Source organism: Hyla sarda, unplaced genomic scaffold (assembly GCF_029499605.1).
Source record: "Hyla sarda isolate aHylSar1 unplaced genomic scaffold, aHylSar1.hap1 scaffold_1025, whole genome shotgun sequence".
Classification (NCBI taxonomy): Eukaryota; Metazoa; Chordata; class Amphibia; order Anura; family Hylidae; genus Hyla; species Hyla sarda.
The window spans coordinates 1-68,733 of NW_026607644.1; the positions used below are offsets into that span (position 1 = coordinate 1).

The 68,733-nt window shown below is 46.4% G+C and overlaps 29 non-coding genes and 3 pseudogenes across 29 annotated transcripts; all 32 read left to right on the top strand.

Annotated features, from left to right (window-relative positions):
* The first annotated feature begins 527 nt into the window (after window positions 1-527).
* On the top strand, window positions 528-718 carry LOC130298808 (U2 spliceosomal RNA). The gene has a single exon (XR_008850101.1). It is a non-coding gene; the product is annotated as a U2 spliceosomal RNA (small nuclear RNA).
* Window positions 719-2,803: 2,085 nt separating this feature from the next.
* On the top strand, window positions 2,804-2,994 carry LOC130298830 (U2 spliceosomal RNA). The gene has a single exon (XR_008850118.1). It is a non-coding gene; the product is annotated as a U2 spliceosomal RNA (small nuclear RNA).
* Window positions 2,995-5,075: 2,081 nt separating this feature from the next.
* LOC130298842 (U2 spliceosomal RNA) lies at window positions 5,076-5,266 on the top strand. The gene has a single exon (XR_008850130.1). It is a non-coding gene; the product is annotated as a U2 spliceosomal RNA (small nuclear RNA).
* A 2,087-nt stretch (window positions 5,267-7,353) lies between these two features.
* On the top strand, window positions 7,354-7,544 carry LOC130298854 (U2 spliceosomal RNA). The gene has a single exon (XR_008850142.1). It is a non-coding gene; the product is annotated as a U2 spliceosomal RNA (small nuclear RNA).
* Window positions 7,545-9,624: 2,080 nt separating this feature from the next.
* Window positions 9,625-9,784, top strand: LOC130298817 (U2 spliceosomal RNA; annotated as a pseudogene).
* Window positions 9,785-10,478: 694 nt separating this feature from the next.
* On the top strand, window positions 10,479-10,657 carry LOC130298812 (U2 spliceosomal RNA; annotated as a pseudogene).
* A 2,095-nt stretch (window positions 10,658-12,752) lies between these two features.
* Window positions 12,753-12,943, top strand: LOC130298866 (U2 spliceosomal RNA). Its single transcript, XR_008850154.1, has one exon. It is a non-coding gene; the product is annotated as a U2 spliceosomal RNA (small nuclear RNA).
* A 2,086-nt stretch (window positions 12,944-15,029) lies between these two features.
* LOC130298815 (U2 spliceosomal RNA) lies at window positions 15,030-15,220 on the top strand. The gene has a single exon (XR_008850105.1). It is a non-coding gene; the product is annotated as a U2 spliceosomal RNA (small nuclear RNA).
* A 2,088-nt stretch (window positions 15,221-17,308) lies between these two features.
* On the top strand, window positions 17,309-17,499 carry LOC130298820 (U2 spliceosomal RNA). Its single transcript, XR_008850108.1, has one exon. It is a non-coding gene; the product is annotated as a U2 spliceosomal RNA (small nuclear RNA).
* A 2,078-nt stretch (window positions 17,500-19,577) lies between these two features.
* LOC130298821 (U2 spliceosomal RNA) lies at window positions 19,578-19,768 on the top strand. The gene has a single exon (XR_008850109.1). It is a non-coding gene; the product is annotated as a U2 spliceosomal RNA (small nuclear RNA).
* Window positions 19,769-21,857: 2,089 nt separating this feature from the next.
* On the top strand, window positions 21,858-22,048 carry LOC130298822 (U2 spliceosomal RNA). Its single transcript, XR_008850110.1, has one exon. It is a non-coding gene; the product is annotated as a U2 spliceosomal RNA (small nuclear RNA).
* A 2,086-nt stretch (window positions 22,049-24,134) lies between these two features.
* LOC130298823 (U2 spliceosomal RNA) lies at window positions 24,135-24,325 on the top strand. The gene has a single exon (XR_008850111.1). It is a non-coding gene; the product is annotated as a U2 spliceosomal RNA (small nuclear RNA).
* Window positions 24,326-26,412: 2,087 nt separating this feature from the next.
* On the top strand, window positions 26,413-26,603 carry LOC130298825 (U2 spliceosomal RNA). The gene has a single exon (XR_008850112.1). It is a non-coding gene; the product is annotated as a U2 spliceosomal RNA (small nuclear RNA).
* Window positions 26,604-28,689: 2,086 nt separating this feature from the next.
* Window positions 28,690-28,849, top strand: LOC130298818 (U2 spliceosomal RNA; annotated as a pseudogene).
* A 692-nt stretch (window positions 28,850-29,541) lies between these two features.
* On the top strand, window positions 29,542-29,735 carry LOC130298816 (U2 spliceosomal RNA). Its single transcript, XR_008850106.1, has one exon. It is a non-coding gene; the product is annotated as a U2 spliceosomal RNA (small nuclear RNA).
* Window positions 29,736-31,830: 2,095 nt separating this feature from the next.
* Window positions 31,831-32,021, top strand: LOC130298826 (U2 spliceosomal RNA). The gene has a single exon (XR_008850113.1). It is a non-coding gene; the product is annotated as a U2 spliceosomal RNA (small nuclear RNA).
* Window positions 32,022-34,101: 2,080 nt separating this feature from the next.
* On the top strand, window positions 34,102-34,292 carry LOC130298827 (U2 spliceosomal RNA). Its single transcript, XR_008850114.1, has one exon. It is a non-coding gene; the product is annotated as a U2 spliceosomal RNA (small nuclear RNA).
* Window positions 34,293-36,384: 2,092 nt separating this feature from the next.
* On the top strand, window positions 36,385-36,575 carry LOC130298828 (U2 spliceosomal RNA). The gene has a single exon (XR_008850115.1). It is a non-coding gene; the product is annotated as a U2 spliceosomal RNA (small nuclear RNA).
* A 2,090-nt stretch (window positions 36,576-38,665) lies between these two features.
* Window positions 38,666-38,856, top strand: LOC130298829 (U2 spliceosomal RNA). Its single transcript, XR_008850117.1, has one exon. It is a non-coding gene; the product is annotated as a U2 spliceosomal RNA (small nuclear RNA).
* Window positions 38,857-40,958: 2,102 nt separating this feature from the next.
* On the top strand, window positions 40,959-41,149 carry LOC130298831 (U2 spliceosomal RNA). The gene has a single exon (XR_008850119.1). It is a non-coding gene; the product is annotated as a U2 spliceosomal RNA (small nuclear RNA).
* Window positions 41,150-43,217: 2,068 nt separating this feature from the next.
* On the top strand, window positions 43,218-43,408 carry LOC130298832 (U2 spliceosomal RNA). Its single transcript, XR_008850120.1, has one exon. It is a non-coding gene; the product is annotated as a U2 spliceosomal RNA (small nuclear RNA).
* Window positions 43,409-45,505: 2,097 nt separating this feature from the next.
* Window positions 45,506-45,696, top strand: LOC130298833 (U2 spliceosomal RNA). The gene has a single exon (XR_008850121.1). It is a non-coding gene; the product is annotated as a U2 spliceosomal RNA (small nuclear RNA).
* A 2,071-nt stretch (window positions 45,697-47,767) lies between these two features.
* On the top strand, window positions 47,768-47,958 carry LOC130298834 (U2 spliceosomal RNA). The gene has a single exon (XR_008850122.1). It is a non-coding gene; the product is annotated as a U2 spliceosomal RNA (small nuclear RNA).
* Window positions 47,959-50,042: 2,084 nt separating this feature from the next.
* On the top strand, window positions 50,043-50,233 carry LOC130298836 (U2 spliceosomal RNA). Its single transcript, XR_008850123.1, has one exon. It is a non-coding gene; the product is annotated as a U2 spliceosomal RNA (small nuclear RNA).
* A 2,084-nt stretch (window positions 50,234-52,317) lies between these two features.
* LOC130298837 (U2 spliceosomal RNA) lies at window positions 52,318-52,508 on the top strand. The gene has a single exon (XR_008850124.1). It is a non-coding gene; the product is annotated as a U2 spliceosomal RNA (small nuclear RNA).
* Window positions 52,509-54,585: 2,077 nt separating this feature from the next.
* Window positions 54,586-54,776, top strand: LOC130298838 (U2 spliceosomal RNA). Its single transcript, XR_008850125.1, has one exon. It is a non-coding gene; the product is annotated as a U2 spliceosomal RNA (small nuclear RNA).
* Window positions 54,777-56,864: 2,088 nt separating this feature from the next.
* Window positions 56,865-57,055, top strand: LOC130298869 (U2 spliceosomal RNA). Its single transcript, XR_008850156.1, has one exon. It is a non-coding gene; the product is annotated as a U2 spliceosomal RNA (small nuclear RNA).
* Window positions 57,056-59,137: 2,082 nt separating this feature from the next.
* Window positions 59,138-59,328, top strand: LOC130298870 (U2 spliceosomal RNA). Its single transcript, XR_008850157.1, has one exon. It is a non-coding gene; the product is annotated as a U2 spliceosomal RNA (small nuclear RNA).
* A 2,085-nt stretch (window positions 59,329-61,413) lies between these two features.
* On the top strand, window positions 61,414-61,604 carry LOC130298839 (U2 spliceosomal RNA). Its single transcript, XR_008850126.1, has one exon. It is a non-coding gene; the product is annotated as a U2 spliceosomal RNA (small nuclear RNA).
* A 2,079-nt stretch (window positions 61,605-63,683) lies between these two features.
* LOC130298840 (U2 spliceosomal RNA) lies at window positions 63,684-63,874 on the top strand. Its single transcript, XR_008850128.1, has one exon. It is a non-coding gene; the product is annotated as a U2 spliceosomal RNA (small nuclear RNA).
* Window positions 63,875-65,952: 2,078 nt separating this feature from the next.
* LOC130298841 (U2 spliceosomal RNA) lies at window positions 65,953-66,143 on the top strand. The gene has a single exon (XR_008850129.1). It is a non-coding gene; the product is annotated as a U2 spliceosomal RNA (small nuclear RNA).
* A 2,074-nt stretch (window positions 66,144-68,217) lies between these two features.
* Window positions 68,218-68,408, top strand: LOC130298843 (U2 spliceosomal RNA). The gene has a single exon (XR_008850131.1). It is a non-coding gene; the product is annotated as a U2 spliceosomal RNA (small nuclear RNA).
* Window positions 68,409-68,733: the final 325 nt, after the last annotated feature.

The window sequence follows — 68,733 nt, forward strand, 5'->3', positions numbered from 1 at the left end:
AGAACCTTCACAGCAGCGACAGCTTTATGAGGAGCATCAGCACTGCTCTGCCTGAGCAGAACCATCACCGCCATAGGTTGTCAAATAACCCGGGTTTAACCCACACAGGTAAGTCCAATGGGGTGCAGGCATGTCCTCTATGCTTACAGCTTCCCGTGGGTGTTGGTTTGATACCGTTTGGGGACAGCCAAGGAGGCATCTGCAGGCAACAAAGGTAGGTGTGTGCTTGTGTGTGTGTTTCCTATGCAGATCCTAAGCCCAGTGTCACATGCAAGTAGGAGGAGTAAGAAGGGTTCCTGGCAAATCCGGGTTATGGATTGCATTTAAAAAGGCCCCGTGGGAGTGCAATGGGCCCCTGTCTTGCTGCTTAGCAATAATGGTATGGGTTTAGGTTCTGCTGTGTGTACTGGTGGTTGACTGCCCCCCAGCCCAGAGTGTGCATGGAAAATTGTCTGGCAGCCTCCCTGACAGCAAGCAGTGATAGTGCCCATGAAGGGGACCTTGTTGGGCCCGCCCCTTTCACGGTTATCGCTTCTCGGCCTTTTGGCTAAGATCAAGTGTAGTATCTGTTCTTATCAGTTTAATATCTGATACGTCCCCTATCTGGGGACCATATATTAAATGGATTTTTGAGAACGGGGGCCGATTTCGAAGCTTGCTTCCGTCGCCCTATGCATTGACCCGATATGGCAGTATCTTCGGGTACAGTGCACCACCCCCTTACAGGGTTAAAAAGAAAGATTCCTACTTTCATTGCTACCTGCTTGCTGGCTAGCCAGCTAGCCAGCCCTGTGGGCCTTGCTGCTGCTGCTGCTGCAGCCAAAAAACAAAAGGTGGTGCTGCTGCTGCTTCTGCTTCTGCTTGTGTCTGGCCGCTGTTGGAGCGTCCAGGCACAGGACTTCTGCTGCTGCTGACTAAATGGCCTCCTTAATTGGATCATTTGAGTAGCCAGCACACCTGTGCAGGTAGGGCATGACATGATAGGCAGCTGCCTTGATAGCGGGTGGGTGCTGAATGTTCCTAATTGACAAAATAAGATTAATGCTTATGAAGAAATATAAAATCTCATCCCTTCCCCAATATCGCGCCACACCCCTACCCCTTAATTCCCTGGTTGAACTTGATGGACATATGTCTTTTTTCGACCGTACTAACTATGTAACTATGTAACATAACATGGGGGGGGGGGGGTCTCCTGGCTGTTCACACAGGTGTGTCATTGCTGTACATTGACCATGCATTGCTTCTGTGGTATTGCAAAGGCAAAGACAAATGCTTCCAGCCATCCATTGCACTAATGGATTGGTCATCAGCTGGCTGTCTATGTCCCGCATCAATATAGACCAAAGTACAGAGGGTTAGGCTATGCTATTGTGCACCTACCTGATGCATCAGAAGGTGCGAGGCCCTTGCTAAATTCTGTGCACAGACTTTGAGATCTATGCTTTAGACTGTATCTAAACCTGCTCCAACATGGACTGACATTCTGGCCTACTTTCAGCCGATGCGACTTGTCTGTCGCTGAACAGTCGCTTTTTATGTATTCAGCACCTATGTATAATGTTGTAAAAATGCTCTAGAAGCTAAAGTCGCAGAAATGTCACACATATTTGGCCTGCAACTTTCTGTGCGACAAATTCAGACAGGAAAAATCAGTATAAATCCTTAGAAAATTATCCCCCAGTGTCTCCATCTGCTGGCGGTATTGAATAAGCATTGCTGCACTGATGGGGTATGCATTAGACGAAAAAAAAGAAGAAAAAGAAGAATAATACGCCCAGAAAAGAGGCGAAAAGGAGAAAAACGTAAAAAAACGTGAAAAAAAAGTAAGAGGAAGAGAAGGGAAAAAAAGGTGGAAATGGGTTTAAAAGTGATTTCGGCGGAGAAATATATATATATATATATATATATATATATATATATATATATACGCGCACACACACACATATATATAAACGTATTCTCCGTTGAGATATTGCAGCCGCTGCTGTGTCCAGGCCCAGGAGCCTTAGCACTGTGCTGTGATGTCACTCAATACCACTGACATCACTAGGTGTAAACAACATCTCTCCTTTGCTGTGTATGTGACTATGGAGCTGTTTGGTGATGTCGTCTATTATGGCCTTCATAGAAGCAACAGGAGATTGTTGCATCCATCTAGAACCCTCAGAACTACAGTGCTATGATGTCACTCACTTCCACAGGCCTTGCAGAGTGTAAACAACAACAACCCAGCTTTGTTGTGTATGTAACCATAGGGATTTGTGATGTCACCTAGAGCCTTCACAGCAGCGACAGCTTTATGAGGAGCATCAGCACTGCTCTGCCTGAGCAGAACCATCACCGCCATAGGTTGTCAAATAACCCGGGTTTAACCCACACAGGTAAGTCCAATGGGGTGCAGGCATGTCCTCTATGCTTACAGCTTCCCGTGGGTGTTGGTTTGATACCGTTTGGGGACAGCCAAGGAGGCATCTGCAGGCAACAAAGGTAGGTGTGTGCTTGTGTGTGTGTTTCCTATGCAGATCCTAAGCCCAGTGTCACATGCAAGTAGGAGGAGTAAGAAGGGTTCCTGGCAAATCCGGGTTATGGATTGCATTTAAAAAGGCCCCGTGGGAGTGCAATGGGCCCCTGTCTTGCTGCTTAGCAATAATGGTATGGGTTTAGGTTCTGCTGTGTGTACTGGTGGTTGACTGCCCCCCAGCCCAGAGTGTGCATGGAAAATTGTCTGGCAGCCTCCCTGACAGCAAGCAGTGATAGTGCCCATGAAGGGGACCTTGTTGGGCCCGCCCCTTTCACGGTTATCGCTTCTCGGCCTTTTGGCTAAGATCAAGTGTAGTATCTGTTCTTATCAGTTTAATATCTGATACGTCCCCTATCTGGGGACCATATATTAAATGGATTTTTGAGAACGGGGGCCGATTTCGAAGCTTGCTTCCGTCGCCCTATGCATTGACCCGATATGGCAGTATCTTCGGGTACAGTGCACCACCCCCTTACAGGGTTAAAAAGAAAGATTCCTACTTTCATTGCTACCTGCTTGCTGGCTAGCCAGCTAGCCAGCCCTGTGGGCCTTGCTGCTGCTGCAGCCAAAAAACAAAAGGTGGTGCTGCTGCTGCTTCTGCTTCTGCTTGTGTCTGGCCGCTGTTGGAGCGTCCAGGCACAGGACTTCTGCTGCTGCTGACTAAATGGCCTCCTTAATTGGATCATTTGAGTAGCCAGCACACCTGTGCAGGTAGGGCATGACATGATAGGCAGCTGCCTTGATAGCGGGTGGGTGCTGAATGTTCCTAATTGACAAAATAAGATTAATGCTTATGAAGAAATATAAAATCTCATCCCTTCCCCAATATCGCGCCACACCCCTACCCCTTAATTCCCTGGTTGAACTTGATGGACATATGTCTTTTTTCGACCGTACTAACTATGTAACTATGTAACATAACATGGGGGGGGGGGTCTCCTGGCTGTTCACACAGGTGTGTCATTGCTGTACATTGACCATGCATTGCTTCTGTGGTATTGCAAAGGCAAAGACAAATGCTTCCAGCCATCCATTGCACTAATGGATTGGTCATCAGCTGGCTGTCTATGTCCCGCATCAATATAGACCAAAGTACAGAGGGTTAGGCTATGCTATTGTGCACCTACCTGATGCATCAGAAGGTGCGAGGCCCTTGCTAAATTCTGTGCACAGACTTTGAGATCTATGCTTTAGACTGTATCTAAACCTGCTCCAACATGGACTGACATTCTGGCCTACTTTCAGCCGATGCGACTTGTCTGTCGCTGAACAGTCGCTTTTTATGTATTCAGCACCTATGTATAATGTTGTAAAAATGCTCTAGAAGCTAAAGTCGCAGAAATGTCACACATATTTGGCCTGCAACTTTCTGTGCGACAAATTCAGACAGGAAAAATCAGTATAAATCCTTAGAAAATTATCCCCCAGTGTCTCCATCTGCTGGCGGTATTGAATAAGCATTGCTGCACTGATGGGGTATGCATTAGACGAAAAAAAAGAAGAAAAAGAAGAATAATACGCCCAGAAAAGAGGCGAAAAGGAGAAAAACGTAAAAAAACGTGAAAAAAAAGTAAGAGGAAGAGAAGGGAAAAAAAGGTGGAAATGGGTTTAAAAGTGATTTCGGCGGAGAAATATATATATATATATATATATATATATATATATATATATATATATACGCGCACACACACACATATATATAAACGTATTCTCCGTTGAGATATTGCAGCCGCTGCTGTGTCCAGGCCCAGGAGCCTTAGCACTGTGCTGTGATGTCACTCAATACCACTGACATCACTAGGTGTAAACAACATCTCTCCTTTGCTGTGTATGTGACTATGGAGCTGTTTGGTGATGTCGTCTATTATGGCCTTCATAGAAGCAACAGGAGATTGTTGCATCCATCTAGAACCCTCAGAACTACAGTGCTATGATGTCACTCACTTCCACAGGCCTTGCAGAGTGTAAACAACAACAACCCAGCTTTGTTGTGTATGTAACCATAGGGATTTGTGATGTCACCTAGAACCTTCACAGCAGCGACAGCTTTATGAGGAGCATCAGCACTGCTCTGCCTGAGCAGAACCATCACCGCCATAGGTTGTCAAATAACCCGGGTTTAACCCACACAGGTAAGTCCAATGGGGTGCAGGCATGTCCTCTATGCTTACAGCTTCCCGTGGGTGTTGGTTTGATACCGTTTGGGGACAGCCAAGGAGGCATCTGCAGGCAACAAAGGTAGGTGTGTGCTTGTGTGTGTGTTTCCTATGCAGATCCTAAGCCCAGTGTCACATGCAAGTAGGAGGAGTAAGAAGGGTTCCTGGCAAATCCGGGTTATGGATTGCATTTAAAAAGGCCCCGTGGGAGTGCAATGGGCCCCTGTCTTGCTGCTTAGCAATAATGGTATGGGTTTAGGTTCTGCTGTGTGTACTGGTGGTTGACTGCCCCCCAGCCCAGAGTGTGCATGGAAAATTGTCTGGCAGCCTCCCTGACAGCAAGCAGTGATAGTGCCCATGAAGGGGACCTTGTTGGGCCCGCCCCTTTCACGGTTATCGCTTCTCGGCCTTTTGGCTAAGATCAAGTGTAGTATCTGTTCTTATCAGTTTAATATCTGATACGTCCCCTATCTGGGGACCATATATTAAATGGATTTTTGAGAACGGGGGCCGATTTCGAAGCTTGCTTCCGTCGCCCTATGCATTGACCCGATATGGCAGTATCTTCGGGTACAGTGCACCACCCCCTTACAGGGTTAAAAAGAAAGATTCCTACTTTCATTGCTACCTGCTTGCTGGCTAGCCAGCTAGCCAGCCCTGTGGGCCTTGCTGCTGCTGCTGCTGCAGCCAAAAAACAAAAGGTGGTGCTGCTGCTGCTTCTGCTTCTGCTTGTGTCTGGCCGCTGTTGGAGCGTCCAGGCACAGGACTTCTGCTGCTGCTGACTAAATGGCCTCCTTAATTGGATCATTTGAGTAGCCAGCACACCTGTGCAGGTAGGGCATGACATGATAGGCAGCTGCCTTGATAGCGGGTGGGTGCTGAATGTTCCTAATTGACAAAATAAGATTAATGCTTATGAAGAAATATAAAATCTCATCCCTTCCCCAATATCGCGCCACACCCCTACCCCTTAATTCCCTGGTTGAACTTGATGGACATATGTCTTTTTTCGACCGTACTAACTATGTAACTATGTAACATAACATGGGGGGGGGGGGTCTCCTGGCTGTTCACACAGGTGTGTCATTGCTGTACATTGACCATGCATTGCTTCTGTGGTATTGCAAAGGCAAAGACAAATGCTTCCAGCCATCCATTGCACTAATGGATTGGTCATCAGCTGGCTGTCTATGTCCCGCATCAATATAGACCAAAGTACAGAGGGTTAGGCTATGCTATTGTGCACCTACCTGATGCATCAGAAGGTGCGAGGCCCTTGCTAAATTCTGTGCACAGACTTTGAGATCTATGCTTTAGACTGTATCTAAACCTGCTCCAACATGGACTGACATTCTGGCCTACTTTCAGCCGATGCGACTTGTCTGTCGCTGAACAGTCGCTTTTTATGTATTCAGCACCTATGTATAATGTTGTAAAAATGCTCTAGAAGCTAAAGTCGCAGAAATGTCACACATATTTGGCCTGCAACTTTCTGTGCGACAAATTCAGACAGGAAAAATCAGTATAAATCCTTAGAAAATTATCCCCCAGTGTCTCCATCTGCTGGCGGTATTGAATAAGCATTGCTGCACTGATGGGGTATGCATTAGACGAAAAAAAAGAAGAAAAAGAAGAATAATACGCCCAGAAAAGAGGCGAAAAGGAGAAAAACGTAAAAAAAACGTGAAAAAAAAGTAAGAGGAAGAGAAGGGAAAAAAAGGTGGAAATGGGTTTAAAAGTGATTTCGGCGGAGAAATATATATATATATATATATATATATATATATATATATATATATATACGCGCACACACACACATATATATAAACGTATTCTCCGTTGAGATATTGCAGCCGCTGCTGTGTCCAGGCCCAGGAGCCTTAGCACTGTGCTGTGATGTCACTCAATACCACTGACATCACTAGGTGTAAACAACATCTCTCCTTTGCTGTGTATGTGACTATGGAGCTGTTTGGTGATGTCGTCTATTATGGCCTTCATAGAAGCAACAGGAGATTGTTGCATCCATCTAGAACCCTCAGAACTACAGTGCTATGATGTCACTCACTTCCACAGGCCTTGCAGAGTGTAAACAACAACAACCCAGCTTTGTTGTGTATGTAACCATAGGGATTTGTGATGTCACCTAGAACCTTCACAGCAGCGACAGCTTTATGAGGAGCATCAGCACTGCTCTGCCTGAGCAGAACCATCACCGCCATAGGTTGTCAAATAACCCGGGTTTAACCCACACAGGTAAGTCCAATGGGGTGCAGGCATGTCCTCTATGCTTACAGCTTCCCGTGGGTGTTGGTTTGATACCGTTTGGGGACAGCCAAGGAGGCATCTGCAGGCAACAAAGGTAGGTGTGTGCTTGTGTGTGTTTCCTATGCAGATCCTAAGCCCAGTGTCACATGCAAGTAGGAGGAGTAAGAAGGGTTCCTGGCAAATCCGGGTTATGGATTGCATTTAAAAAGGCCCCGTGGGAGTGCAATGGGCCCCTGTCTTGCTGCTTAGCAATAATGGTATGGGTTTAGGTTCTGCTGTGTGTACTGGTGGTTGACTGCCCCCCAGCCCAGAGTGTGCATGGAAAATTGTCTGGCAGCCTCCCTGACAGCAAGCAGTGATAGTGCCCATGAAGGGGACCTTGTTGGGCCCGCCCCTTTCACGGTTATCGCTTCTCGGCCTTTTGGCTAAGATCAAGTGTAGTATCTGTTCTTATCAGTTTAATATCTGATACGTCCCCTATCTGGGGACCATATATTAAATGGATTTTTGAGAACGGGGGCCGATTTCGAAGCTTGCTTCCGTCGCCCTATGCATTGACCCGATATGGCAGTATCTTCGGGTACAGTGCACCACCCCCTTACAGGGTTAAAAAGAAAGATTCCTACTTTCATTGCTACCTGCTTGCTGGCTAGCCAGCTAGCCAGCCCTGTGGGCCTTGCTGCTGCTGCTGCTGCAGCCAAAAAACAAAAGGTGGTGCTGCTGCTGCTTCTGCTTCTGCTTGTGTCTGGCCGCTGTTGGAGCGTCCAGGCACAGGACTTCTGCTGCTGCTGACTAAATGGCCTCCTTAATTGGATCATTTGAGTAGCCAGCACACCTGTGCAGGTAGGGCATGACATGATAGGCAGCTGCCTTGATAGCGGGTGGGTGCTGAATGTTCCTAATTGACAAAATAAGATTAATGCTTATGAAGAAATATAAAATCTCATCCCTTCCCCAATATCGCGCCACACCCCTACCCCTTAATTCCCTGGTTGAACTTGATGGACATATGTCTTTTTTCGACCGTACTAACTATGTAACTATGTAACATAACATGGGGGGGGGGGGTCTCCTGGCTGTTCACACAGGTGTGTCATTGCTGTACATTGACCATGCATTGCTTCTGTGGTATTGCAAAGGCAAAGACAAATGCTTCCAGCCATCCATTGCACTAATGGATTGGTCATCAGCTGGCTGTCTATGTCCCGCATCAATATAGACCAAAGTACAGAGGGTTAGGCTATGCTATTGTGCACCTACCTGATGCATCAGAAGGTGCGAGGCCCTTGCTAAATTCTGTGCACAGACTTTGAGATCTATGCTTTAGACTGTATCTAAACCTGCTCCAACATGGACTGACATTCTGGCCTACTTTCAGCCGATGCGACTTGTCTGTCGCTGAACAGTCGCTTTTTATGTATTCAGCACCTATGTATAATGTTGTAAAAATGCTCTAGAAGCTAAAGTCGCAGAAATGTCACACATATTTGGCCTGCAACTTTCTGTGCGACAAATTCAGACAGGAAAAATCAGTATAAATCCTTAGAAAATTATCCCCCAGTGTCTCCATCTGCTGGCGGTATTGAATAAGCATTGCTGCACTGATGGGGTATGCATTAGACGAAAAAAAAGAAGAAAAAGAAGAATAATACGCCCAGAAAAGAGGCGAAAAGGAGAAAAACGTAAAAAAACGTGAAAAAAAAGTAAGAGGAAGAGAAGGGAAAAAAAGGTGGAAATGGGTTTAAAAGTGATTTCGGCGGAGAAATATATATATATATATATATATATATATATATATATATACGCGCACACACACACATATATATAAACGTATTCTCCGTTGAGATATTGCAGCCGCTGCTGTGTCCAGGCCCAGGAGCCTTAGCACTGTGCTGTGATGTCACTCAATACCACTGACATCACTAGGTGTAAACAACATCTCTCCTTTGCTGTGTATGTGACTATGGAGCTGTTTGGTGATGTCGTCTATTATGGCCTTCATAGAAGCAACAGGAGATTGTTGCATCCATCTAGAACCCTCAGAACTACAGTGCTATGATGTCACTCACTTCCACAGGCCTTGCAGAGTGTAAACAACAACAACCCAGCTTTGTTGTGTATGTAACCATAGGGATTTGTGATGTCACCTAGAACCTTCACAGCAGCGACAGCTTTATGAGGAGCATCAGCACTGCTCTGCCTGAGCAGAACCATCACCGCCATAGGTTGTCAAATAACCCGGGTTTAACCCACACAGGTAAGTCCAATGGGGTGCAGGCATGTCCTCTATGCTTACAGCTTCCCGTGGGTGTTGGTTTGATACCGTTTGGGGACAGCCAAGGAGGCATCTGCAGGCAACAAAGGTAGGTGTGTGCTTGTGTGTGTGTTTCCTATGCAGATCCTAAGCCCAGTGTCACATGCAAGTAGGAGGAGTAAGAAGGGTTCCTGGCAAATCCGGGTTATGGATTGCATTTAAAAAGGCCCCGTGGGAGTGCAATGGGCCCCTGTCTTGCTGCTTAGCAATAATGGTATGGGTTTAGGTTCTGCTGTGTGTACTGGTGGTTGACTGCCCCCCAGCCCAGAGTGTGCATGGAAAATTGTCTGGCAGCCTCCCTGACAGCAAGCAGTGATAGTGCCCATGAAGGGGACCTTGTTGGGCCCGCCCCTTTCACGGTTATCGCTTCTCGGCCTTTTGGCTAAGATCAAGTGTAGTATCTGTTCTTATCAGTTTTCATGCTGGTGGGGATGGGTGCTGCATGGAGGATGCAGGTGTACCAGGGCTTTCCGGGGCTGGTTCTGAGGAATCAGCTCGACGGCTGCCCCGATGTGACCTGTTCCCTCCGGGTCTCGCCATGAGGCTGAGAGGGTCTAGAGCCGAGGTACTTTTGTGCCTCGGGGAGTGGTGACCCCGAGGTGCCGAAACTCACTGGGAGAATAGGCTCACTGAGTTGAAGCACGGGCACCATAATCTCTTCACCTTGTGGCACTCACCTCTTGATTCCCGGCCTTCTGGCTAGGATCAGAGAAATTTTTATAGATCCGGCCGGATGTCCGGGCAGTATATCTGCACACATTCACTTATTTATTTATTTTTTGTCTCACTGTGTCACTTTTTGCGTGTTGTGTGTTCACAGGATTTGTCAGGATGCGGTAGCCCTTCTGGGTGTCCCTCCTGGCGGTCTAGGGGAGGTGTGTGTGGCCATTAGGTTCCGCACCTCCCTGCAAACACCCCGGGTACTCCTGCTTCGCAGGGTACCTACCGTAATCGGCTCTGCGGGCAGATACCTTGGCTAACGCCAAGGGGGATGCCGGGAGCATTTGTGGTCTCCTAGTAGCTTCGGCGAAAAGGGACATCGAACCTGGAACCTCGCAGGTACCTTTTGGTCCGGAGGCGAAGGGTAAGGTTTGTTGGGGGGCCTCTCTCCTATCGGAGAAGGGCTTGCGATAGACCGCATCCTTTGTGCACGTTTTTTTTTAGTGTAACACGTTTGCACTTTTTCTTGCACTTTGGGTGAATCGAAAGCACGTTCCTCGGCTTTAGATAAAAAAAAAAAAATCTGTTCTTATCAGTTTAATATCTGATACGTCCCCTATCTGGGGACCATATATTAAATGGATTTTTGAGAACGGGGGCCGATTTCGAAGCTTGCTTCCGTCGCCCTATGCATTGACCCGATATGGCAGTATCTTCGGGTACAGTGCACCACCCCCTTACAGGGTTAAAAAGAAAGATTCCTACTTTCATTGCTACCTGCTTGCTGGCTAGCCAGCTAGCCAGCCCTGTGGGCCTTGCTGCTGCTGCTGCTGCAGCCAAAAAACAAAAGGTGGTGCTGCTGCTGCTTCTGCTTCTGCTTCTGCTTGTGTCTGGCCGCTGTTGGAGCGTCCAGGCACAGGACTTCTGCTGCTGCTGACTAAATGGCCTCCTTAATTGGATCATTTGAGTAGCCAGCACACCTGTGCAGGTAGGGCATGACATGATAGGCAGCTGCCTTGATAGCGGGTGGGTGCTGAATGTTCCTAATTGACAAAATAAGATTAATGCTTATGAAGAAATATAAAATCTCATCCCTTCCCCAATATCGCGCCACACCCCTACCCCTTAATTCCCTGGTTGAACTTGATGGACATATGTCTTTTTTCGACCGTACTAACTATGTAACTATGTAACATAACATGGGGGGGGGGGGGTCTCCTGGCTGTTCACACAGGTGTGTCATTGCTGTACATTGACCATGCATTGCTTCTGTGGTATTGCAAAGGCAAAGACAAATGCTTCCAGCCATCCATTGCACTAATGGATTGGTCATCAGCTGGCTGTCTATGTCCCGCATCAATATAGACCAAAGTACAGAGGGTTAGGCTATGCTATTGTGCACCTACCTGATGCATCAGAAGGTGCGAGGCCCTTGCTAAATTCTGTGCACAGACTTTGAGATCTATGCTTTAGACTGTATCTAAACCTGCTCCAACATGGACTGACATTCTGGCCTACTTTCAGCCGATGCGACTTGTCTGTCGCTGAACAGTCGCTTTTTATGTATTCAGCACCTATGTATAATGTTGTAAAAATGCTCTAGAAGCTAAAGTCGCAGAAATGTCACACATATTTGGCCTGCAACTTTCTGTGCGACAAATTCAGACAGGAAAAATCAGTATAAATCCTTAGAAAATTATCCCCCAGTGTCTCCATCTGCTGGCGGTATTGAATAAGCATTGCTGCACTGATGGGGTATGCATTAGACGAAAAAAAAGAAGAAAAAGAAGAATAATACGCCCAGAAAAGAGGCGAAAAGGAGAAAAACGTAAAAAAACGTGAAAAAAAAGTAAGAGGAAGAGAAGGGAAAAAAAGGTGGAAATGGGTTTAAAAGTGATTTCGGCGGAGAAATATATATATATATATATATATATATATATATATATATATATATATACGCGCACACACACACATATATATAAACGTATTCTCCGTTGAGATATTGCAGCCGCTGCTGTGTCCAGGCCCAGGAGCCTTAGCACTGTGCTGTGATGTCACTCAATACCACTGACATCACTAGGTGTAAACAACATCTCTCCTTTGCTGTGTATGTGACTATGGAGCTGTTTGGTGATGTCGTCTATTATGGCCTTCATAGAAGCAACAGGAGATTGTTGCATCCATCTAGAACCCTCAGAACTACAGTGCTATGATGTCACTCACTTCCACAGGCCTTGCAGAGTGTAAACAACAACAACCCAGCTTTGTTGTGTATGTAACCATAGGGATTTGTGATGTCACCTAGAACCTTCACAGCAGCGACAGCTTTATGAGGAGCATCAGCACTGCTCTGCCTGAGCAGAACCATCACCGCCATAGGTTGTCAAATAACCCGGGTTTAACCCACACAGGTAAGTCCAATGGGGTGCAGGCATGTCCTCTATGCTTACAGCTTCCCGTGGGTGTTGGTTTGATACCGTTTGGGGACAGCCAAGGAGGCATCTGCAGGCAACAAAGGTAGGTGTGTGCTTGTGTGTGTGTTTCCTATGCAGATCCTAAGCCCAGTGTCACATGCAAGTAGGAGGAGTAAGAAGGGTTCCTGGCAAATCCGGGTTATGGATTGCATTTAAAAAGGCCCCGTGGGAGTGCAATGGGCCCCTGTCTTGCTGCTTAGCAATAATGGTATGGGTTTAGGTTCTGCTGTGTGTACTGGTGGTTGACTGCCCCCCAGCCCAGAGTGTGCATGGAAAATTGTCTGGCAGCCTCCCTGACAGCAAGCAGTGATAGTGCCCATGAAGGGGACCTTGTTGGGCCCGCCCCTTTCACGGTTATCGCTTCTCGGCCTTTTGGCTAAGATCAAGTGTAGTATCTGTTCTTATCAGTTTAATATCTGATACGTCCCCTATCTGGGGACCATATATTAAATGGATTTTTGAGAACGGGGGCCGATTTCGAAGCTTGCTTCCGTCGCCCTATGCATTGACCCGATATGGCAGTATCTTCGGGTACAGTGCACCACCCCCTTACAGGGTTAAAAAGAAAGATTCCTACTTTCATTGCTACCTGCTTGCTGGCTAGCCAGCTAGCCAGCCCTGTGGGCCTTGCTGCTGCTGCTGCTGCAGCCAAAAAACAAAAGGTGGTGCTGCTGCTGCTTCTGCTTCTGCTTGTGTCTGGCCGCTGTTGGAGCGTCCAGGCACAGGACTTCTGCTGCTGCTGACTAAATGGCCTCCTTAATTGGATCATTTGAGTAGCCAGCACACCTGTGCAGGTAGGGCATGACATGATAGGCAGCTGCCTTGATAGCGGGTGGGTGCTGAATGTTCCTAATTGACAAAATAAGATTAATGCTTATGAAGAAATATAAAATCTCATCCCTTCCCCAATATCGCGCCACACCCCTACCCCTTAATTCCCTGGTTGAACTTGATGGACATATGTCTTTTTTCGACCGTACTAACTATGTAACTATGTAACATAACATGGGGGGGGGGGGTCTCCTGGCTGTTCACACAGGTGTGTCATTGCTGTACATTGACCATGCATTGCTTCTGTGGTATTGCAAAGGCAAAGACAAATGCTTCCAGCCATCCATTGCACTAATGGATTGGTCATCAGCTGGCTGTCTATGTCCCGCATCAATATAGACCAAAGTACAGAGGGTTAGGCTATGCTATTGTGCACCTACCTGATGCATCAGAAGGTGCGAGGCCCTTGCTAAATTCTGTGCACAGACTTTGAGATCTATGCTTTAGACTGTATCTAAACCTGCTCCAACATGGACTGACATTCTGGCCTACTTTCAGCCGATGCGACTTGTCTGTCGCTGAACAGTCGCTTTTTATGTATTCAGCACCTATGTATAATGTTGTAAAAATGCTCTAGAAGCTAAAGTCGCAGAAATGTCACACATATTTGGCCTGCAACTTTCTGTGCGACAAATTCAGACAGGAAAAATCAGTATAAATCCTTAGAAAATTATCCCCCAGTGTCTCCATCTGCTGGCGGTATTGAATAAGCATTGCTGCACTGATGGGGTATGCATTAGACGAAAAAAAAGAAGAAAAAGAAGAATAATACGCCCAGAAAAGAGGCGAAAAGGAGAAAAACGTAAAAAAACGTGAAAAAAAAGTAAGAGGAAGAGAAGGGAAAAAAAGGTGGAAATGGGTTTAAAAGTGATTTCGGCGGAGAAATATATATATATATATATATATATATATATATATATATATATATACGCGCACACACACACATATATATAAACGTATTCTCCGTTGAGATATTGCAGCCGCTGCTGTGTCCAGGCCCAGGAGCCTTAGCACTGTGCTGTGATGTCACTCAATACCACTGACATCACTAGGTGTAAACAACATCTCTCCTTTGCTGTGTATGTGACTATGGAGCTGTTTGGTGATGTCGTCTATTATGGCCTTCATAGAAGCAACAGGAGATTGTTGCATCCATCTAGAACCCTCAGAACTACAGTGCTATGATGTCACTCACTTCCACAGGCCTTGCAGAGTGTAAACAACAACAACCCAGCTTTGTTGTGTATGTAACCATAGGGATTTGTGATGTCACCTAGAACCTTCACAGCAGCGACAGCTTTATGAGGAGCATCAGCACTGCTCTGCCTGAGCAGAACCATCACCGCCATAGGTTGTCAAATAACCCAGGTTTAACCCACACAGGTAAGTCCAATGGGGTGCAGGCATGTCCTCTATGCTTACAGCTTCCCGTGGGTGTTGGTTTGATACCGTTTGGGGACAGCCAAGGAGGCATCTGCAGGCAACAAAGGTAGGTGTGTGCTTGTGTGTGTGTTTCCTATGCAGATCCTAAGCCCAGTGTCACATGCAAGTAGGAGGAGTAAGAAGGGTTCCTGGCAAATCCGGGTTATGGATTGCATTTAAAAAGGCCCCGTGGGAGTGCAATGGGCCCCTGTCTTGCTGCTTAGCAATAATGGTATGGGTTTAGGTTCTGCTGTGTGTACTGGTGGTTGACTGCCCCCCAGCCCAGAGTGTGCATGGAAAATTGTCTGGCAGCCTCCCTGACAGCAAGCAGTGATAGTGCCCATGAAGGGGACCTTGTTGGGCCCGCCCCTTTCACGGTTATCGCTTCTCGGCCTTTTGGCTAAGATCAAGTGTAGTATCTGTTCTTATCAGTTTAATATCTGATACGTCCCCTATCTGGGGACCATATATTAAATGGATTTTTGAGAACGGGGGCCGATTTCGAAGCTTGCTTCCGTCGCCCTATGCATTGACCCGATATGGCAGTATCTTCGGGTACAGTGCACCACCCCCTTACAGGGTTAAAAAGAAAGATTCCTACTTTCATTGCTACCTGCTTGCTGGCTAGCCAGCTAGCCAGCCCTGTGGGCCTTGCTGCTACTGCTGCTGCAGCCAAAAAACAAAAGGTGGTGCTGCTGCTGCTTCTGCTTCTGCTTGTGTCTGGCCGCTGTTGGAGCGTCCAGGCACAGGACTTCTGCTGCTGCTGACTAAATGGCCTCCTTAATTGGATCATTTGAGTAGCCAGCACACCTGTGCAGGTAGGGCATGACATGATAGGCAGCTGCCTTGATAGCGGGTGGGTGCTGAATGTTCCTAATTGACAAAATAAGATTAATGCTTATGAAGAAATATAAAATCTCATCCCTTCCCCAATATCGCGCCACACCCCTACCCCTTAATTCCCTGGTTGAACTTGATGGACATATGTCTTTTTTCGACCGTACTAACTATGTAACTATGTAACATAACATGGGGGGGGGGGGTCTCCTGGCTGTTCACACAGGTGTGTCATTGCTGTACATTGACCATGCATTGCTTCTGTGGTATTGCAAAGGCAAAGACAAATGCTTCCAGCCATCCATTGCACTAATGGATTGGTCATCAGCTGGCTGTCTATGTCCCGCATCAATATAGACCAAAGTACAGAGGGTTAGGCTATGCTATTGTGCACCTACCTGATGCATCAGAAGGTGCGAGGCCCTTGCTAAATTCTGTGCACAGACTTTGAGATCTATGCTTTAGACTGTATCTAAACCTGCTCCAACATGGACTGACATTCTGGCCTACTTTCAGCCGATGCGACTTGTCTGTCGCTGAACAGTCGCTTTTTATGTATTCAGCACCTATGTATAATGTTGTAAAAATGCTCTAGAAGCTAAAGTCGCAGAAATGTCACACATATTTGGCCTGCAACTTTCTGTGCGACAAATTCAGACAGGAAAAATCAGTATAAATCCTTAGAAAATTATCCCCCAGTGTCTCCATCTGCTGGCGGTATTGAATAAGCATTGCTGCACTGATGGGGTATGCATTAGACGAAAAAAAAGAAGAAAAAGAAGAATAATACGCCCAGAAAAGAGGCGAAAAGGAGAAAAACGTAAAAAAACGTGAAAAAAAAGTAAGAGGAAGAGAAGGGAAAAAAAGGTGGAAATGGGTTTAAAAGTGATTTCGGCGGAGAAATATATATATATATATATATATATATATATATATATATATATATATACGCGCACACACACACATATATATAAACGTATTCTCCGTTGAGATATTGCAGCCGCTGCTGTGTCCAGGCCCAGGAGCCTTAGCACTGTGCTGTGATGTCACTCAATACCACTGACATCACTAGGTGTAAACAACATCTCTCCTTTGCTGTGTATGTGACTATGGAGCTGTTTGGTGATGTCGTCTATTATGGCCTTCATAGAAGCAACAGGAGATTGTTGCATCCATCTAGAACCCTCAGAACTACAGTGCTATGATGTCACTCACTTCCACAGGCCTTGCAGAGTGTAAACAACAACAACCCAGCTTTGTTGTGTATGTAACCATAGGGATTTGTGATGTCACCTAGAACCTTCACAGCAGCGACAGCTTTATGAGGAGCATCAGCACTGCTCTGCCTGAGCAGAACCATCACCGCCATAGGTTGTCAAATAACCCGGGTTTAACCCACACAGGTAAGTCCAATGGGGTGCAGGCATGTCCTCTATGCTTACAGCTTCCCGTGGGTGTTGGTTTGATACCGTTTGGGGACAGCCAAGGAGGCATCTGCAGGCAACAAAGGTAGGTGTGTGCTTGTGTGTGTGTTTCCTATGCAGATCCTAAGCCCAGTGTCACATGCAAGTAGGAGGAGTAAGAAGGGTTCCTGGCAAATCCGGGTTATGGATTGCATTTAAAAAGGCCCCGTGGGAGTGCAATGGGCCCCTGTCTTGCTGCTTAGCAATAATGGTATGGGTTTAGGTTCTGCTGTGTGTACTGGTGGTTGACTGCCCCCCAGCCCAGAGTGTGCATGGAAAATTGTCTGGCAGCCTCCCTGACAGCAAGCAGTGATAGTGCCCATGAAGGGGACCTTGTTGGGCCCGCCCCTTTCACGGTTATCGCTTCTCGGCCTTTTGGCTAAGATCAAGTGTAGTATCTGTTCTTATCAGTTTAATATCTGATACGTCCCCTATCTGGGGACCATATATTAAATGGATTTTTGAGAACGGGGGCCGATTTCGAAGCTTGCTTCCGTCGCCCTATGCATTGACCCGATATGGCAGTATCTTCGGGTACAGTGCACCACCCCCTTACAGGGTTAAAAAGAAAGATTCCTACTTTCATTGCTACCTGCTTGCTGGCTAGCCAGCTAGCCAGCCCTGTGGGCCTTGCTGCTGCTGCTGCTGCAGCCAAAAAACAAAAGGTGGTGCTGCTGCTGCTTCTGCTTCTGCTTGTGTCTGGCCGCTGTTGGAGCGTCCAGGCACAGGACTTCTGCTGCTGCTGACTAAATGGCCTCCTTAATTGGATCATTTGAGTAGCCAGCACACCTGTGCAGGTAGGGCATGACATGATAGGCAGCTGCCTTGATAGCGGGTGGGTGCTGAATGTTCCTAATTGACAAAATAAGATTAATGCTTATGAAGAAATATAAAATCTCATCCCTTCCCCAATATCGCGCCACACCCCTACCCCTTAATTCCCTGGTTGAACTTGATGGACATATGTCTTTTTTCGACCGTACTAACTATGTAACTATGTAACATAACATGGGGGGGGGGGGGGTCTCCTGGCTGTTCACACAGGTGTGTCATTGCTGTACATTGACCATGCATTGCTTCTGTGGTATTGCAAAGGCAAAGACAAATGCTTCCAGCCATCCATTGCACTAATGGATTGGTCATCAGCTGGCTGTCTATGTCCCGCATCAATATAGACCAAAGTACAGAGGGTTAGGCTATGCTATTGTGCACCTACCTGATGCATCAGAAGGTGCGAGGCCCTTGCTAAATTCTGTGCACAGACTTTGAGATCTATGCTTTAGACTGTATCTAAACCTGCTCCAACATGGACTGACATTCTGGCCTACTTTCAGCCGATGCGACTTGTCTGTCGCTGAACAGTCGCTTTTTATGTATTCAGCACCTATGTATAATGTTGTAAAAATGCTCTAGAAGCTAAAGTCGCAGAAATGTCACACATATTTGGCCTGCAACTTTCTGTGCGACAAATTCAGACAGGAAAAATCAGTATAAATCCTTAGAAAATTATCCCCCAGTGTCTCCATCTGCTGGCGGTATTGAATAAGCATTGCTGCACTGATGGGGTATGCATTAGACGAAAAAAAAGAAGAAAAAGAAGAATAATACGCCCAGAAAAGAGGCGAAAAGGAGAAAAACGTAAAAAAACGTGAAAAAAAAGTAAGAGGAAGAGAAGGGAAAAAAAGGTGGAAATGGGTTTAAAAGTGATTTCGGCGGAGAAATATATATATATATATATATATATATATATATATACGCGCACACACACACATATATATAAACGTATTCTCCGTTGAGATATTGCAGCCGCTGCTGTGTCCAGGCCCAGGAGCCTTAGCACTGTGCTGTGATGTCACTCAATACCACTGACATCACTAGGTGTAAACAACATCTCTCCTTTGCTGTGTATGTGACTATGGAGCTGTTTGGTGATGTCGTCTATTATGGCCTTCATAGAAGCAACAGGAGATTGTTGCATCCATCTAGAACCCTCAGAACTACAGTGCTATGATGTCACTCACTTCCACAGGCCTTGCAGAGTGTAAACAACAACAACCCAGCTTTGTTGTGTATGTAACCATAGGGATTTGTGATGTCACCTAGAACCTTCACAGCAGCGACAGCTTTATGAGGAGCATCAGCACTGCTCTGCCTGAGCAGAACCATCACCGCCATAGGTTGTCAAATAACCCGGGTTTAACCCACACAGGTAAGTCCAATGGGGTGCAGGCATGTCCTCTATGCTTACAGCTTCCCGTGGGTGTTGGTTTGATACCGTTTGGGGACAGCCAAGGAGGCATCTGCAGGCAACAAAGGTAGGTGTGTGCTTGTGTGTGTGTTTCCTATGCAGATCCTAAGCCCAGTGTCACATGAAAGTAGGAGGAGTAAGAAGGGTTCCTGGCAAATCCGGGTTATGGATTGCATTTAAAAAGGCCCCGTGGGAGTGCAATGGGCCCCTGTCTTGCTGCTTAGCAATAATGGTATGGGTTTAGGTTCTGCTGTGTGTACTGGTGGTTGACTGCCCCCCAGCCCAGAGTGTGCATGGAAAATTGTCTGGCAGCCTCCCTGACAGCAAGCAGTGATAGTGCCCATGAAGGGGACCTTGTTGGGCCCGCCCCTTTCACGGTTATCGCTTCTCGGCCTTTTGGCTAAGATCAAGTGTAGTATCTGTTCTTATCAGTTTAATATCTGATACGTCCCCTATCTGGGGACCATATATTAAATGGATTTTTGAGAACGGGGGCCGATTTCGAAGCTTGCTTCCGTCGCCCTATGCATTGACCCGATATGGCAGTATCTTCGGGTACAGTGCACCACCCCCTTACAGGGTTAAAAAGAAAGATTCCTACTTTCATTGCTACCTGCTTGCTGGCTAGCCAGCTAGCCAGCCCTGTGGGCCTTGCTGCTGCTGCTGCTGCAGCCAAAAAACAAAAGGTGGTGCTGCTGCTGCTTCTGCTTCTGCTTGTGTCTGGCCGCTGTTGGAGCGTCCAGGCACAGGACTTCTGCTGCTGCTGACTAAATGGCCTCCTTAATTGGATCATTTGAGTAGCCAGCACACCTGTGCAGGTAGGGCATGACATGATAGGCAGCTGCCTTGATAGCGGGTGGGTGCTGAATGTTCCTAATTGACAAAATAAGATTAATGCTTATGAAGAAATATAAAATCTCATCCCTTCCCCAATATCGCGCCACACCCCTACCCCTTAATTCCCTGGTTGAACTTGATGGACATATGTCTTTTTTCGACCGTACTAACTATGTAACTATGTAACATAACATGGGGGGGGGGGGGTCTCCTGGCTGTTCACACAGGTGTGTCATTGCTGTACATTGACCATGCATTGCTTCTGTGGTATTGCAAAGGCAAAGACAAATGCTTCCAGCCATCCATTGCACTAATGGATTGGTCATCAGCTGGCTGTCTATGTCCCGCATCAATATAGACCAAAGTACAGAGGGTTAGGCTATGCTATTGTGCACCTACCTGATGCATCAGAAGGTGCGAGGCCCTTGCTAAATTCTGTGCACAGACTTTGAGATCTATGCTTTAGACTGTATCTAAACCTGCTCCAACATGGACTGACATTCTGGCCTACTTTCAGCCGATGCGACTTGTCTGTCGCTGAACAGTCGCTTTTTATGTATTCAGCACCTATGTATAATGTTGTAAAAATGCTCTAGAAGCTAAAGTCGCAGAAATGTCACACATATTTGGCCTGCAACTTTCTGTGCGACAAATTCAGACAGGAAAAATCAGTATAAATCCTTAGAAAATTATCCCCCAGTGTCTCCATCTGCTGGCGGTATTGAATAAGCATTGCTGCACTGATGGGGTATGCATTAGACGAAAAAAAAGAAGAAAAAGAAGAATAATACGCCCAGAAAAGAGGCGAAAAGGAGAAAAACGTAAAAAAACGTGAAAAAAAAGTAAGAGGAAGAGAAGGGAAAAAAAGGTGGAAATGGGTTTAAAAGTGATTTCGGCGGAGAAATATATATATATATATATATATATATATATATATATATATATATATACGCGCACACACACACATATATATAAACGTATTCTCCGTTGAGATATTGCAGCCGCTGCTGTGTCCAGGCCCAGGAGCCTTAGCACTGTGCTGTGATGTCACTCAATACCACTGACATCACTAGGTGTAAACAACATCTCTCCTTTGCTGTGTATGTGACTATGGAGCTGTTTGGTGATGTCGTCTATTATGGCCTTCATAGAAGCAACAGGAGATTGTTGCATCCATCTAGAACCCTCAGAACTACAGTGCTATGATGTCACTCACTTCCACAGGCCTTGCAGAGTGTAAACAACAACAACCCAGCTTTGTTGTGTATGTAACCATAGGGATTTGTGATGTCACCTAGAACCTTCACAGCAGCGACAGCTTTATGAGGAGCATCAGCACTGCTCTGCCTGAGCAGAACCATCACCGCCATAGGTTGTCAAATAACCCGGGTTTAACCCACACAGGTAAGTCCAATGGGGTGCAGGCATGTCCTCTATGCTTACAGCTTCCCGTGGGTGTTGGTTTGATACCGTTTGGGGACAGCCAAGGAGGCATCTGCAGGCAACAAAGGTAGGTGTGTGCTTGTGTGTGTGTTTCCTATGCAGATCCTAAGCCCAGTGTCACATGCAAGTAGGAGGAGTAAGAAGGGTTCCTGGCAAATCCGGGTTATGGATTGCATTTAAAAAGGCCCCGTGGGAGTGCAATGGGCCCCTGTCTTGCTGCTTAGCAATAATGGTATGGGTTTAGGTTCTGCTGTGTGTACTGGTGGTTGACTGCCCCCCAGCCCAGAGTGTGCATGGAAAATTGTCTGGCAGCCTCCCTGACAGCAAGCAGTGATAGTGCCCATGAAGGGGACCTTGTTGGGCCCGCCCCTTTCACGGTTATCGCTTCTCGGCCTTTTGGCTAAGATCAAGTGTAGTATCTGTTCTTATCAGTTTAATATCTGATACGTCCCCTATCTGGGGACCATATATTAAATGGATTTTTGAGAACGGGGGCCGATTTCGAAGCTTGCTTCCGTCGCCCTATGCATTGACCCGATATGGCAGTATCTTCGGGTACAGTGCACCACCCCCTTACAGGGTTAAAAAGAAAGATTCCTACTTTCATTGCTACCTGCTTGCTGGCTAGCCAGCTAGCCAGCCCTGTGGGCCTTGCTGCTGCTGCTGCTGCTGCAGCCAAAAAACAAAAGGTGGTGCTGCTGCTGCTTCTGCTTCTGCTTGTGTCTGGCCGCTGTTGGAGCGTCCAGGCACAGGACTTCTGCTGCTGCTGACTAAATGGCCTCCTTAATTGGATCATTTGAGTAGCCAGCACACCTGTGCAGGTAGGGCATGACATGATAGGCAGCTGCCTTGATAGCGGGTGGGTGCTGAATGTTCCTAATTGACAAAATAAGATTAATGCTTATGAAGAAATATAAAATCTCATCCCTTCCCCAATATCGCGCCACACCCCTACCCCTTAATTCCCTGGTTGAACTTGATGGACATATGTCTTTTTTCGACCGTACTAACTATGTAACTATGTAACATAACATGGGGGGGGGGGTCTCCTGGCTGTTCACACAGGTGTGTCATTGCTGTACATTGACCATGCATTGCTTCTGTGGTATTGCAAAGGCAAAGACAAATGCTTCCAGCCATCCATTGCACTAATGGATTGGTCATCAGCTGGCTGTCTATGTCCCGCATCAATATAGACCAAAGTACAGAGGGTTAGGCTATGCTATTGTGCACCTACCTGATGCATCAGAAGGTGCGAGGCCCTTGCTAAATTCTGTGCACAGACTTTGAGATCTATGCTTTAGACTGTATCTAAACCTGCTCCAACATGGACTGACATTCTGGCCTACTTTCAGCCGATGCGACTTGTCTGTCGCTGAACAGTCGCTTTTTATGTATTCAGCACCTATGTATAATGTTGTAAAAATGCTCTAGAAGCTAAAGTCGCAGAAATGTCACACATATTTGGCCTGCAACTTTCTGTGCGACAAATTCAGACAGGAAAAATCAGTATAAATCCTTAGAAAATTATCCCCCAGTGTCTCCATCTGCTGGCGGTATTGAATAAGCATTGCTGCACTGATGGGGTATGCATTAGACGAAAAAAAAGAAGAAAAAGAAGAATAATACGCCCAGAAAAGAGGCGAAAAGGAGAAAAACGTAAAAAAACGTGAAAAAAAAGTAAGAGGAAGAGAAGGGAAAAGAAGGTGGAAATGGGTTTAAAAGTGATTTCGGCGGAGAAATATATATATATATATATATATATATATATATATATATATATACGCGCACACACACACATATATATAAACGTATTCTCCGTTGAGATATTGCAGCCGCTGCTGTGTCCAGGCCCAGGAGCCTTAGCACTGTGCTGTGATGTCACTCAATACCACTGACATCACTAGGTGTAAACAACATCTCTCCTTTGCTGTGTATGTGACTATGGAGCTGTTTGGTGATGTCGTCTATTATGGCCTTCATAGAAGCAACAGGAGATTGTTGCATCCATCTAGAACCCTCAGAACTACAGTGCTATGATGTCACTCACTTCCACAGGCCTTGCAGAGTGTAAACAACAACAACCCAGCTTTGTTGTGTATGTAACCATAGGGATTTGTGATGTCACCTAGAACCTTCACAGCAGCGACAGCTTTATGAGGAGCATCAGCACTGCTCTGCCTGAGCAGAACCATCACCGCCATAGGTTGTCAAATAACCCGGGTTTAACCCACACAGGTAAGTCCAATGGGGTGCAGGCATGTCCTCTATGCTTACAGCTTCCCGTGGGTTTTGGTTTGATACCGTTTGGGGACAGCCAAGGAGGCATCTGCAGGCAACAAAGGTAGGTGTGTGCTTGTGTGTGTGTTTCCTATGCAGATCCTAAGCCCAGTGTCACATGCAAGTAGGAGGAGTAAGAAGGGTTCCTGGCAAATCCGGGTTATGGATTGCATTTAAAAAGGCCCCGTGGGAGTGCAATGGGCCCCTGTCTTGCTGCTTAGCAATAATGGTATGGGTTTAGGTTCTGCTGTGTGTACTGGTGGTTGACTGCCCCCCAGCCCAGAGTGTGCATGGAAAATTGTCTGGCAGCCTCCCTGACAGCAAGCAGTGATAGTGCCCATGAAGGGGACCTTGTTGGGCCCGCCCCTTTCACGGTTATCGCTTCTCGGCCTTTTGGCTAAGATCAAGTGTAGTATCTGTTCTTATCAGTTTAATATCTGATACGTCCCCTATCTGGGGACCATATATTAAATGGATTTTTGAGAACGGGGGCCGATTTCGAAGCTTGCTTCCGTCGCCCTATGCATTGACCCGATATGGCAGTATCTTCGGGTACAGTGCACCACCCCCTTACAGGGTTAAAAAGAAAGATTCCTACTTTCATTGCTACCTGCTTGCTGGCTAGCCAGCTAGCCAGCCCTGTGGGCCTTGCTGCTGCTGCTGCTGCAGCCAAAAAACAAAAGGTGGTGCTGCTGCTGCTTCTGCTTCTGCTTGTGTCTGGCCGCTGTTGGAGCGTCCAGGCACAGGACTTCTGCTGCTGCTGACTAAATGGCCTCCTTAATTGGATCATTTGAGTAGCCAGCACACCTGTGCAGGTAGGGCATGACATGATAGGCAGCTGCCTTGATAGCGGGTGGGTGCTGAATGTTCCTAATTGACAAAATAAGATTAATGCTTATGAAGAAATATAAAATCTCATCCCTTCCCCAATATCGCGCCACACCCCTACCCCTTAATTCCCTGGTTGAACTTGATGGACATATGTCTTTTTTCGACCGTACTAACTATGTAACTATGTAACATAACATGGGGGGGGGGGGGTCTCCTGGCTGTTCACACAGGTGTGTCATTGCTGTACATTGACCATGCATTGCTTCTGTGGTATTGCAAAGGCAAAGACAAATGCTTCCAGCCATCCATTGCACTAATGGATTGGTCATCAGCTGGCTGTCTATGTCCCGCATCAATATAGACCAAAGTACAGAGGGTTAGGCTATGCTATTGTGCACCTACCTGATGCATCAGAAGGTGCGAGGCCCTTGCTAAATTCTGTGCACAGACTTTGAGATCTATGCTTTAGACTGTATCTAAACCTGCTCCAACATGGACTGACATTCTGGCCTACTTTCAGCCGATGCGACTTGTCTGTCGCTGAACAGTCGCTTTTTATGTATTCAGCACCTATGTATAATGTTGTAAAAATGCTCTAGAAGCTAAAGTCGCAGAAATGTCACACATATTTGGCCTGCAACTTTCTGTGCGACAAATTCAGACAGGAAAAATCAGTATAAATCCTTAGAAAATTATCCCCCAGTGTCTCCATCTGCTGGCGGTATTGAATAAGCATTGCTGCACTGATGGGGTATGCATTAGACGAAAAAAAAGAAGAAAAAGAAGAATAATACGCCCAGAAAAGAGGCGAAAAGGAGAAAAACGTAAAAAAACGTGAAAAAAAAGTAAGAGGAAGAGAAGGGAAAAAAAGGTGGAAATGGGTTTAAAAGTGATTTCGGCGGAGAAATATATATATATATATATATATATATATATATATATATATATATACGCGCACACACACACATATATATAAACGTATTCTCCGTTGAGATATTGCAGCCGCTGCTGTGTCCAGGCCCAGGAGCCTTAGCACTGTGCTGTGATGTCACTCAATACCACTGACATCACTAGGTGTAAACAACATCTCTCCTTTGCTGTGTATGTGACTATGGAGCTGTTTGGTGATGTCGTCTATTATGGCCTTCATAGAAGCAACAGGAGATTGTTGCATCCATCTAGAACCCTCAGAACTACAGTGCTATGATGTCACTCACTTCCACAGGCCTTGCAGAGTGTAAACAACAACAACCCAGCTTTGTTGTGTATGTAACCATAGGGATTTGTGATGTCACCTAGAACCTTCACAGCAGCGACAGCTTTATGAGGAGCATCAGCACTGCTCTGCCTGAGCAGAACCATCACCGCCATAGGTTGTCAAATAACCCGGGTTTAACCCACACAGGTAAGTCCAATGGGGTGCAGGCATGTCCTCTATGCTTACAGCTTCCCGTGGGTGTTGGTTTGATACCGTTTGGGGACAGCCAAGGAGGCATCTGCAGGCAACAAAGGTAGGTGTGTGCTTGTGTGTGTGTTTCCTATGCAGATCCTAAGCCCAGTGTCACATGCAAGTAGGAGGAGTAAGAAGGGTTCCTGGCAAATCCGGGTTATGGATTGCATTTAAAAAGGCCCCGTGGGAGTGCAATGGGCCCCTGTCTTGCTGCTTAGCAATAATGGTATGGGTTTAGGTTCTGCTGTGTGTACTGGTGGTTGACTGCCCCCCAGCCCAGAGTGTGCATGGAAAATTGTCTGGCAGCCTCCCTGACAGCAAGCAGTGATAGTGCCCATGAAGGGGACCTTGTTGGGCCCGCCCCTTTCACGGTTATCGCTTCTCGGCCTTTTGGCTAAGATCAAGTGTAGTATCTGTTCTTATCAGTTTAATATCTGATACGTCCCCTATCTGGGGACCATATATTAAATGGATTTTTGAGAACGGGGGCCGATTTCGAAGCTTGCTTCCGTCGCCCTATGCATTGACCCGATATGGCAGTATCTTCGGGTACAGTGCACCACCCCCTTACAGGGTTAAAAAGAAAGATTCCTACTTTCATTGCTACCTGCTTGCTGGCTAGCCAGCTAGCCAGCCCTGTGGGCCTTGCTGCTGCTGCTGCTGCTGCAGCCAAAAAACAAAAGGTGGTGCTGCTGCTGCTTCTGCTTCTGCTTGTGTCTGGCCGCTGTTGGAGCGTCCAGGCACAGGACTTCTGCTGCTGCTGACTAAATGGCCTCCTTAATTGGATCATTTGAGTAGCCAGCACACCTGTGCAGGTAGGGCATGACATGATAGGCAGCTGCCTTGATAGCGGGTGGGTGCTGAATGTTCCTAATTGACAAAATAAGATTAATGCTTATGAAGAAATATAAAATCTCATCCCTTCCCCAATATCGCGCCACACCCCTACCCCTTAATTCCCTGGTTGAACTTGATGGACATATGTCTTTTTTCGACCGTACTAACTATGTAACTATGTAACATAACATGGGGGGGGGGGTCTCCTGGCTGTTCACACAGGTGTGTCATTGCTGTACATTGACCATGCATTGCTTCTGTGGTATTGCAAAGGCAAAGACAAATGCTTCCAGCCATCCATTGCACTAATGGATTGGTCATCAGCTGGCTGTCTATGTCCCGCATCAATATAGACCAAAGTACAGAGGGTTAGGCTATGCTATTGTGCACCTACCTGATGCATCAGAAGGTGCGAGGCCCTTGCTAAATTCTGTGCACAGACTTTGAGATCTATGCTTTAGACTGTATCTAAACCTGCTCCAACATGGACTGACATTCTGGCCTACTTTCAGCCGATGCGACTTGTCTGTCGCTGAACAGTCGCTTTTTATGTATTCAGCACCTATGTATAATGTTGTAAAAATGCTCTAGAAGCTAAAGTCGCAGAAATGTCACACATATTTGGCCTGCAACTTTCTGTGCGACAAATTCAGACAGGAAAAATCAGTATAAATCCTTAGAAAATTATCCCCCAGTGTCTCCATCTGCTGGCGGTATTGAATAAGCATTGCTGCACTGATGGGGTATGCATTAGACGAAAAAAAAGAAGAAAAAGAAGAATAATACGCCCAGAAAAGAGGCGAAAAGGAGAAAAACGTAAAAAAACGTGAAAAAAAAGTAAGAGGAAGAGAAGGGAAAAGAAGGTGGAAATGGGTTTAAAAGTGATTTCGGCGGAGAAATATATATATATATATATATATATATATATATATATATATATACGCGCACACACACACATATATATAAACGTATTCTCCGTTGAGATATTGCAGCCGCTGCTGTGTCCAGGCCCAGGAGCCTTAGCACTGTGCTGTGATGTCACTCAATACCACTGACATCACTAGGTGTAAACAACATCTCTCCTTTGCTGTGTATGTGACTATGGAGCTGTTTGGTGATGTCGTCTATTATGGCCTTCATAGAAGCAACAGGAGATTGTTGCATCCATCTAGAACCCTCAGAACTACAGTGCTATGATGTCACTCACTTCCACAGGCCTTGCAGAGTGTAAACAACAACAACCCAGCTTTGTTGTGTATGTAACCATAGGGATTTGTGATGTCACCTAGAACCTTCACAGCAGCGACAGCTTTATGAGGAGCATCAGCACTGCTCTGCCTGAGCAGAACCATCACCGCCATAGGTTGTCAAATAACCCGGGTTTAACCCACACAGGTAAGTCCAATGGGGTGCAGGCATGTCCTCTATGCTTACAGCTTCCCGTGGGTGTTGGTTTGATACCGTTTGGGGACAGCCAAGGAGGCATCTGCAGGCAACAAAGGTAGGTGTGTGCTTGTGTGTGTGTTTCCTATGCAGATCCTAAGCCCAGTGTCACATGCAAGTAGGAGGAGTAAGAAGGGTTCCTGGCAAATCCGGGTTATGGATTGCATTTAAAAAGGCCCCGTGGGAGTGCAATGGGCCCCTGTCTTGCTGCTTAGCAATAATGGTATGGGTTTAGGTTCTGCTGTGTGTACTGGTGGTTGACTGCCCCCCAGCCCAGAGTGTGCATGTAAAATTGTCTGGCAGCCTCCCTGACAGCAAGCAGTGATAGTGCCCATGAAGGGGACCTTGTTGGGCCCGCCCCTTTCACGGTTATCGCTTCTCGGCCTTTTGGCTAAGATCAAGTGTAGTATCTGTTCTTATCAGTTTTCATGCTGGTGGGGATGGGTGCTGCATGGAGGATGCAGGTGTACCAGGGCTTTCCGGGGCTGGTTCTGAGGAATCAGCTCGACGGCTGCCCCGATGTGACCTGTTCCCTCCGGGTCTCGCCATGAGGCTGAGAGGGTCTAGAGCCGAGGTACTTTTGTGCCTCGGGGAGTGGTGACCCCGAGGTGCCGAAACTCACTGGGAGAATAGGCTCACTGAGTTGAAGCACGGGCACCATAATCTCTTCACCTTGTGGCACTCACCTCTTGATTCCCGGCCTTCTGGCTAGGATCAGAGAAATTTTTATAGATCCGGCCGGATGTCCGGGCAGTATATCTGCACACATTCACTTATTTATTTATTTTTTGTCTCACTGTGTCACTTTTTGCGTGTTGTGTGTTCACAGGATTTGTCAGGATGCGGTAGCCCTTCTGGGTGTCCCTCCTGGCGGTCTAGGGGAGGTGTGTGTGGCCATTAGGTTCCGCACCTCCCTGCAAACACCCCGGGTACTCCTGCTTCGCAGGGTACCTACCGTAATCGGCTCTGCGGGCAGATACCTTGGCTAACGCCAAGGGGGATGCCGGGAGCATTTGTGGTCTCCTAGTAGCTTCGGCGAAAAGGGACATCGAACCTGGAACCTCGCAGGTACCTTTTGGTCCGGAGGCGAAGGGTAAGGTTTGTTGGGGGGCCTCTCTCCTATCGGAGAAGGGCTTGCGATAGACCGCATCCTTTGTGCACGTTTTTTTAGTGTAACACGTTTGCACTTTTTCTTGCACTTTGGGTGAATCGAAAGCACGTTCCTCGGCTTTAGATAAAAAAAAAAAAAAAAAAAAAAAAAAAATCTGTTCTTATCAGTTTAATATCTGATACGTCCCCTATCTGGGGACCATATATTAAATGGATTTTTGAGAACGGGGGCCGATTTCGAAGCTTGCTTCCGTCGCCCTATGCATTGACCCGATATGGCAGTATCTTCGGGTACAGTGCACCACCCCCTTACAGGGTTAAAAAGAAAGATTCCTACTTTCATTGCTACCTGCTTGCTGGCTAGCCAGCTAGCCAGCCCTGTGGGCCTTGCTGCTGCTGCTGCTGCAGCCAAAAAACAAAAGGTGGTGCTGCTGCTGCTTCTGCTTCTGCTTGTGTCTGGCCGCTGTTGGAGCGTCCAGGCACAGGACTTCTGCTGCTGCTGACTAAATGGCCTCCTTAATTGGATCATTTGAGTAGCCAGCACACCTGTGCAGGTAGGGCATGACATGATAGGCAGCTGCCTTGATAGCGGGTGGGTGCTGAATGTTCCTAATTGACAAAATAAGATTAATGCTTATGAAGAAATATAAAATCTCATCCCTTCCCCAATATCGCGCCACACCCCTACCCCTTAATTCCCTGGTTGAACTTGATGGACATATGTCTTTTTTCGACCGTACTAACTATGTAACTATGTAACATAACATGGGGGGGGGGGGGTCTCCTGGCTGTTCACACAGGTGTGTCATTGCTGTACATTGACCATGCATTGCTTCTGTGGTATTGCAAAGGCAAAGACAAATGCTTCCAGCCATCCATTGCACTAATGGATTGGTCATCAGCTGGCTGTCTATGTCCCGCATCAATATAGACCAAAGTACAGAGGGTTAGGCTATGCTATTGTGCACCTACCTGATGCATCAGAAGGTGCGAGGCCCTTGCTAAATTCTGTGCACAGACTTTGAGATCTATGCTTTAGACTGTATCTAAACCTGCTCCAACATGGACTGACATTCTGGCCTACTTTCAGCCGATGCGACTTGTCTGTCGCTGAACAGTCGCTTTTTATGTATTCAGCACCTATGTATAATGTTGTAAAAATGCTCTAGAAGCTAAAGTCGCAGAAATGTCACACATATTTGGCCTGCAACTTTCTGTGCGACAAATTCAGACAGGAAAAATCAGTATAAATCCTTAGAAAATTATCCCCCAGTGTCTCCATCTGCTGGCGGTATTGAATAAGCATTGCTGCACTGATGGGGTATGCATTAGACGAAAAAAAAGAAGAAAAAGAAGAATAATACGCCCAGAAAAGAGGCGAAAAGGAGAAAAACGTAAAAAAACGTGAAAAAAAAGTAAGAGGAAGAGAAGGGAAAAAAAGGTGGAAATGGGTTTAAAAGTGATTTCGGCGGAGATATATATATATATATATATATATATATATATATATATATATATATATATATATACGCGCACACACACACATATATATAAACGTATTCTCCGTTGAGATATTGCAGCCGCTGCTGTGTCCAGGCCCAGGAGCCTTAGCACTGTGCTGTGATGTCACTCAATACCACTGACATCACTAGGTGTAAACAACATCTCTCCTTTGCTGTGTATGTGACTATGGAGCTGTTTGGTGATGTCGTCTATTATGGCCTTCATAGAAGCAACAGGAGATTGTTGCATCCATCTAGAACCCTCAGAACTACAGTGCTATGATGTCACTCACTTCCACAGGCCTTGCAGAGTGTAAACAACAACAACCCAGCTTTGTTGTGTATGTAACCATAGGGATTTGTGATGTCACCTAGAACCTTCACAGCAGCGACAGCTTTATGAGGAGCATCAGCACTGCTCTGCCTGAGCAGAACCATCACCGCCATAGGTTGTCAAATAACCCGGGTTTAACCCACACAGGTAAGTCCAATGGGGTGCAGGCATGTCCTCTATGCTTACAGCTTCCCGTGGGTGTTGGTTTGATACCGTTTGGGGACAGCCAAGGAGGCATCTGCAGGCAACAAAGGTAGGTGTGTGCTTGTGTGTGTGTTTCCTATGCAGATCCTAAGCCCAGTGTCACATGCAAGTAGGAGGAGTAAGAAGGGTTCCTGGCAAATCCGGGTTATGGATTGCATTTAAAAAGGCCCCGTGGGAGTGCAATGGGCCCCTGTCTTGCTGCTTAGCAATAATGGTATGGGTTTAGGTTCTGCTGTGTGTACTGGTGGTTGACTGCCCCCCAGCCCAGAGTGTGCATGGAAAATTGTCTGGCAGCCTCCCTGACAGCAAGCAGTGATAGTGCCCATGAAGGGGACCTTGTTGGGCCCGCCCCTTTCACGGTTATCGCTTCTCGGCCTTTTGGCTAAGATCAAGTGTAGTATCTGTTCTTATCAGTTTAATATCTGATACGTCCCCTATCTGGGGACCATATATTAAATGGATTTTTGAGAACGGGGGCCGATTTCGAAGCTTGCTTCCGTCGCCCTATGCATTGACCCGATATGGCAGTATCTTCGGGTACAGTGCACCACCCCCTTACAGGGTTAAAAAGAAAGATTCCTACTTTCATTGCTACCTGCTTGCTGGCTAGCCAGCTAGCCAGCCCTGTGGGCCTTGCTGCTGCTGCTGCTGCAGCCAAAAAACAAAAGGTGGTGCTGCTGCTGCTTCTGCTTCTGCTTGTGTCTGGCCGCTGTTGGAGCGTCCAGGCACAGGACTTCTGCTGCTGCTGACTAAATGGCCTCCTTAATTGGATCATTTGAGTAGCCAGCACACCTGTGCAGGTAGGGCATGACATGATAGGCAGCTGCCTTGATAGCGGGTGGGTGCTGAATGTTCCTAATTGACAAAATAAGATTAATGCTTATGAAGAAATATAAAATCTCATCCCTTCCCCAATATCGCGCCACACCCCTACCCCTTAATTCCCTGGTTGAACTTGATGGACATATGTCTTTTTTCGACCGTACTAACTATGTAACTATGTAACATAACATGGGGGGGGGGGGGGTCTCCTGGCTGTTCACACAGGTGTGTCATTGCTGTACATTGACCATGCATTGCTTCTGTGGTATTGCAAAGGCAAAGACAAATGCTTCCAGCCATCCATTGCACTAATGGATTGGTCATCAGCTGGCTGTCTATGTCCCGCATCAATATAGACCAAAGTACAGAGGGTTAGGCTATGCTATTGTGCACCTACCTGATGCATCAGAAGGTGCGAGGCCCTTGCTAAATTCTGTGCACAGACTTTGAGATCTATGCTTTAGACTGTATCTAAACCTGCTCCAACATGGACTGACATTCTGGCCTACTTTCAGCCGATGCGACTTGTCTGTTGCTGAACAGTCGCTTTTTATGTATTCAGCACCTATGTATAATGTTGTAAAAATGCTCTAGAAGCTAAAGTCGCAGAAATGTCACACATATTTGGCCTGCAACTTTCTGTGCGACAAATTCAGACAGGAAAAATCAGTATAAATCCTTAGAAAATTATCCCCCAGTGTCTCCATCTGCTGGCGGTATTGAATAAGCATTGCTGCACTGATGGGGTATGCATTAGACGAAAAAAAAGAAGAAAAAGAAGAATAATACGCCCAGAAAAGAGGCGAAAAGGAGAAAAACGTAAAAAAACGTGAAAAAAAAGTAAGAGGAAGAGAAGGGAAAAAAAGGTGGAAATGGGTTTAAAAGTGATTTCGGCGGAGATATATATATATATATATATATATATATATATATATATACGCGCACACACACACATATATATAAACGTATTCTCCGTTGAGATATTGCAGCCGCTGCTGTGTCCAGGCCCAGGAGCCTTAGCACTGTGCTGTGATGTCACTCAATACCACTGACATCACTAGGTGTAAACAACATCTCTCCTTTGCTGTGTATGTGACTATGGAGCTGTTTGGTGATGTCGTCTATTATGGCCTTCATAGAAGCAACAGGAGATTGTTGCATCCATCTAGAACCCTCAGAACTACAGTGCTATGATGTCACTCACTTCCACAGGCCTTGCAGAGTGTAAACAACAACAACCCAGCTTTGTTGTGTATGTAACCATAGGGATTTGTGATGTCACCTAGAACCTTCACAGCAGCGACAGCTTTATGAGGAGCATCAGCACTGCTCTGCCTGAGCAGAACCATCACCGCCATAGGTTGTCAAATAACCCGGGTTTAACCCACACAGGTAAGTCCAATGGGGTGCAGGCATGTCCTCTATGCTTACAGCTTCCCGTGGGTGTTGGTTTGATACCGTTTGGGGACAGCCAAGGAGGCATCTGCAGGCAACAAAGGTAGGTGTGTGCTTGTGTGTGTGTTTCCTATGCAGATCCTAAGCCCAGTGTCACATGCAAGTAGGAGGAGTAAGAAGGGTTCCTGGCAAATCCGGGTTATGGATTGCATTTAAAAAGGCCCCGTGGGAGTGCAATGGGCCCCTGTCTTGCTGCTTAGCAATAATGGTATGGGTTTAGGTTCTGCTGTGTGTACTGGTGGTTGACTGCCCCCCAGCCCAGAGTGTGCATGGAAAATTGTCTGGCAGCCTCCCTGACAGCAAGCAGTGATAGTGCCCATGAAGGGGACCTTGTTGGGCCCGCCCCTTTCACGGTTATCGCTTCTCGGCCTTTTGGCTAAGATCAAGTGTAGTATCTGTTCTTATCAGTTTAATATCTGATACGTCCCCTATCTGGGGACCATATATTAAATGGATTTTTGAGAACGGGGGCCGATTTCGAAGCTTGCTTCCGTCGCCCTATGCATTGACCCGATATGGCAGTATCTTCGGGTACAGTGCACCACCCCCTTACAGGGTTAAAAAGAAAGATTCCTACTTTCATTGCTACCTGCTTGCTGGCTAGCCAGCTAGCCAGCCCTGTGGGCCTTGCTGCTGCTGCTGCTGCTGCAGCCAAAAAACAAAAGGTGGTGCTGCTGCTGCTTCTGCTTCTGCTTGTGTCTGGCCGCTGTTGGAGCGTCCAGGCACAGGACTTCTGCTGCTGCTGACTAAATGGCCTCCTTAATTGGATCATTTGAGTAGCCAGCACACCTGTGCAGGTAGGGCATGACATGATAGGCAGCTGCCTTGATAGCGGGTGGGTGCTGAATGTTCCTAATTGACAAAATAAGATTAATGCTTATGAAGAAATATAAAATCTCATCCCTTCCCCAATATCGCGCCACACCCCTACCCCTTAATTCCCTGGTTGAACTTGATGGACATATGTCTTTTTTCGACCGTACTAACTATGTAACTATGTAACATAACATGGGGGGGGGGGTCTCCTGGCTGTTCACACAGGTGTGTCATTGCTGTACATTGACCATGCATTGCTTCTGTGGTATTGCAAAGGCAAAGACAAATGCTTCCAGCCATCCATTGCACTAATGGATTGGTCATCAGCTGGCTGTCTATGTCCCGCATCAATATAGACCAAAGTACAGAGGGTTAGGCTATGCTATTGTGCACCTACCTGATGCATCAGAAGGTGCGAGGCCCTTGCTAAATTCTGTGCACAGACTTTGAGATCTATGCTTTAGACTGTATCTAAACCTGCTCCAACATGGACTGACATTCTGGCCTACTTTCAGCCGATGCGACTTGTCTGTCGCTGAACAGTCGCTTTTTATGTATTCAGCACCTATGTATAATGTTGTAAAAATGCTCTAGAAGCTAAAGTCGCAGAAATGTCACACATATTTGGCCTGCAACTTTCTGTGCGACAAATTCAGACAGGAAAAATCAGTATAAATCCTTAGAAAATTATCCCCCAGTGTCTCCATCTGCTGGCGGTATTGAATAAGCATTGCTGCACTGATGGGGTATGCATTAGACGAAAAAAAAGAAGAAAAAGAAGAATAATACGCCCAGAAAAGAGGCGAAAAGGAGAAAAACGTAAAAAAACGTGAAAAAAAAGTAAGAGGAAGAGAAGGGAAAAAAAGGTGGAAATGGGTTTAAAAGTGATTTCGGCGGAGAAATATATATATATATATATATATATATATATATATATATATATATATATACGCGCACACACACACATATATATAAACGTATTCTCCGTTGAGATATTGCAGCCGCTGCTGTGTCCAGGCCCAGGAGCCTTAGCACTGTGCTGTGATGTCACTCAATACCACTGACATCACTAGGTGTAAACAACATCTCTCCTTTGCTGTGTATGTGACTATGGAGCTGTTTGGTGATGTCGTCTATTATGGCCTTCATAGAAGCAACAGGAGATTGTTGCATCCATCTAGAACCCTCAGAACTACAGTGCTATGATGTCACTCACTTCCACAGGCCTTGCAGAGTGTAAACAACAACAACCCAGCTTTGTTGTGTATGTAACCATAGGGATTTGTGATGTCACCTAGAACCTTCACAGCAGCGACAGCTTTATGAGGAGCATCAGCACTGCTCTGCCTGAGCAGAACCATCACCGCCATAGGTTGTCAAATAACCCGGGTTTAACCCACACAGGTAAGTCCAATGGGGTGCAGGCATGTCCTCTATGCTTACAGCTTCCCGTGGGTGTTGGTTTGATACCGTTTGGGGACAGCCAAGGAGGCATCTGCAGGCAACAAAGGTAGGTGTGTGCTTGTGTGTGTGTTTCCTATGCAGATCCTAAGCCCAGTGTCACATGCAAGTAGGAGGAGTAAGAAGGGTTCCTGGCAAATCCGGGTTATGGATTGCATTTAAAAAGGCCCCGTGGGAGTGCAATGGGCCCCTGTCTTGCTGCTTAGCAATAATGGTATGGGTTTAGGTTCTGCTGTGTGTACTGGTGGTTGACTGCCCCCCAGCCCAGAGTGTGCATGGAAAATTGTCTGGCAGCCTCCCTGACAGCAAGCAGTGATAGTGCCCATGAAGGGGACCTTGTTGGGCCCGCCCCTTTCACGGTTATCGCTTCTCGGCCTTTTGGCTAAGATCAAGTGTAGTATCTGTTCTTATCAGTTTAATATCTGATACGTCCCCTATCTGGGGACCATATATTAAATGGATTTTTGAGAACGGGGGCCGATTTCGAAGCTTGCTTCCGTCGCCCTATGCATTGACCCGATATGGCAGTATCTTCGGGTACAGTGCACCACCCCCTTACAGGGTTAAAAAGAAAGATTCCTACTTTCATTGCTACCTGCTTGCTGGCTAGCCAGCTAGCCAGCCCTGTGGGCCTTGCTGCTGCTGCTGCTGCAGCCAAAAAACAAAAGGTGGTGCTGCTGCTGCTTCTGCTTCTGCTTGTGTCTGGCCGCTGTTGGAGCGTCCAGGCACAGGACTTCTGCTGCTGCTGACTAAATGGCCTCCTTAATTGGATCATTTGAGTAGCCAGCACACCTGTGCAGGTAGGGCATGACATGATAGGCAGCTGCCTTGATAGCGGGTGGGTGCTGAATGTTCCTAATTGACAAAATAAGATTAATGCTTATGAAGAAATATAAAATCTCATCCCTTCCCCAATATCGCGCCACACCCCTACCCCTTAATTCCCTGGTTGAACTTGATGGACATATGTCTTTTTTCGACCGTACTAACTATGTAACTATGTAACATAACATGGGGGGGGGGGGGGTCTCCTGGCTGTTCACACAGGTGTGTCATTGCTGTACATTGACCATGCATTGCTTCTGTGGTATTGCAAAGGCAAAGACAAATGCTTCCAGCCATCCATTGCACTAATGGATTGGTCATCAGCTGGCTGTCTATGTCCCGCATCAATATAGACCAAAGTACAGAGGGTTAGGCTATGCTATTGTGCACCTACCTGATGCATCAGAAGGTGCGAGGCCCTTGCTAAATTCTGTGCACAGACTTTGAGATCTATGCTTTAGACTGTATCTAAACCTGCTCCAACATGGACTGACATTCTGGCCTACTTTCAGCCGATGCGACTTGTCTGTCGCTGAACAGTCGCTTTTTATGTATTCAGCACCTATGTATAATGTTGTAAAAATGCTCTAGAAGCTAAAGTCGCAGAAATGTCACACATATTTGGCCTGCAACTTTCTGTGCGACAAATTCAGACAGGAAAAATCAGTATAAATCCTTAGAAAATTATCCCCCAGTGTCTCCATCTGCTGGCGGTATTGAATAAGCATTGCTGCACTGATGGGGTATGCATTAGACGAAAAAAAAGAAGAAAAAGAAGAATAATACGCCCAGAAAAGAGGCGAAAAGGAGAAAAACGTAAAAAAACGTGAAAAAAAAGTAAGAGGAAGAGAAGGGAAAAAAAGGTGGAAATGGGTTTAAAAGTGATTTCGGCGGAGAAATATATATATATATATATATATATATATATATATATATATATATATACGCGCACACACGCACATATATATAAACGTATTCTCCGTTGAGATATTGCAGCCGCTGCTGTGTCCAGGCCCAGGAGCCTTAGCACTGTGCTGTGATGTCACTCAATACCACTGACATCACTAGGTGTAAACAACATCTCTCCTTTGCTGTGTATGTGACTATGGAGCTGTTTGGTGATGTCGTCTATTATGGCCTTCATAGAAGCAACAGGAGATTGTTGCATCCATCTAGAACCCTCAGAACTACAGTGCTATGATGTCACTCACTTCCACAGGCCTTGCAGAGTGTAAACAACAACAACCCAGCTTTGTTGTGTATGTAACCATAGGGATTTGTGATGTCACCTAGAACCTTCACAGCAGCGACAGCTTTATGAGGAGCATCAGCACTGCTCTGCCTGAGCAGAACCATCACCGCCATAGGTTGTCAAATAACCCGGGTTTAACCCACACAGGTAAGTCCAATGGGGTGCAGGCATGTCCTCTATGCTTACAGCTTCCCGTGGGTGTTGGTTTGATACCGTTTGGGGACAGCCAAGGAGGCATCTGCAGGCAACAAAGGTAGGTGTGTGCTTGTGTGTGTGTTTCCTATGCAGATCCTAAGCCCAGTGTCACATGCAAGTAGGAGGAGTAAGAAGGGTTCCTGGCAAATCCGGGTTATGGATTGCATTTAAAAAGGCCCCGTGGGAGTGCAATGGGCCCCTGTCTTGCTGCTTAGCAATAATGGTATGGGTTTAGGTTCTGCTGTGTGTACTGGTGGTTGACTGCCCCCCAGCCCAGAGTGTGCATGGAAAATTGTCTGGCAGCCTCCCTGACAGCAAGCAGTGATAGTGCCCATGAAGGGGACCTTGTTGGGCCCGCCCCTTTCACGGTTATCGCTTCTCGGCCTTTTGGCTAAGATCAAGTGTAGTATCTGTTCTTATCAGTTTAATATCTGATACGTCCCCTATCTGGGGACCATATATTAAATGGATTTTTGAGAACGGGGGCCGATTTCGAAGCTTGCTTCCGTCGCCCTATGCATTGACCCGATATGGCAGTATCTTCGGGTACAGTGCACCACCCCCTTACAGGGTTAAAAAGAAAGATTCCTACTTTCATTGCTACCTGCTTGCTGGCTAGCCAGCTAGCCAGCCCTGTGGGCCTTGCTGCTGCTGCTGCTGCAGCCAAAAAACAAAAGGTGGTGCTGCTGCTGCTTCTGCTTCTGCTTGTGTCTGGCCGCTGTTGGAGCGTCCAGGCACAGGACTTCTGCTGCTGCTGACTAAATGGCCTCCTTAATTGGATCATTTGAGTAGCCAGCACACCTGTGCAGGTAGGGCATGACATGATAGGCAGCTGCCTTGATAGCGGGTGGGTGCTGAATGTTCCTAATTGACAAAATAAGATTAATGCTTATGAAGAAATATAAAATCTCATCCCTTCCCCAATATCGCGCCACACCCCTACCCCTTAATTCCCTGGTTGAACTTGATGGACATATGTCTTTTTTCGACCGTACTAACTATGTAACTATGTAACATAACATGGGGGGGGGGGGGTCTCCTGGCTGTTCACACAGGTGTGTCATTGCTGTACATTGACCATGCATTGCTTCTGTGGTATTGCAAAGGCAAAGACAAATGCTTCCAGCCATCCATTGCACTAATGGATTGGTCATCAGCTGGCTGTCTATGTCCCGCATCAATATAGACCAAAGTACAGAGGGTTAGGCTATGCTATTGTGCACCTACCTGATGCATCAGAAGGTGCGAGGCCCTTGCTAAATTCTGTGCACAGACTTTGAGATCTATGCTTTAGACTGTATCTAAACCTGCTCCAACATGGACTGACATTCTGGCCTACTTTCAGCCGATGCGACTTGTCTGTCGCTGAACAGTCGCTTTTTATGTATTCAGCACCTATGTATAATGTTGTAAAAATGCTCTAGAAGCTAAAGTCGCAGAAATGTCACACATATTTGGCCTGCAACTTTCTGTGCGACAAATTCAGACAGGAAAAATCAGTATAAATCCTTAGAAAATTATCCCCCAGTGTCTCCATCTGCTGGCGGTATTGAATAAGCATTGCTGCACTGATGGGGTATGCATTAGACGAAAAAAAAGAAGAAAAAGAAGAATAATACGCCCAGAAAAGAGGCGAAAAGGAGAAAAACGTAAAAAAACGTGAAAAAAAAGTAAGAGGAAGAGAAGGGAAAAAAAGGTGGAAATGGGTTTAAAAGTGATTTCGGCGGAGAATATATATATATATATATATATATATATATATATATATACGCGCACACACACACATATATATAAACGTATTCTCCGTTGAGATATTGCAGCCGCTGCTGTGTCCAGGCCCAGGAGCCTTAGCACTGTGCTGTGATGTCACTCAATACCACTGACATCACTAGGTGTAAACAACATCTCTCCTTTGCTGTGTATGTGACTATGGAGCTGTTTGGTGATGTCGTCTATTATGGCCTTCATAGAAGCAACAGGAGATTGTTGCATCCATCTAGAACCCTCAGAACTACAGTGCTATGATGTCACTCACTTCCACAGGCCTTGCAGAGTGTAAACAACAACAACCCAGCTTTGTTGTGTATGTAACCATAGGGATTTGTGATGTCACCTAGAACCTTCACAGCAGCGACAGCTTTATGAGGAGCATCAGACAGCTTTATGAGGAGCATCAGCACTGCTCTGCCTGAGCAGAACCATCACCGCCATAGGTTGTCAAATAACCCGGGTTTAACCCACACAGGTAAGTCCAATGGGGTGCAGGCATGTCCTCTATGCTTACAGCTTCCCGTGGGTGTTGGTTTGATACCGTTTGGGGACAGCCAAGGAGGCATCTGCAGGCAACAAAGGTAGGTGTGTGCTTGTGTGTGTGTTTCCTATGCAGATCCTAAGCCCAGTGTCACATGCAAGTAGGAGGAGTAAGAAGGGTTCCTGGCAAATCCGGGTTATGGATTGCATTTAAAAAGGCCCCGTGGGAGTGCAATGGGCCCCTGTCTTGCTGCTTAGCAATAATGGTATGGGTTTAGGTTCTGCTGTGTGTACTGGTGGTTGACTGCCCCCCAGCCCAGAGTGTGCATGGAAAATTGTCTGGCAGCCTCCCTGACAGCAAGCAGTGATAGTGCCCATGAAGGGGACCTTGTTGGGCCCGCCCCTTTCACGGTTATCGCTTCTCGGCCTTTTGGCTAAGATCAAGTGTAGTATCTGTTCTTATCAGTTTAATATCTGATACGTCCCCTATCTGGGGACCATATATTAAATGGATTTTTGAGAACGGGGGCCGATTTCGAAGCTTGCTTCCGTCGCCCTATGCATTGACCCGATATGGCAGTATCTTCGGGTACAGTGCACCACCCCCTTACAGGGTTAAAAAGAAAGATTCCTACTTTCATTGCTACCTGCTTGCTGGCTAGCCAGCTAGCCAGCCCTGTGGGCCTTGCTGCTGCTGCTGCTGCAGCCAAAAAACAAAAGGTGGTGCTGCTGCTGCTTCTGCTTCTGCTTGTGTCTGGCCGCTGTTGGAGCGTCCAGGCACAGGACTTCTGCTGCTGCTGACTAAATGGCCTCCTTAATTGGATCATTTGAGTAGCCAGCACACCTGTGCAGGTAGGGCATGACATGATAGGCAGCTGCCTTGATAGCGGGTGGGTGCTGAATGTTCCTAATTGACAAAATAAGATTAATGCTTATGAAGAAATATAAAATCTCATCCCTTCCCCAATATCGCGCCACACCCCTACCCCTTAATTCCCTGGTTGAACTTGATGGACATATGTCTTTTTTCGACCGTACTAACTATGTAACTATGTAACATAACATGGGGGGGGGGGGTCTCCTGGCTGTTCACACAGGTGTGTCATTGCTGTACATTGACCATGCATTGCTTCTGTGGTATTGCAAAGGCAAAGACAAATGCTTCCAGCCATCCATTGCACTAATGGATTGGTCATCAGCTGGCTGTCTATGTCCCGCATCAATATAGACCAAAGTACAGAGGGTTAGGCTATGCTATTGTGCACCTACCTGATGCATCAGAAGGTGCGAGGCCCTTGCTAAATTCTGTGCACAGACTTTGAGATCTATGCTTTAGACTGTATCTAAACCTGCTCCAACATGGACTGACATTCTGGCCTACTTTCAGCCGATGCGACTTGTCTGTCGCTGAACAGTCGCTTTTTATGTATTCAGCACCTATGTATAATGTTGTAAAAATGCTCTAGAAGCTAAAGTCGCAGAAATGTCACACATATTTGGCCTGCAACTTTCTGTGCGACAAATTCAGACAGGAAAAATCAGTATAAATCCTTAGAAAATTATCCCCCAGTGTCTCCATCTGCTGGCGGTATTGAATAAGCATTGCTGCACTGATGGGGTATGCATTAGACGAAAAAAAAGAAGAAAAAGAAGAATAATACGCCCAGAAAAGAGGCGAAAAGGAGAAAAACGTAAAAAAACGTGAAAAAAAAGTAAGAGGAAGAGAAGGGAAAAAAAGGTGGAAATGGGTTTAAAAGTGATTTCGGCGGAGAAATATATATATATATATATATATATATACGCGCACACACACACATATATATAAACGTATTCTCCGTTGAGATATTGCAGCCGCTGCTGTGTCCAGGCCCAGGAGCCTTAGCACTGTGCTGTGATGTCACTCAATACCACTGACATCACTAGGTGTAAACAACATCTCTCCTTTGCTGTGTATGTGACTATGGAGCTGTTTGGTGATGTCGTCTATTATGGCCTTCATAGAAGCAACAGGAGATTGTTGCATCCATCTAGAACCCTCAGAACTACAGTGCTATGATGTCACTCACTTCCACAGGCCTTGCAGAGTGTAAACAACAACAACCCAGCTTTGTTGTGTATGTAACCATAGGGATTTGTGATGTCACCTAGAACCTTCACAGCAGCGACAGCTTTATGAGGAGCATCAGCACTGCTCTGCCTGAGCAGAACCATCACCGCCATAGGTTGTCAAATAACCCGGGTTTAACCCACACAGGTAAGTCCAATGGGGTGCAGGCATGTCCTCTATGCTTACAGCTTCCCGTGGGTGTTGGTTTGATACCGTTTGGGGACAGCCAAGGAGGCATCTGCAGGCAACAAAGGTAGGTGTGTGCTTGTGTGTGTGTTTCCTATGCAGATCCTAAGCCCAGTGTCACATGCAAGTAGGAGGAGTAAGAAGGGTTCCTGGCAAATCCGGGTTATGGATTGCATTTAAAAAGGCCCCGTGGGAGTGCAATGGGCCCCTGTCTTGCTGCTTAGCAATAATGGTATGGGTTTAGGTTCTGCTGTGTGTACTGGTGGTTGACTGCCCCCCAGCCCAGAGTGTGCATGGAAAATTGTCTGGCAGCCTCTCTGACAGCAAGCAGTGATAGTGCCCATGAAGGGGACCTTGTTGGGCCCGCCCCTTTCACGGTTATCGCTTCTCGGCCTTTTGGCTAAGATCAAGTGTAGTATCTGTTCTTATCAGTTTAATATCTGATACGTCCCCTATCTGGGGACCATATATTAAATGGATTTTTGAGAACGGGGGCCGATTTCGAAGCTTGCTTCCGTCGCCCTATGCATTGACCCGATATGGCAGTATCTTCGGGTACAGTGCACCACCCCCTTACAGGGTTAAAAAGAAAGATTCCTACTTTCATTGCTACCTGCTTGCTGGCTAGCCAGCTAGCCAGCCCTGTGGGCCTTGCTGCTGCTGCTGCTGCAGCCAAAAAACAAAAGGTGGTGCTGCTGCTGCTTCTGCTTCTGCTTGTGTCTGGCCGCTGTTGGAGCGTCCAGGCACAGGACTTCTGCTGCTGCTGACTAAATGGCCTCCTTAATTGGATCATTTGAGTAGCCAGCACACCTGTGCAGGTAGGGCATGACATGATAGGCAGCTGCCTTGATAGCGGGTGGGTGCTGAATGTTCCTAATTGACAAAATAAGATTAATGCTTATGAAGAAATATAAAATCTCATCCCTTCCCCAATATCGCGCCACACCCCTACCCCTTAATTCCCTGGTTGAACTTGATGGACATATGTCTTTTTTCGACCGTACTAACTATGTAACTATGTAACATAACATGGGGGGGGGGGGGTCTCCTGGCTGTTCACACAGGTGTGTCATTGCTGTACATTGACCATGCATTGCTTCTGTGGTATTGCAAAGGCAAAGACAAATGCTTCCAGCCATCCATTGCACTAATGGATTGGTCATCAGCTGGCTGTCTATGTCCCGCATCAATATAGACCAAAGTACAGAGGGTTAGGCTATGCTATTGTGCACCTACCTGATGCATCAGAAGGTGCGAGGCCCTTGCTAAATTCTGTGCACAGACTTTGAGATCTATGCTTTAGACTGTATCTAAACCTGCTCCAACATGGACTGACATTCTGGCCTACTTTCAGCCGATGCGACTTGTCTGTCGCTGAACAGTCGCTTTTTATGTATTCAGCACCTATGTATAATGTTGTAAAAATGCTCTAGAAGCTAAAGTCGCAGAAATGTCACACATATTTGGCCTGCAACTTTCTGTGCGACAAATTCAGACAGGAAAAATCAGTATAAATCCTTAGAAAATTATCCCCCAGTGTCTCCATCTGCTGGCGGTATTGAATAAGCATTGCTGCACTGATGGGGTATGCATTAGACGAAAAAAAAGAAGAAAAAGAAGAATAATACGCCCAGAAAAGAGGCGAAAAGGAGAAAAACGTAAAAAAACGTGAAAAAAAAGTAAGAGGAAGAGAAGGGAAAAAAAGGTGGAAATGGGTTTAAAAGTGATTTCGGCGGAGAAATATATATATATATATATATATATATATATATATATATATATATATATATATATACGCGCACACACACACATATATATAAACGTATTCTCCGTTGAGATATTGCAGCCGCTGCTGTGTCCAGGCCCAGGAGCCTTAGCACTGTGCTGTGATGTCACTCAATACCACTGACATCACTAGGTGTAAACAACATCTCTCCTTTGCTGTGTATGTGACTATGGAGCTGTTTGGTGATGTCGTCTATTATGGCCTTCATAGAAGCAACAGGAGATTGTTGCATCCATCTAGAACCCTCAGAACTACAGTGCTATGATGTCACTCACTTCCACAGGCCTTGCAGAGTGTAAACAACAACAACCCAGCTTTGTTGTGTATGTAACCATAGGGATTTGTGATGTCACCTAGAACCTTCACAGCAGCGACAGCTTTATGAGGAGCATCAGCACTGCTCTGCCTGAGCAGAACCATCACCGCCATAGGTTGTCAAATAACCCGGGTTTAACCCACACAGGTAAGTCCAATGGGGTGCAGGCATGTCCTCTATGCTTACAGCTTCCCGTGGGTGTTGGTTTGATACCGTTTGGGGACAGCCAAGGAGGCATCTGCAGGCAACAAAGGTAGGTGTGTGCTTGTGTGTGTGTTTCCTATGCAGATCCTAAGCCCAGTGTCACATGCAAGTAGGAGGAGTAAGAAGGGTTCCTGGCAAATCCGGGTTATGGATTGCATTTAAAAAGGCCCCGTGGGAGTGCAATGGGCCCCTGTCTTGCTGCTTAGCAATAATGGTATGGGTTTAGGTTCTGCTGTGTGTACTGGTGGTTGACTGCCCCCCAGCCCAGAGTGTGCATGGAAAATTGTCTGGCAGCCTCCCTGACAGCAAGCAGTGATAGTGCCCATGAAGGGGACCTTGTTGGGCCCGCCCCTTTCACGGTTATCGCTTCTCGGCCTTTTGGCTAAGATCAAGTGTAGTATCTGTTCTTATCAGTTTAATATCTGATACGTCCCCTATCTGGGGACCATATATTAAATGGATTTTTGAGAACGGGGGCCGATTTCGAAGCTTGCTTCCGTCGCCCTATGCATTGACCCGATATGGCAGTATCTTCGGGTACAGTGCACCACCCCCTTACAGGGTTAAAAAGAAAGATTCCTACTTTCATTGCTACCTGCTTGCTGGCTAGCCAGCTAGCCAGCCCTGTGGGCCTTGCTGCTGCTGCTGCTGCAGCCAAAAAACAAAAGGTGGTGCTGCTGCTGCTTCTGCTTCTGCTTGTGTCTGGCCGCTGTTGGAGCGTCCAGGCACAGGACTTCTGCTGCTGCTGACTAAATGGCCTCCTTAATTGGATCATTTGAGTAGCCAGCACACCTGTGCAGGTAGGGCATGACATGATAGGCAGCTGCCTTGATAGCGGGTGGGTGCTGAATGTTCCTAATTGACAAAATAAGATTAATGCTTATGAAGAAATATAAAATCTCATCCCTTCCCCAATATCGCGCCACACCCCTACCCCTTAATTCCCTGGTTGAACTTGATGGACATATGTCTTTTTTCGACCGTACTAACTATGTAACTATGTAACATAACATGGGGGGGGGGGGGTCTCCTGGCTGTTCACACAGGTGTGTCATTGCTGTACATTGACCATGCATTGCTTCTGTGGTATTGCAAAGGCAAAGACAAATGCTTCCAGCCATCCATTGCACTAATGGATTGGTCATCAGCTGGCTGTCTATGTCCCGCATCAATATAGACCAAAGTACAGAGGGTTAGGCTATGCTATTGTGCACCTACCTGATGCATCAGAAGGTGCGAGGCCCTTGCTAAATTCTGTGCACAGACTTTGAGATCTATGCTTTAGACTGTATCTAAACCTGCTCCAACATGGACTGACATTCTGGCCTACTTTCAGCCGATGCGACTTGTCTGTCGCTGAACAGTCGCTTTTTATGTATTCAGCACCTATGTATAATGTTGTAAAAATGCTCTAGAAGCTAAAGTCGCAGAAATGTCACACATATTTGGCCTGCAACTTTCTGTGCGACAAATTCAGACAGGAAAAATCAGTATAAATCCTTAGAAAATTATCCCCCAGTGTCTCCATCTGCTGGCGGTATTGAATAAGCATTGCTGCACTGATGGGGTATGCATTAGACGAAAAAAAAGAAGAAAAAGAAGAATAATACGCCCAGAAAAGAGGCGAAAAGGAGAAAAACGTAAAAAAACGTGAAAAAAAAGTAAGAGGAAGAGAAGGGAAAAAAAGGTGGAAATGGGTTTAAAAGTGATTTCGGCGGAGAAATATATATATATATATATATATATATATACGCGCACACACACACATATATATAAACGTATTCTCCGTTGAGATATTGCAGCCGCTGCTGTGTCCAGGCCCAGGAGCCTTAGCACTGTGCTGTGATGTCACTCAATACCACTGACATCACTAGGTGTAAACAACATCTCTCCTTTGCTGTGTATGTGACTATGGAGCTGTTTGGTGATGTCGTCTATTATGGCCTTCATAGAAGCAACAGGAGATTGTTGCATCCATCTAGAACCCTCAGAACTACAGTGCTATGATGTCACTCACTTCCACAGGCCTTGCAGAGTGTAAACAACAACAACCCAGCTTTGTTGTGTATGTAACCATAGGGATTTGTGATGTCACCTAGAACCTTCACAGCAGCGACAGCTTTATGAGGAGCATCAGCACTGCTCTGCCTGAGCAGAACCATCACCGCCATAGGTTGTCAAATAACCCGGGTTTAACCCACACAGGTAAGTCCAATGGGGTGCAGGCATGTCCTCTATGCTTACAGCTTCCCGTGGGTGTTGGTTTGATACCGTTTGGGGACAGCCAAGGAGGCATCTGCAGGCAACAAAGGTAGGTGTGTGCTTGTGTGTGTGTTTCCTATGCAGATCCTAAGCCCAGTGTCACATGCAAGTAGGAGGAGTAAGAAGGGTTCCTGGCAAATCCGGGTTATGGATTGCATTTAAAAAGGCCCCGTGGGAGTGCAATGGGCCCCTGTCTTGCTGCTTAGCAATAATGGTATGGGTTTAGGTTCTGCTGTGTGTACTGGTGGTTGACTGCCCCCCAGCCCAGAGTGTGCATGGAAAATTGTCTGGCAGCCTCTCTGACAGCAAGCAGTGATAGTGCCCATGAAGGGGACCTTGTTGGGCCCGCCCCTTTCACGGTTATCGCTTCTCGGCCTTTTGGCTAAGATCAAGTGTAGTATCTGTTCTTATCAGTTTAATATCTGATACGTCCCCTATCTGGGGACCATATATTAAATGGATTTTTGAGAACGGGGGCCGATTTCGAAGCTTGCTTCCGTCGCCCTATGCATTGACCCGATATGGCAGTATCTTCGGGTACAGTGCACCACCCCCTTACAGGGTTAAAAAGAAAGATTCCTACTTTCATTGCTACCTGCTTGCTGGCTAGCCAGCTAGCCAGCCCTGTGGGCCTTGCTGCTGCTGCTGCTGCAGCCAAAAAACAAAAGGTGGTGCTGCTGCTGCTTCTGCTTCTGCTTGTGTCTGGCCGCTGTTGGAGCGTCCAGGCACAGGACTTCTGCTGCTGCTGACTAAATGGCCTCCTTAATTGGATCATTTGAGTAGCCAGCACACCTGTGCAGGTAGGGCATGACATGATAGGCAGCTGCCTTGATAGCGGGTGGGTGCTGAATGTTCCTAATTGACAAAATAAGATTAATGCTTATGAAGAAATATAAAATCTCATCCCTTCCCCAATATCGCGCCACACCCCTACCCCTTAATTCCCTGGTTGAACTTGATGGACATATGTCTTTTTTCGACCGTACTAACTATGTAACTATGTAACATAACATGGGGGGGGGGGGGGTCTCCTGGCTGTTCACACAGGTGTGTCATTGCTGTACATTGACCATGCATTGCTTCTGTGGTATTGCAAAGGCAAAGACAAATGCTTCCAGCCATCCATTGCACTAATGGATTGGTCATCAGCTGGCTGTCTATGTCCCGCATCAATATAGACCAAAGTACAGAGGGTTAGGCTATGCTATTGTGCACCTACCTGATGCATCAGAAGGTGCGAGGCCCTTGCTAAATTCTGTGCACAGACTTTGAGATCTATGCTTTAGACTGTATCTAAACCTGCTCCAACATGGACTGACATTCTGGCCTACTTTCAGCCGATGCGACTTGTCTGTCGCTGAACAGTCGCTTTTTATGTATTCAGCACCTATGTATAATGTTGTAAAAATGCTCTAGAAGCTAAAGTCGCAGAAATGTCACACATATTTGGCCTGCAACTTTCTGTGCGACAAATTCAGACAGGAAAAATCAGTATAAATCCTTAGAAAATTATCCCCCAGTGTCTCCATCTGCTGGCGGTATTGAATAAGCATTGCTGCACTGATGGGGTATGCATTAGACGAAAAAAAAGAAGAAAAAGAAGAATAATACGCCCAGAAAAGAGGCGAAAAGGAGAAAAACGTAAAAAAACGTGAAAAAAAAGTAAGAGGAAGAGAAGGGAAAAAAAGGTGGAAATGGGTTTAAAAGTGATTTCGGCGGAGAAATATATATATATATATATATATATATATATATATATATATACGCGCACACACACACATATATATAAACGTATTCTCCGTTGAGATATTGCAGCCGCTGCTGTGTCCAGGCCCAGGAGCCTTAGCACTGTGCTGTGATGTCACTCAATACCACTGACATCACTAGGTGTAAACAACATCTCTCCTTTGCTGTGTATGTGACTATGGAGCTGTTTGGTGATGTCGTCTATTATGGCCTTCATAGAAGCAACAGGAGATTGTTGCATCCATCTAGAACCCTCAGAACTACAGTGCTATGATGTCACTCACTTCCACAGGCCTTGCAGAGTGTAAACAACAACAACCCAGCTTTGTTGTGTATGTAACCATAGGGATTTGTGATGTCACCTAGAACCTTCACAGCAGCGACAGCTTTATGAGGAGCATCAGCACTGCTCTGCCTGAGCAGAACCATCACCGCCATAGGTTGTCAAATAACCCGGGTTTAACCCACACAGGTAAGTCCAATGGGGTGCAGGCATGTCCTCTATGCTTACAGCTTCCCGTGGGTGTTGGTTTGATACCGTTTGGGGACAGCCAAGGAGGCATCTGCAGGCAACAAAGGTAGGTGTGTGCTTGTGTGTGTGTTTCCTATGCAGATCCTAAGCCCAGTGTCACATGCAAGTAGGAGGAGTAAGAAGGGTTCCTGGCAAATCCGGGTTATGGATTGCATTTAAAAAGGCCCCGTGGGAGTGCAATGGGCCCCTGTCTTGCTGCTTAGCAATAATGGTATGGGTTTAGGTTCTGCTGTGTGTACTGGTGGTTGACTGCCCCCCAGCCCAGAGTGTGCATGGAAAATTGTCTGGCAGCCTCCCTGACAGCAAGCAGTGATAGTGCCCATGAAGGGGACCTTGTTGGGCCCGCCCCTTTCACGGTTATCGCTTCTCGGCCTTTTGGCTAAGATCAAGTGTAGTATCTGTTCTTATCAGTTTAATATCTGATACGTCCCCTATCTGGGGACCATATATTAAATGGATTTTTGAGAACGGGGGCCGATTTCGAAGCTTGCTTCCGTCGCCCTATGCATTGACCCGATATGGCAGTATCTTCGGGTACAGTGCACCACCCCCTTACAGGGTTAAAAAGAAAGATTCCTACTTTCATTGCTACCTGCTTGCTGGCTAGCCAGCTAGCCAGCCCTGTGGGCCTTGCTGCTGCTGCTGCTGCAGCCAAAAAACAAAAGGTGGTGCTGCTGCTGCTTCTGCTTCTGCTTGTGTCTGGCCGCTGTTGGAGCGTCCAGGCACAGGACTTCTGCTGCTGCTGACTAAATGGCCTCCTTAATTGGATCATTTGAGTAGCCAGCACACCTGTGCAGGTAGGGCATGACATGATAGGCAGCTGCCTTGATAGCGGGTGGGTGCTGAATGTTCCTAATTGACAAAATAAGATTAATGCTTATGAAGAAATATAAAATCTCATCCCTTCCCCAATATCGCGCCACACCCCTACCCCTTAATTCCCTGGTTGAACTTGATGGACATATGTCTTTTTTCGACCGTACTAACTATGTAACTATGTAACATAACATGGGGGGGGGGGGTCTCCTGGCTGTTCACACAGGTGTGTCATTGCTGTACATTGACCATGCATTGCTTCTGTGGTATTGCAAAGGCAAAGACAAATGCTTCCAGCCATCCATTGCACTAATGGATTGGTCATCAGCTGGCTGTCTATGTCCCGCATCAATATAGACCAAAGTACAGAGGGTTAGGCTATGCTATTGTGCACCTACCTGATGCATCAGAAGGTGCGAGGCCCTTGCTAAATTCTGTGCACAGACTTTGAGATCTATGCTTTAGACTGTATCTAAACCTGCTCCAACATGGACTGACATTCTGGCCTACTTTCAGCCGATGCGACTTGTCTGTCGCTGAACAGTCGCTTTTTATGTATTCAGCACCTATGTATAATGTTGTAAAAATGCTCTAGAAGCTAAAGTCGCAGAAATGTCACACATATTTGGCCTGCAACTTTCTGTGCGACAAATTCAGACAGGAAAAATCAGTATAAATCCTTAGAAAATTATCCCCCAGTGTCTCCATCTGCTGGCGGTATTGAATAAGCATTGCTGCACTGATGGGGTATGCCTTAGACGAAAAAAAAGAAGAAAAAGAAGAATAATACGCCCAGAAAAGAGGCGAAAAGGAGAAAAACGTAAAAAAACGTGAAAAAAAAGTAAGAGGAAGAGAAGGGAAAAAAAGGTGGAAATGGGTTTAAAAGTGATTTCGGCGGAGAAATATATATATATATATATATATATATATATATATATATATATACGCGCACACACACACATATATATAAACGTATTCTCCGTTGAGATATTGCAGCCGCTGCTGTGTCCAGGCCCAGGAGCCTTAGCACTGTGCTGTGATGTCACTCAATACCACTGACATCACTAGGTGTAAACAACATCTCTCCTTTGCTGTGTATGTGACTATGGAGCTGTTTGGTGATGTCGTCTATTATGGCCTTCATAGAAGCAACAGGAGATTGTTGCATCCATCTAGAACCCTCAGAACTACAGTGCTATGATGTCACTCACTTCCACAGGCCTTGCAGAGTGTAAACAACAACAACCCAGCTTTGTTGTGTATGTAACCATAGGGATTTGTGATGTCACCTAGAACCTTCACAGCAGCGACAGCTTTATGAGGAGCATCAGCACTGCTCTGCCTGAGCAGAACCATCACCGCCATAGGTTGTCAAATAACCCGGGTTTAACCCACACAGGTAAGTCCAATGGGGTGCAGGCATGTCCTCTATGCTTACAGCTTCCCGTGGGTGTTGGTTTGATACCGTTTGGGGACAGCCAAGGAGGCATCTGCAGGCAACAAAGGTAGGTGTGTGCTTGTGTGTGTGTTTCCTATGCAGATCCTAAGCCCAGTGTCACATGCAAGTAGGAGGAGTAAGAAGGGTTCCTGGCAAATCCGGGTTATGGATTGCATTTAAAAAGGCCCCGTGGGAGTGCAATGGGCCCCTGTCTTGCTGCTTAGCAATAATGGTATGGGTTTAGGTTCTGCTGTGTGTACTGGTGGTTGACTGCCCCCCAGCCCAGAGTGTGCATGGAAAATTGTCTGGCAGCCTCCCTGACAGCAAGCAGTGATAGTGCCCATGAAGGGGACCTTGTTGGGCCCGCCCCTTTCACGGTTATCGCTTCTCGGCCTTTTGGCTAAGATCAAGTGTAGTATCTGTTCTTATCAGTTTAATATCTGATACGTCCCCTATCTGGGGACCATATATTAAATGGATTTTTGAGAACGGGGGCCGATTTCGAAGCTTGCTTCCGTCGCCCTATGCATTGACCCGATATGGCAGTATCTTCGGGTACAGTGCACCACCCCCTTACAGGGTTAAAAAGAAAGATTCCTACTTTCATTGCTACCTGCTTGCTAGCTAGCCAGCCCTGTGGGCCTTGCTGCTGCTGCTGCTGCAGCCAAAAAACAAAAGGTGGTGCTGCTGCTGCTTCTGCTTCTGCTTGTGTCTGGCCGCTGTTGGAGCGTCCAGGCACAGGACTTCTGCTGCTGCTGACTAAATGGCCTCCTTAATTGGATCATTTGAGTAGCCAGCACACCTGTGCAGGTAGGGCATGACATGATAGGCAGCTGCCTTGATAGCGGGTGGGTGCTGAATGTTCCTAATTGACAAAATAAGATTAATGCTTATGAAGAAATATAAAATCTCATCCCTTCCCCAATATCGCGCCACACCCCTACCCCTTAATTCCCTGGTTGAACTTGATGGACATATGTCTTTTTTCGACCGTACTAACTATGTAACTATGTAACATAACATGGGGGGGGGGGGGTCTCCTGGCTGTTCACACAGGTGTGTCATTGCTGTACATTGACCATGCATTGCTTCTGTGGTATTGCAAAGGCAAAGACAAATGCTTCCAGCCATCCATTGCACTAATGGATTGGTCATCAGCTGGCTGTCTATGTCCCGCATCAATATAGACCAAAGTACAGAGGGTTAGGCTATGCTATTGTGCACCTACCTGATGCATCAGAAGGTGCGAGGCCCTTGCTAAATTCTGTGCACAGACTTTGAGATCTATGCTTTAGACTGTATCTAAACCTGCTCCAACATGGACTGACATTCTGGCCTACTTTCAGCCGATGCGACTTGTCTGTCGCTGAACAGTCGCTTTTTATGTATTCAGCACCTATGTATAATGTTGTAAAAATGCTCTAGAAGCTAAAGTCGCAGAAATGTCACACATATTTGGCCTGCAACTTTCTGTGCGACAAATTCAGACAGGAAAAATCAGTATAAATCCTTAGAAAATTATCCCCCAGTGTCTCCATCTGCTGGCGGTATTGAATAAGCATTGCTGCACTGATGGGGTATGCATTAGACGAAAAAAAAGAAGAAAAAGAAGAATAATACGCCCAGAAAAGAGGCGAAAAGGAGAAAAACGTAAAAAAACGTGAAAAAAAAGTAAGAGGAAGAGAAGGGAAAAAAAGGTGGAAATGGGTTTAAAAGTGATTTCGGCGGAGAAATATATATATATATATATATATATATATATATATATATATATACGCGCACACACACACATATATATAAACGTATTCTCCGTTGAGATATTGCAGCCGCTGCTGTGTCCAGGCCCAGGAGCCTTAGCACTGTGCTGTGATGTCACTCAATACCACTGACATCACTAGGTGTAAACAACATCTCTCCTTTGCTGTGTATGTGACTATGGAGCTGTTTGGTGATGTCGTCTATTATGGCCTTCATAGAAGCAACAGGAGATTGTTGCATCCATCTAGAACCCTCAGAACTACAGTGCTATGATGTCACTCACTTCCACAGGCCTTGCAGAGTGTAAACAACAACAACCCAGCTTTGTTGTGTATGTAACCATAGGGATTTGTGATGTCACCTAGAACCTTCACAGCAGCGACAGCTTTATGAGGAGCATCAGCACTGCTCTGCCTGAGCAGAACCATCACCGCCATAGGTTGTCAAATAACCCGGGTTTAACCCACACAGGTAAGTCCAATGGGGTGCAGGCATGTCCTCTATGCTTACAGCTTCCCGTGGGTGTTGGTTTGATACCGTTTGGGGACAGCCAAGGAGGCATCTGCAGGCAACAAAGGTAGGTGTGTGCTTGTGTGTGTGTTTCCTATGCAGATCCTAAGCCCAGTGTCACATGCAAGTAGGAGGAGTAAGAAGGGTTCCTGGCAAATCCGGGTTATGGATTGCATTTAAAAAGGCCCCGTGGGAGTGCAATGGGCCCCTGTCTTGCTGCTTAGCAATAATGGTATGGGTTTAGGTTCTGCTGTGTGTACTGGTGGTTGACTGCCCCCCAGCCCAGAGTGTGCATGGAAAATTGTCTGGCAGCCTCCCTGACAGCAAGCAGTGATAGTGCCCATGAAGGGGACCTTGTTGGGCCCGCCCCTTTCACGGTTATCGCTTCTCGGCCTTTTGGCTAAGATCAAGTGTAGTATCTGTTCTTATCAGTTTAATATCTGATACGTCCCCTATCTGGGGACCATATATTAAATGGATTTTTGAGAACGGGGGCCGATTTCGAAGCTTGCTTCCGTCGCCCTATGCATTGACCCGATATGGCAGTATCTTCGGGTACAGTGCACCACCCCCTTACAGGGTTAAAAAGAAAGATTCCTACTTTCATTGCTACCTGCTTGCTGGCTAGCCAGCTAGCCAGCCCTGTGGGCCTTGCTGCTGCTGCTGCTGCAGCCAAAAAACAAAAGGTGGTGCTGCTGCTGCTTCTGCTTCTGCTTGTGTCTGGCCGCTGTTGGAGCGTCCAGGCACAGGACTTCTGCTGCTGCTGACTAAATGGCCTCCTTAATTGGATCATTTGAGTAGCCAGCACACCTGTGCAGGTAGGGCATGACATGATAGGCAGCTGCCTTGATAGCGGGTGGGTGCTGAATGTTCCTAATTGACAAAATAAGATTAATGCTTATGAAGAAATATAAAATCTCATCCCTTCCCCAATATCGCGCCACACCCCTACCCCTTAATTCCCTGGTTGAACTTGATGGACATATGTCTTTTTTCGACCGTACTAACTATGTAACTATGTAACATAACATGGGGGGGGGGGGTCTCCTGGCTGTTCACACAGGTGTGTCATTGCTGTACATTGACCATGCATTGCTTCTGTGGTATTGCAAAGGCAAAGACAAATGCTTCCAGCCATCCATTGCACTAATGGATTGGTCATCAGCTGGCTGTCTATGTCCCGCATCAATATAGACCAAAGTACAGAGGGTTAGGCTATGCTATTGTGCACCTACCTGATGCATCAGAAGGTGCGAGGCCCTTGCTAAATTCTGTGCACAGACTTTGAGATCTATGCTTTAGACTGTATCTAAACCTGCTCCAACATGGACTGACATTCTGGCCTACTTTCAGCCGATGCGACTTGTCTGTCGCTGAACAGTCGCTTTTTATGTATTCAGCACCTATGTATAATGTTGTAAAAATGCTCTAGAAGCTAAAGTCGCAGAAATGTCACACATATTTGGCCTGCAACTTTCTGTGCGACAAATTCAGACAGGAAAAATCAGTATAAATCCTTAGAAAATTATCCCCCAGTGTCTCCATCTGCTGGCGGTATTGAATAAGCATTGCTGCACTGATGGGGTATGCATTAGACGAAAAAAAAGAAGAAAAAGAAGAATAATACGCCCAGAAAAGAGGCGAAAAGGAGAAAAACGTAAAAAAACGTGAAAAAAAAGTAAGAGGAAGAGAAGGGAAAAAAAGGTGGAAATGGGTTTAAAAGTGATTTCGGCGGAGAAATATATATATATATATATATATATATATATATATATATATATATATACGCGCACACACACACATATATATAAACGTATTCTCCGTTGAGATATTGCAGCCGCTGCTGTGTCCAGGCCCAGGAGCCTTAGCACTGTGCTGTGATGTCACTCAATACCACTGACATCACTAGGTGTAAACAACATCTCTCCTTTGCTGTGTATGTGACTATGGAGCTGTTTGGTGATGTCGTCTATTATGGCCTTCATAGAAGCAACAGGAGATTGTTGCATCCATCTAGAACCCTCAGAACTACAGTGCTATGATGTCACTCACTTCCACAGGCCTTGCAGAGTGTAAACAACAACAACCCAGCTTTGTTGTGTATGTAACCATAGGGATTTGTGATGTCACCTAGAACCTTCACAGCAGCGACAGCTTTATGAGGAGCATCAGCACTGCTCTGCCTGAGCAGAACCATCACCGCCATAGGTTGTCAAATAACCCGGGTTTAACCCACACAGGTAAGTCCAATGGGGTGCAGGCATGTCCTCTATGCTTACAGCTTCCCGTGGGTGTTGGTTTGATACCGTTTGGGGACAGCCAAGGAGGCATCTGCAGGCAACAAAGGTAGGTGTGTGCTTGTGTGTGTGTTTCCTATGCAGATCCTAAGCCCAGTGTCACATGCAAGTAGGAGGAGTAAGAAGGGTTCCTGGCAAATCCGGGTTATGGATTGCATTTAAAAAGGCCCCGTGGGAGTGCAATGGGCCCCTGTCTTGCTGCTTAGCAATAATGGTATGGGTTTAGGTTCTGCTGTGTGTACTGGTGGTTGACTGCCCCCCAGCCCAGAGTGTGCATGGAAAATTGTCTGGCAGCCTCCCTGACAGCAAGCAGTGATAGTGCCCATGAAGGGGACCTTGTTGGGCCCGCCCCTTTCACGGTTATCGCTTCTCGGCCTTTTGGCTAAGATCAAGTGTAGTATCTGTTCTTATCAGTTTAATATCTGATACGTCCCCTATCTGGGGACCATATATTAAATGGATTTTTGAGAACGGGGGCCGATTTCGAAGCGTGCTTCCGTCGCCCTATGCATTGACCCGATATGGCAGTATCTTCGGGTACAGTGCACCACCCCCTTACAGGGTTAAAAAGAAAGATTCCTACTTTCATTGCTACCTGCTTGCTGGCTAGCCAGCTAGCCAGCCCTGTGGGCCTTGCTGCTGCTGCTGCTGCAGCCAAAAAACAAAAGGTGGTGCTGCTGCTGCTTCTGCTTCTGCTTGTGTCTGGCCGCTGTTGGAGCGTCCAGGCACAGGACTTCTGCTGCTGCTGACTAAATGGCCTCCTTAATTGGATCATTTGAGTAGCCAGCACACCTGTGCAGGTAGGGCATGACATGATAGGCAGCTGCCTTGATAGCGGGTGGGTGCTGAATGTTCCTAATTGACAAAATAAGATTAATGCTTATGAAGAAATATAAAATCTCATCCCTTCCCCAATATCGCGCCACACCCCTACCCCTTAATTCCCTGGTTGAACTTGATGGACATATGTCTTTTTTCGACCGTACTAACTATGTAACTATGTAACATAACATGGGGGGGGGGGGGGTCTCCTGGCTGTTCACACAGGTGTGTCATTGCTGTACATTGACCATGCATTGCTTCTGTGGTATTGCAAAGGCAAAGACAAATGCTTCCAGCCATCCATTGCACTAATGGATTGGTCATCAGCTGGCTGTCTATGTCCCGCATCAATATAGACCAAAGTACAGAGGGTTAGGCTATGCTATTGTGCACCTACCTGATGCATCAGAAGGTGCGAGGCCCTTGCTAAATTCTGTGCACAGACTTTGAGATCTATGCTTTAGACTGTATCTAAACCTGCTCCAACATGGACTGACATTCTGGCCTACTTTCAGCCGATGCGACTTGTCTGTCGCTGAACAGTCGCTTTTTATGTATTCAGCACCTATGTATAATGTTGTAAAAATGCTCTAGAAGCTAAAGTCGCAGAAATGTCACACATATTTGGCCTGCAACTTTCTGTGCGACAAATTCAGACAGGAAAAATCAGTATAAATCCTTAGAAAATTATCCCCCAGTGTCTCCATCTGCTGGCGGTATTGAATAAGCATTGCTGCACTGATGGGGTATGCATTAGACGAAAAAAAAGAAGAAAAAGAAGAATAATACGCCCAGAAAAGAGGCGAAAAGGAGAAAAACGTAAAAAAACGTGAAAAAAAAGTAAGAGGAAGAGAAGGGAAAAAAAGGTGGAAATGGGTTTAAAAGTGATTTCGGCGGAGAAATATATATATATATATATATATATATATATATATATATACGCGCACACACACACATATATATAAACGTATTCTCCGTTGAGATATTGCAGCCGCTGCTGTGTCCAGGCCCAGGAGCCTTAGCACTGTGCTGTGATGTCACTCAATACCACTGACATCACTAGGTGTAAACAACATCTCTCCTTTGCTGTGTATGTGACTATGGAGCTGTTTGGTGATGTCGTCTATTATGGCCTTCATAGAAGCAACAGGAGATTGTTGCATCCATCTAGAACCCTCAGAACTACAGTGCTATGATGTCACTCACTTCCACAGGCCTTGCAGAGTGTAAACAACAACAACCCAGCTTTGTTGTGTATGTAACCATAGGGATTTGTGATGTCACCTAGAACCTTCACAGCAGCGACAGCTTTATGAGGAGCATCAGCACTGCTCTGCCTGAGCAGAACCATCACCGCCATAGGTTGTCAAATAACCCGGGTTTAACCCACACAGGTAAGTCCAATGGGGTGCAGGCATGTCCTCTATGCTTACAGCTTCCCGTGGGTGTTGGTTTGATACCGTTTGGGGACAGCCAAGGAGGCATCTGCAGGCAACAAAGGTAGGTGTGTGCTTGTGTGTGTGTTTCCTATGCAGATCCTAAGCCCAGTGTCACATGCAAGTAGGAGGAGTAAGAAGGGTTCCTGGCAAATCCGGGTTATGGATTGCATTTAAAAAGGCCCCGTGGGAGTGCAATGGGCCCCTGTCTTGCTGCTTAGCAATAATGGTATGGGTTTAGGTTCTGCTGTGTGTACTGGTGGTTGACTGCCCCCCAGCCCAGAGTGTGCATGGAAAATTGTCTGGCAGCCTCCCTGACAGCAAGCAGTGATAGTGCCCATGAAGGGGACCTTGTTGGGCCCGCCCCTTTCACGGTTATCGCTTCTCGGCCTTTTGGCTAAGATCAAGTGTAGTATCTGTTCTTATCAGTTTAATATCTGATACGTCCCCTATCTGGGGACCATATATTAAATGGATTTTTGAGAACGGGGGCCGATTTCGAAGCGTGCTTCCGTCGCCCTATGCATTGACCCGATATGGCAGTATCTTCGGGTACAGTGCACCACCCCCTTACAGGGTTAAAAAGAAAGATTCCTACTTTCATTGCTACCTGCTTGCTGGCTAGCCAGCTAGCCAGCCCTGTGGGCCTTGCTGCTGCTGCTGCTGCAGCCAAAAAACAAAAGGTGGTGCTGCTTCTGCTTCTGCTTCTGCTTGTGTCTGGCCGCTGTTGGAGCGTCCAGGCACAGGACTTCTGCTGCTGCTGACTAAATGGCCTCCTTAATTGGATCATTTGAGTAGCCAGCACACCTGTGCAGGTAGGGCATGACATGATAGGCAGCTGCCTTGATAGCGGGTGGGTGCTGAATGTTCCTAATTGACAAAATAAGATTAATGCTTATGAAGAAATATAAAATCTCATCCCTTCCCCAATATCGCGCCACACCCCTACCCCTTAATTCCCTGGTTGAACTTGATGGACATATGTCTTTTTTCGACCGTACTAACTATGTAACTATGTAACATAACATGGGGGGGGGGGGGTCTCCTGGCTGTTCACACAGGTGTGTCATTGCTGTACATTGACCATGCATTGCTTCTGTGGTATTGCAAAGGCAAAGACAAATGCTTCCAGCCATCCATTGCACTAATGGATTGGTCATCAGCTGGCTGTCTATGTCCCGCATCAATATAGACCAAAGTACAGAGGGTTAGGCTATGCTATTGTGCACCTACCTGATGCATCAGAAGGTGCGAGGCCCTTGCTAAATTCTGTGCACAGACTTTGAGATCTATGCTTTAGACTGTATCTAAACCTGCTCCAACATGGACTGACATTCTGGCCTACTTTCAGCCGATGCGACTTGTCTGTCGCTGAACAGTCGCTTTTTATGTATTCAGCACCTATGTATAATGTTGTAAAAATGCTCTAGAAGCTAAAGTCGCAGAAATGTCACACATATTTGGCCTGCAACTTTCTGTGCGACAAATTCAGACAGGAAAAATCAGTATAAATCCTTAGAAAATTATCCCCCAGTGTCTCCATCTGCTGGCGGTATTGAATAAGCATTGCTGCACTGATGGGGTATGCATTAGACGAAAAAAAAGAAGAAAAAGAAGAATAATACGCCCAGAAAAGAGGCGAAAAGGAGAAAAACGTAAAAAAACGTGAAAAAAAAGTAAGAGGAAGAGAAGGGAAAAAAAGGTGGAAATGGGTTTAAAAGTGATTTCGGCGGAGAAATATATATATATATATATATATATATATATATATATATATATACGCGCACACACACACATATATATAAACGTATTCTCCGTTGAGATATTGCAGCCGCTGCTGTGTCCAGGCCCAGGAGCCTTAGCACTGTGCTGTGATGTCACTCAATACCACTGACATCACTAGGTGTAAACAACATCTCTCCTTTGCTGTGTATGTGACTATGGAGCTGTTTGGTGATGTCGTCTATTATGGCCTTCATAGAAGCAACAGGAGATTGTTGCATCCATCTAGAACCCTCAGAACTACAGTGCTATGATGTCACTCACTTCCACAGGCCTTGCAGAGTGTAAACAACAACAACCCAGCTTTGTTGTGTATGTAACCATAGGGATTTGTGATGTCACCTAGAACCTTCACAGCAGCGACAGCTTTATGAGGAGCATCAGCACTGCTCTGCCTGAGCAGAACCATCACCGCCATAGGTTGTCAAATAACCCGGGTTTAACCCACACAGGTAAGTCCAATGGGGTGCAGGCATGTCCTCTATGCTTACAGCTTCCCGTGGGTGTTGGTTTGATACCGTTTGGGGACAGCCAAGGAGGCATCTGCAGGCAACAAAGGTAGGTGTGTGCTTGTGTGTGTGTTTCCTATGCAGATCCTAAGCCCAGTGTCACATGCAAGTAGGAGGAGTAAGAAGGGTTCCTGGCAAATCCGGGTTATGGATTGCATTTAAAAAGGCCCCGTGGGAGTGCAATGGGCCCCTGTCTTGCTGCTTAGCAATAATGGTATGGGTTTAGGTTCTGCTGTGTGTACTGGTGGTTGACTGCCCCCCAGCCCAGAGTGTGCATGGAAAATTGTCTGGCAGCCTCCCTGACAGCAAGCAGTGATAGTGCCCATGAAGGGGACCTTGTTGGGCCCGCCCCTTTCACGGTTATCGCTTCTCGGCCTTTTGGCTAAGATCAAGTGTAGTATCTGTTCTTATCAGTTTAATATCTGATACGTCCCCTATCTGGGGACCATATATTAAATGGATTTTTGAGAACGGGGGCCGATTTCGAAGCTTGCTTCCGTCGCCCTATGCATTGACCCGATATGGCAGTATCTTCGGGTACAGTGCACCACCCCCTTACAGGGTTAAAAAGAAAGATTCCTACTTTCATTGCTACCTGCTTGCTAGCTAGCCAGCCCTGTGGGCCTTGCTGCTGCTGCTGCTGCAGCCAAAAAACAAAAGGTGGTGCTGCTGCTGCTTCTGCTTCTGCTTGTGTCTGGCCGCTGTTGGAGCGTCCAGGCACAGGACTTCTGCTGCTGCTGACTAAATGGCCTCCTTAATTGGATCATTTGAGTAGCCAGCACACCTGTGCAGGTAGGGCATGACATGATAGGCAGCTGCCTTGATAGCGGGTGGGTGCTGAATGTTCCTAATTGACAAAATAAGATTAATGCTTATGAAGAAATATAAAATCTCATCCCTTCCCCAATATCGCGCCACACCCCTACCCCTTAATTCCCTGGTTGAACTTGATGGACATATGTCTTTTTTCGACCGTACTAACTATGTAACTATGTAACATAACATGGGGGGGGGGGGGTCTCCTGGCTGTTCACACAGGTGTGTCATTGCTGTACATTGACCATGCATTGCTTCTGTGGTATTGCAAAGGCAAAGACAAATGCTTCCAGCCATCCATTGCACTAATGGATTGGTCATCAGCTGGCTGTCTATGTCCCGCATCAATATAGACCAAAGTACAGAGGGTTAGGCTATGCTATTGTGCACCTACCTGATGCATCAGAAGGTGCGAGGCCCTTGCTAAATTCTGTGCACAGACTTTGAGATCTATGCTTTAGACTGTATCTAAACCTGCTCCAACATGGACTGACATTCTGGCCTACTTTCAGCCGATGCGACTTGTCTGTCGCTGAACAGTCGCTTTTTATGTATTCAGCACCTATGTATAATGTTGTAAAAATGCTCTAGAAGCTAAAGTCGCAGAAATGTCACACATATTTGGCCTGCAACTTTCTGTGCGACAAATTCAGACAGGAAAAATCAGTATAAATCCTTAGAAAATTATCCCCCAGTGTCTCCATCTGCTGGCGGTATTGAATAAGCATTGCTGCACTGATGGGGTATGCATTAGACGAAAAAAAAGAAGAAAAAGAAGAATAATACGCCCAGAAAAGAGGCGAAAAGGAGAAAAACGTAAAAAAACGTGAAAAAAAAGTAAGAGGAAGAGAAGGGAAAAAAAGGTGGAAATGGGTTTAAAAGTGATTTCGGCGGAGAAATATATATATATATATATATATATATATATATATATATATATATACGCGCACACACACACATATATATAAACGTATTCTCCGTTGAGATATTGCAGCCGCTGCTGTGTCCAGGCCCAGGAGCCTTAGCACTGTGCTGTGATGTCACTCAATACCACTGACATCACTAGGTGTAAACAACATCTCTCCTTTGCTGTGTATGTGACTATGGAGCTGTTTGGTGATGTCGTCTATTATGGCCTTCATAGAAGCAACAGGAGATTGTTGCATCCATCTAGAACCCTCAGAACTACAGTGCTATGATGTCACTCACTTCCACAGGCCTTGCAGAGTGTAAACAACAACAACCCAGCTTTGTTGTGTATGTAACCATAGGGATTTGTGATGTCACCTAGAACCTTCACAGCAGCGACAGCTTTATGAGGAGCATCAGCACTGCTCTGCCTGAGCAGAACCATCACCGCCATAGGTTGTCAAATAACCCGGGTTTAACCCACACAGGTAAGTCCAATGGGGTGCAGGCATGTCCTCTATGCTTACAGCTTCCCGTGGGTGTTGGTTTGATACCGTTTGGGGACAGCCAAGGAGGCATCTGCAGGCAACAAAGGTAGGTGTGTGCTTGTGTGTGTGTTTCCTATGCAGATCCTAAGCCCAGTGTCACATGCAAGTAGGAGGAGTAAGAAGGGTTCCTGGCAAATCCGGGTTATGGATTGCATTTAAAAAGGCCCCGTGGGAGTGCAATGGGCCCCTGTCTTGCTGCTTAGCAATAATGGTATGGGTTTAGGTTCTGCTGTGTGTACTGGTGGTTGACTGCCCCCCAGCCCAGAGTGTGCATGGAAAATTGTCTGGCAGCCTCCCTGACAGCAAGCAGTGATAGTGCCCATGAAGGGGACCTTGTTGGGCCCGCCCCTTTCACGGTTATCGCTTCTCGGCCTTTTGGCTAAGATCAAGTGTAGTATCTGTTCTTATCAGTTTAATATCTGATACGTCCCCTATCTGGGGACCATATATTAAATGGATTTTTGAGAACGGGGGCCGATTTCGAAGCTTGCTTCCGTCGCCCTATGCATTGACCCGATATGGCAGTATCTTCGGGTACAGTGCACCACCCCCTTACAGGGTTAAAAAGAAAGATTCCTACTTTCATTGCTACCTGCTTGCTAGCTAGCCAGCCCTGTGGGCCTTGCTGCTGCTGCTGCTGCAGCCAAAAAACAAAAGGTGGTGCTGCTGCTGCTTCTGCTTCTGCTTGTGTCTGGCCGCTGTTGGAGCGTCCAGGCACAGGACTTCTGCTGCTGCTGACTAAATGGCCTCCTTAATTGGATCATTTGAGTAGCCAGCACACCTGTGCAGGTAGGGCATGACATGATAGGCAGCTGCCTTGATAGCGGGTGGGTGCTGAATGTTCCTAATTGACAAAATAAGATTAATGCTTATGAAGAAATATAAAATCTCATCCCTTCCCCAATATCGCGCCACACCCCTACCCCTTAATTCCCTGGTTGAACTTGATGGACATATGTCTTTTTTCGACCGTACTAACTATGTAACTATGTAACATAACATGGGGGGGGGGGGTCTCCTGGCTGTTCACACAGGTGTGTCATTGCTGTACATTGACCATGCATTGCTTCTGTGGTATTGCAAAGGCAAAGACAAATGCTTCCAGCCATCCATTGCACTAATGGATTGGTCATCAGCTGGCTGTCTATGTCCCGCATCAATATAGACCAAAGTACAGAGGGTTAGGCTATGCTATTGTGCACCTACCTGATGCATCAGAAGGTGCGAGGCCCTTGCTAAATTCTGTGCACAGACTTTGAGATCTATGCTTTAGACTGTATCTAAACCTGCTCCAACATGGACTGACATTCTGGCCTACTTTCAGCCGATGCGACTTGTCTGTCGCTGAACAGTCGCTTTTTATGTATTCAGCACCTATGTATAATGTTGTAAAAATGCTCTAGAAGCTAAAGTCGCAGAAATGTCACACATATTTGGCCTGCAACTTTCTGTGCGACAAATTCAGACAGGAAAAATCAGTATAAATCCTTAGAAAATTATCCCCCAGTGTCTCCATCTGCTGGCGGTATTGAATAAGCATTGCTGCACTGATGGGGTATGCATTAGACGAAAAAAAAGAAGAAAAAGAAGAATAATACGCCCAGAAAAGAGGCGAAAAGGAGAAAAACGTAAAAAAACGTGAAAAAAAAGTAAGAGGAAGAGAAGGGAAAAAAAGGTGGAAATGGGTTTAAAAGTGATTTCGGCGGAGAAATATATATATATATATATATATATATATATATATATATATATATACGCGCACACACACACATATATATAAACGTATTCTCCGTTGAGATATTGCAGCCGCTGCTGTGTCCAGGCCCAGGAGCCTTAGCACTGTGCTGTGATGTCACTCAATACCACTGACATCACTAGGTGTAAACAACATCTCTCCTTTGCTGTGTATGTGACTATGGAGCTGTTTGGTGATGTCGTCTATTATGGCCTTCATAGAAGCAACAGGAGATTGTTGCATCCATCTAGAACCCTCAGAACTACAGTGCTATGATGTCACTCACTTCCACAGGCCTTGCAGAGTGTAAACAACAACAACCCAGCTTTGTTGTGTATGTAACCATAGGGATTTGTGATGTCACCTAGAACCTTCACAGCAGCGACAGCTTTATGAGGAGCATCAGCACTGCTCTGCCTGAGCAGAACCATCACCGCCATAGGTTGTCAAATAACCCGGGTTTAACCCACACAGGTAAGTCCAATGGGGTGCAGGCATGTCCTCTATGCTTACAGCTTCCCGTGGGTGTTGGTTTGATACCGTTTGGGGACAGCCAAGGAGGCATCTGCAGGCAACAAAGGTAGGTGTGTGCTTGTGTGTGTGTTTCCTATGCAGATCCTAAGCCCAGTGTCACATGCAAGTAGGAGGAGTAAGAAGGGTTCCTGGCAAATCCGGGTTATGGATTGCATTTAAAAAGGCCCCGTGGGAGTGCAATGGGCCCCTGTCTTGCTGCTTAGCAATAATGGTATGGGTTTAGGTTCTGCTGTGTGTACTGGTGGTTGACTGCCCCCCAGCCCAGAGTGTGCATGGAAAATTGTCTGGCAGCCTCCCTGACAGCAAGCAGTGATAGTGCCCATGAAGGGGACCTTGTTGGGCCCGCCCCTTTCACGGTTATCGCTTCTCGGCCTTTTGGCTAAGATCAAGTGTAGTATCTGTTCTTATCAGTTTAATATCTGATACGTCCCCTATCTGGGGACCATATATTAAATGGATTTTTGAGAACGGGGGCCGATTTCGAAGCTTGCTTCCGTCGCCCTATGCATTGACCCGATATGGCAGTATCTTCGGGTACAGTGCACCACCCCCTTACAGGGTTAAAAAGAAAGATTCCTACTTTCATTGCTACCTGCTTGCTGGCTAGCCAGCTAGCCAGCCCTGTGGGCCTTGCTGCTGCTGCTGCTGCAGCCAAAAAACAAAAGGTGGTGCTGCTGCTGCTTCTGCTTCTGCTTGTGTCTGGCCGCTGTTGGAGCGTCCAGGCACAGGACTTCTGCTGCTGCTGACTAAATGGCCTCCTTAATTGGATCATTTGAGTAGCCAGCACACCTGTGCAGGTAGGGCATGACATGATAGGCAGCTGCCTTGATAGCGGGTGGGTGCTGAATGTTCCTAATTGACAAAATAAGATTAATGCTTATGAAGAAATATAAAATCTCATCCCTTCCCCAATATCGCGCCACACCCCTACCCCTTAATTCCCTGGTTGAACTTGATGGACATATGTCTTTTTTCGACCGTACTAACTATGTAACTATGTAACATAACATGGGGGGGGGGGGTCTCCTGGCTGTTCACACAGGTGTGTCATTGCTGTACATTGACCATGCATTGCTTCTGTGGTATTGCAAAGGCAAAGACAAATGCTTCCAGCCATCCATTGCACTAATGGATTGGTCATCAGCTGGCTGTCTATGTCCCGCATCAATATAGACCAAAGTACAGAGGGTTAGGCTATGCTATTGTGCACCTACCTGATGCATCAGAAGGTGCGAGGCCCTTGCTAAATTCTGTGCACAGACTTTGAGATCTATGCTTTAGACTGTATCTAAACCTGCTCCAACATGGACTGACATTCTGGCCTACTTTCAGCCGATGCGACTTGTCTGTCGCTGAACAGTCGCTTTTTATGTATTCAGCACCTATGTATAATGTTGTAAAAATGCTCTAGAAGCTAAAGTCGCAGAAATGTCACACATATTTGGCCTGCAACTTTCTGTGCGACAAATTCAGACAGGAAAAATCAGTATAAATCCTTAGAAAATTATCCCCCAGTGTCTCCATCTGCTGGCGGTATTGAATAAGCATTGCTGCACTGATGGGGTATGCATTAGACGAAAAAAAAGAAGAAAAAGAAGAATAATACGCCCAGAAAAGAGGCGAAAAGGAGAAAAACGTAAAAAAACGTGAAAAAAAAGTAAGAGGAAGAGAAGGGAAAAAAAGGTGGAAATGGGTTTAAAAGTGATTTCGGCGGAGATATATATATATATATATATATATATATATATATACGCGCACACACACACATATATATAAACGTATTCTCCGTTGAGATATTGCAGCCGCTGCTGTGTCCAGGCCCAGGAGCCTTAGCACTGTGCTGTGATGTCACTCAATACCACTGACATCACTAGGTGTAAACAACATCTCTCCTTTGCTGTGCATGTGACTATGGAGCTGTTTGGTGATGTCGTCTATTATGGCCTTCATAGAAGCAACAGGAGATTGTTGCATCCATCTAGAACCCTCAGAACTACAGTGCTATGATGTCACTCACTTCCACAGGCCTTGCAGAGTGTAAACAACAACAACCCAGCTTTGTTGTGTATGTAACCATAGGGATTTGTGATGTCACCTAGAACCTTCACAGCAGCGACAGCTTTATGAGGAGCATCAGCACTGCTCTGCCTGAGCAGAACCATCACCGCCATAGGTTGTCAAATAACCCGGGTTTAACCCACACAGGTAAGTCCAATGGGGTGCAGGCATGTCCTCTATGCTTACAGCTTCCCGTGGGTGTTGGTTTGATACCGTTTGGGGACAGCCAAGGAGGCATCTGCAGGCAACAAAGGTAGGTGTGTGCTTGTGTGTGTGTTTCCTATGCAGATCCTAAGCCCAGTGTCACATGCAAGTAGGAGGAGTAAGAAGGGTTCCTGGCAAATCCGGGTTATGGATTGCATTTAAAAAGGCCCCGTGGGAGTGCAATGGGCCCCTGTCTTGCTGCTTAGCAATAATGGTATGGGTTTAGGTTCTGCTGTGTGTACTGGTGGTTGACTGCCCCCCAGCCCAGAGTGTGCATGGAAAATTGTCTGGCAGCCTCCCTGACAGCAAGCAGTGATAGTGCCCATGAAGGGGACCTTGTTGGGCCCGCCCCTTTCACGGTTATCGCTTCTCGGCCTTTTGGCTAAGATCAAGTGTAGTATCTGTTCTTATCAGTTTAATATCTGATACGTCCCCTATCTGGGGACCATATATTAAATGGATTTTTGAGAACGGGGGCCGATTTCGAAGCTTGCTTCCGTCGCCCTATGCATTGACCCGATATGGCAGTATCTTCGGGTACAGTGCACCACCCCCTTACAGGGTTAAAAAGAAAGATTCCTACTTTCATTGCTACCTGCTTGCTGGCTAGCCAGCTAGCCAGCCCTGTGGGCCTTGCTGCTGCTGCTGCTGCAGCCAAAAAACAAAAGGTGGTGCTGCTGCTGCTTCTGCTTCTGCTTGTGTCTGGCCGCTGTTGGAGCGTCCAGGCACAGGACTTCTGCTGCTGCTGACTAAATGGCCTCCTTAATTGGATCATTTGAGTAGCCAGCACACCTGTGCAGGTAGGGCATGACATGATAGGCAGCTGCCTTGATAGCGGGTGGGTGCTGAATGTTCCTAATTGACAAAATAAGATTAAT